At 47.4% G+C, this 56,256-nt stretch overlaps 1 protein-coding gene across 3 annotated transcripts; it reads right to left on the bottom strand.

The window, feature by feature from the left end:
* Positions 1–22,109: 22,109 nt before the first annotated feature.
* Positions 22,110–48,675, bottom strand: LOC137534307 (zinc finger protein OZF-like). 3 transcript variants are annotated; one of them, XM_068255743.1, is made up of 4 exons: positions 48,584–48,675; positions 34,583–34,671; positions 23,263–23,369; positions 22,110–23,182 (listed from the first exon to the last, which is right to left on the bottom strand). In XM_068255743.1, exons 2-4 carry the CDS (start codon positions 34,625–34,627, stop codon positions 22,384–22,386), a joined length of 951 nt encoding a protein of 316 aa, XP_068111844.1. In that variant the 5' UTR covers positions 34,628–34,671; positions 48,584–48,675; the 3' UTR covers positions 22,110–22,383. The 3 variants fall into 3 exon arrangements, with proteins under 3 accessions (XP_068111844.1, XP_068111843.1, XP_068111845.1); XM_068255742.1 differs by having other exon boundaries at positions 22,110–23,369; XM_068255744.1 differs by lacking the exon at positions 34,583–34,671.
* Positions 48,676–56,256: the final 7,581 nt, after the last annotated feature.

Here is a 56,256-nt window from a genome sequence, read left to right as displayed (position 1 = left end):
ATCGTTCATCTTTATGTTCGAGATTTTAAAGTAACCCTCTGGTGAGGAAACATACCTTAGGGGATATATATATATATATATATATATATATATATATATATATATATAATCTCAGAATGATCAGCGACTCGAGCTCTAGTTGCAGCTACTGCACGTGCGTGGCCCTGTCTGTGCACCTCTTCTATCTGCGCATGCATACAATTCTCCCGGAGAGAGTAATGCGATTCAAGAAGGATGCAGCTGCAACTAGTGCTTGAGTCGCAGATCTTTCTGAGGGGACAACAGAGGGACCCGACAGACAATGGGGAGGCTGAAAGAAGCCCCAGGTATAAGTAAAAATGTACTTTCTTATCTTAAAGAGGAACTGTAAGGAGATTTTTTTTTTATACAAAACAAATTAAAAGAGTGTGTTATGAGGAATAGAAAAGATAAGCAAAGGATAGGAAAAAAAATCCTCTTACCCTGCCATTGTGGTATAGACAAAGTGTCTCATGCAGCATGGGGAGGAGTCATGTTTACTAGTGGCGTGCAGAGCTAGGTTTTTTTTTTGTTCCCTTAACCTCCCTGGCGGTCTTAGAAACCGCCAGGGGGCAGCGCAGCCCTATTTTAATTTTTTTTTTTTGTTAAATCATGTAGCGAGCCGATAGCCGCTGTACAGCGGCATCTCCCCGCCCGCCCATGGCGACAAGGCGGGATGACGTCACCGATGTCATGGACGTCGTGACGTCTAAAGGAGTCCCGATCCACCCCTCAGCGCTGCCTGGCACTGATTGGCCAGGCAGCGCACAGGGTTGGGGGGGGGGGGCGGTCGGAATGCACATGCAGCTAGCAAAGTGTTGCGAAAAAAAAGTGAGCAAATCGGTCCAGCAGGCCTGAGAAATTCTCCTGGCATGGCCCGCGCTCAGCTCTGGCTTACTGCCAGGAAGGTTAAAGGGCAACTGTAATGAGAAGAATATGGATGCTGCCATATTTATTTCTTTTTAAATAATACCAGTTGTCTGGCAGTCCTGCTGATATCTTGCTGTAGTAGTGGCTGAATAACACCAGAAATAAGCATGCAGCTAATCTTGTCAGATCTGACAATAATGTCAGAAACACCTGATCTGCTGCATGCTTGTTCAGGGGCTATAGCTAAAGGTATTAGAGGCAGAGGATCAGCAGGATAGCCAGGCAACTGGTATTGCTTAAAAGGAAATAAATATGGCAGCCTCCATGTCCCTCTTACTACAGTTATCCTTTAATTGAAGGCACGGCCCTTGTTTTCTTATTTAGATACCCAAACTTATCCATATTGCTTAGGGCACGTTTCACATTGAAAATCGCAGCAAAATCACTTCTATTTTTCTGCAATTGCAATTCTTGTTCAGGTGATTACATCAAAATTGGGCTATGACTAAAGAATACGAGGGGGGGGGGAGGGGTTGAAACCGGTGGAGCTTCACTCACCTGGGGCTTCTTTCAACCCCCAGAGGTCTGTTAGGTCCCACGCCATAGACCCACTCTCCCCTCTGGAAGATCGCAACCTATGGCCGGGTTGGAATCTTCTGCGTGGGTGTGCCTCTCATGATCGTGCTCCTGTGACCTGGAGCGCGCTCTGCTTGCGCGGTTCAGAGAGAATTGAACTGCGCAACTGCAGAGCGCTTCTGGCCATGGAAGTGTGATCACAAGAGGCTCGCATGTGCAGACGATCACGGATGTAGGTTGCAATCTTCCTATGCAGAGTGGAGGCCTGGATCAGAGCGGGACAATGGCGTGGGACCAAACAGACTTCTAGGGGTTGGAAGGGGCAGTCAAAAGAGGACAGCGTGGGTGTGATCAGGCCAGAGGGAGCTGGAGGAAGCCACAGGTATGTATATTTTATTCCTATGACCCCCATCTCTGGGTCACTTTAAGCTTTCGACTAACGTCACTGAATGGGAGGGATTTCACCATATCAGCTGGATTTCCATTGGCTGCAGGACTTTTTCCCCTGCAGATCCGGGTTTTCTCAGACAAACCTGCCATCAGCTTCACAATGGTAGTGAGTTAATTTCCACCTTACAACTCCTCTTTAATTAAGGTGTGCAACTTCAGCCCCAGCTACAGTATATCTATGCCCTTAGTGACTTCATCTAAGCCACAAAGACGTAGATATAAGTTTTGTAGCTGGGGCCCAGCGGTGTATGAGAACGCTCCTGTTTACACACTCCCCCCGCACTTTATACTGCAGCAGTAATTTGTGAAAGGGAACATGTGTTCCCTTAGCCAATCAGATAACCTCCCCCCCACTGATGAATGATTACAGCAGTGATCAAACTCTCCCCCCACTGCACAGATCAGTACTAAAAAAAATGCTGGGAAAGTAATCCCTCACCTGCTGGCTCTAGCAGCGATCCTGCAGCCAGAGCTTCTCTGCACAGCTCTGCAGTCAGTCCCATACTGCTGAATTCAAGGGTCCTGTCTTGATGACGTCACCAAGCCGTGACCTGTGGTTTTCAGCAGAATGGGGCAGGGCTGTGCAGAGAAGCTCTGGCTGTAGCATCGCCGTTGGAATCAGGAGAGGTGAGAGATTTTTATCCCAGCAGCTTCTTGTGTACCAATCTTTGCAGAAGGGTCTATCTAATAGGGGAGGGGACACATCTAACTACACTGAAGGGTTGGGGCACATCTGATTATCTTTACTTTGGGGGATGCTTAATACTGAGGGGCACATCTGTCTTTACTGGGAGTGGACTAATATTGAGTGTGCGTCCGGCTATCTGCAGTGGGGGAGGCTAATACTAGGAGCACATCTGGCTATTTATACTGGTGAGGGTGGGGGCATGGTACTGGAGGGAATATCTAGCTGTCTATACTGGTGGTGCATCTAATACTGGGGGGGGGGAGGGGGTACCTAATACTTGGAGTACATCTGGCTACCTAAGCTGGGAGTACACTTGATTATGCTATTTGGACCTAACACTGGGGCTACACCTGCCTGCCTATAGGGGGGGGGGGGGGTTAATATTGGGTTGTATCCTACCTAATACTGCAGGCACATATATTACCTATACTAGGTAAGACACCGTGGGGGGTGGACACACTTTGGTTAACCTCCATAGCGTTCTGGACGAGCTAACGCCGCTGTGCATTCGATTTGCACAATTTTTTTTCAAACACGCAGCTAGCACTTTGCTAGCTGCGTGTTTGTTTCGATTGCCGATGCTACCCGCCACGAAAGAGACCTCCCCCCCCCCACAGACCCCCCCCCCCCCCCCACAGACCCCTTGTGCAGCCTGGCCGATCACCGCCAGGCTGCGCTATGGGGTGGATCAGGACTCCCTGTGACGTCACAACGTCACTCCGTTTGTCGCCATGGCGACGGGGGAAGTCCTAAAGGAAATCCCGTTCAGAACGGGATTTCCTGATGGACATAATTGCCGGCGGCGATCGGAAGGGTAGGAGGGAGGCTGCAGGGAGGGGCGAATCATGTAGCTAGCAATAGGCTAGCTACATGATAAAAGAAAAAAAAACTGGGTGAAAAAACACTCCTGCGGCCGCAAGGCCACGGGAATCAGAATGCCCAGCAGGTAGGATATGTGGATGCCACTAGACTACCAGCGAAATCTGTTCTAGGGAGACAGACCATGGTTCAAATGGGGAAATGGAATAGGGTAAAACGTAATAATGGGGATGCACTGACTACTATTACAATAAATTATGCTGTTTGTCCACGCCCACTTTTAAGACCATGCCCTCTACTTAATAAACATCATAACTTCTCCCATTGACATTTTCTCTCTAATTTTTACCATTAAAAATATTTATTTCCTTCTCAGTTCAAAGTGGAAGCACTCACTGTAGTAAAAACCCACCCTTACATCATACCATAAATTGTGACAGGAACATACATAAAGATTTGCGATAAGGAGGAGAAATAGCCAAATAAAATACATGGTTTTTATTTACAGTAGCACTTTTTATTTTTAAATGGGACTTAGTAAAAACTGAGACTATTGTTTTTAATAAATTTGGTTTACACTTAGTCTAGCTTGAAAAAGTGTGGGAGAGCCCATGCGTAATATGTGGCTAACACGTTTACATTAACCTCTCCATCCTATCAGTGCGGTTTAAAGAGAAACCGTAACCAAGAATTGAACTTCATCCCAATCAGCAGCTGATACCCCCTTTCCCATGAGAAATGTTTTCCTTTTCACAAATGGATCATCAGGGGGCTCTGTATGGCTGATATTGTGGTGAAACCCCTCCTACAGAAAACTGTGAGGACCATGGTCCTGGCAGTTTCCCGTCATCTGTTTACACTGACATTGCCTGCCAGCAGTAAAAATGTCACCTTGTGATAAATGTCAGAATGTAAATCAGGGAGAGGAAAGCTTTTACAATGGGCAAACACTAACTAAATCATTTATACATAATTATTGTAAAAATGAAGCATTTTTTTATTACATTATTTTCACCGGAGTTCCTCTTTAACAGCTTAAAGATTCATGGCACTAACTGCTCTCACTGCCAGAGGAATCGCTCGTACCAGCCAAGCGCAGCCTCTCACACATCACTGTGCTCACCTTTGCTGCAGCCCCCCAGCTGCTTACATACCTCCTGGCTTCCCATTCAAGACGCTGCCGCAAGCCCAGCTTCTGACGTCAGACCTGGTACTGAAGTAATCCTCTTCTCTGCTCATTTATCCAGTACACTGCCACAAGCCTGGTTCCTGGCACAAGTGGGACACAAGTGCAATTGCTGGATACCCCAGCCCCACCTAATAAGTGAGATTTTTCCAAAGACGGCATTAGGCCATCCTTTATACACCGGTCACAGTGTACCCTCTTCTTTTTTTGTCTTTTAATAATTATACTGCATTAACAACAGATATATATTTCATACTTTAGCTTTAAGAGGAACTACAGCAAAATCAATACATTGCAAAGTGAGAAATTTAAAAATACAAAGATCAAGAAATACTGGTTTCTAGGCAGTTGGAAACAGCCGTTATTTCCCACAATGCAACAAGGCTCCCACTGTGTGAGGTCAGGACCTAGGTGCTGACTAGAGATGTCATGAACGTCGAATCCGAACTTCCAAGAAGATTCGGATTTGCACGAACCTCCATGGACTACAATGGGCAGGCGAATTTGGAAACCTACAAAGACTGTTTCTGGCCACATAAATGATGGAAAACTTGTTTCAAAGGGTCTCACTCCTGAACAGGGGTGAGACCTGAACAGGGGGATTCATGCCAGAAGTCCCACTGAAAATTACAGAGTTGACACAGAGCTGGGTTTTAAGCTCTAAAGGGGAGTAATCACAGTACATTCCTACATTTGAGGATTAAAGGGCTCTTTCACAGTGCAACATTAAAGTTGCACGTTAAAACAACATTTAACGCAGAATAACTCACTGCAATGAAAAATCAATGCCCTGTTCACAGTTAGTGTTGGGCGAACAGTGTTCGTCCCTGTTCGGGTTCTGCAGAACATCACCCTGTTCGGGTGATGTTCGAGTTCGGCCGAACACCTGATGGTGTTCGGCCAAACCGTTCGGCCACATGGCCGAACTAAGAGCGCATGGCCGATCGTTCCCCGAACGTTCGGCTAGCGCTGTGATTGGCCGAACGGGTCACGTGGTTCGGACCCGAACGCGCTCTGATTGGCCGAACTGTCACATGGTTCGGGTAAATAAATACCCGAACCACGTCATATCTCCGCCATTTGTCTGTGGGTTTAGCTTTGGGTAGGCAGGCAGGGTAGTTCGCGCTCCAGCCATGCTAGCCAGGGTCCCCCCAGTCATTGTGTCGCTGCTGGGAATAGTAGTACACCGCTCGCTCAGCCACACTATATAGCATTCTGTTTACTGCCACTCTGTGTACCTCGCTCAGCCACACTATATAGCATTCTGTTTACTGCCACTCTGTGTCTGCTGGGAATAGTAGTACACCGCTCGCTCAGCCACACTATATAGCATTCTGTTTACTGCCACTCTGTGTACCTCGCTCAGCCACACTATATAGCATTCTGTTTACTGCCACTCTGTGTCTGCTGGGAATAGTAGTACACCGCTCGCTCAGCCACACTATATAGCATTCTGTTTACTGCCACTCTGTGTACCTCGCTCAGCCACACTATATAGCATTGTGTTTACTGCCACTCTGTGTCTGCTGGGAATAGTAGTACACCGCTCGCTCAGCCACACTATATAGCATTCTGTTTACTGCCACTCTGTGTTCCTCGCTCAGCCACACTATATAGCATTGTGTTTACTGCCACTCTGTGTCTGCTGGGAATAGTAGTACACCGCTCGCTCAGCCACACTATATAGCATTCTGTTTACTGCCACTCTGTGTACCTTGCTCAGCCACACTATATAGCATTCTGTTTACTGCCACTCTGTGTCTGCTGGGAACAGTACTACACCGCTCGCTCAGCCACACTATATAGCATTGTGTTTACTGCCACTCTGTGTACCTTGCTCAGCCACACTATATAGCATTGTGTTTACTGCCACTCTGTGTCTGCTGGGAACAGTAGTACACCGCTCGCTCAGCCACACTATATAGCATTGTGTTTACTGCCACTCTGTGTACCTTGCTCAGCCACACTATATAGCATTCTGTTTACTGCCACTCTGTGTCTGCTGGGAACAGTACTACACCGCTCGCTCAGCCACACTATATAGCATTGTGTTTACTGACACTCTGTGTACCTTGCTCAGCCACACTATATAGCATTGTGTTTACTGCCACTCTGTGTACCTTGCTCAGCCACACTATATAGCATTCTGTTTACTGCCACTCTGTGTCTGCTGGGAACAGTAGTACACCGCTCGCTTAGCCACACTATATAGCATTGTGTTTACTGCCACTCTGTGTCTGCTGGGAACAGTAGTACACCGCTCGCTCAGCCACACTATATAGCATTGTGTTTACTGCCACTCTGTGTCTGCTGGGAACAGTAGTACACTGCCGCTCACTCAGTCACCCCATTACTATATAGCATTGCTGGGATCTGTAGTACTCTGCTCACCCACTCATACCATTGTACTGCCAGTCACTGTGTATATTGCTGGGATCTATAGTACTTCACTCACCGTCAACCACTATATAGCATTGCGTACTCTGCCAGTCAGTGTGTATATTGCTGGGATCAGTAATACTCCACTCAACGTCAACCACTATATGAGCTCACGATGAGTTCCTCAGAGACCTCCGCTGTGAGCAGCACTCCCAACAACAGCAACAGCCAACGCCCCACGCAAGCTATAACATCCACCCCAGCAGCCAGTGTCAGCAGCAGCCCTCCCCGGAGGAGAACGTTGTGTCCATCGGTCCGGCGCCAGAGCGATTATTGAGGGCTGCCATTGAGGAGATGATGGGGCCTGATGTGGAGGAGGAGGTCGGGCTCAGGCCAGCATCCCAAGTTAATGTTGAGGACGATGAGGGGTCTGTGTCTGGGGATGTTGGGGTGGCAGAGGTGGTGGGTGGGTCAGACTCAGGAGAAGAGTTGTATGATGAGGATGATGATCGGGACCATCTGTATGTGCCTCAGAGTCCGACCCCGGAAAACATGTTGTATCGTGTGTTTAGGTACTAAAATCTGCGTTCCCACTTCCCAGTACTGCCCGGGTTCACGGATCCATATAATTTTTTGGGCAGCACTATCAAACTGTGGTACTATGAGTGAGTTGCCATGGTCCTTCTGTGCCGTCACACTCACCGTCTGTCTGCAGATGGATTGTTCAACACAGCTACACCATCTGACATGTAGTCCTTGACCATCTTCTCCAGGCGATTGGTGTTGGAGGACGTGGAACTGCCCGATTGCTGTTCTGTGGGCTGCTGCATGGGTGTCAGAAAATGTTCCCACTCCAAGGACACTGCCAATACCATTCCCTTTTGGGCACTAGCAGCAGCTTGTGTTCTTTGCTGCCCTCCTGGTCCTCCTGGGTTTGCTGAAGTCAGTCTGTCGGCGTACAACTGGCTAGAGAAGGAGGAGGATGTCAATCTCCTCTCTAAAGTCTCCATCCTCAAGGGCCTGCTGGAATTGTTCCATTTTTGACCTGTCTGACACTTTCTTCAATCAGTTTTTTAACATTGTGTTTGTATAAACTGGGTATAAACCCAGTAATTGGTGTTGTCCAGAATAATGAATAATAAGGAATAGTGAATAATGCGCGGGCCGCGTTCAATGCAGTCTAGCATGAATTGAGCCATGTGTGCCAGAGAATCCTGCCAGACTCCTCTGTCTTCATGTTCTTGTGAGCGTTATGATTGTTGTGATGCACCATATTCGTCACCAGCATCACTTTCTTCCTCTTCTGCTGTCCATTCCCGCTAAATTGTGGAAGTCCAACGTGCACCGCTCTGTCCCTCGGCAGTGGGGGCATCCAATTCCTGCTCCAACTCCAGCTGTTCCTCGTCCTGTTCTTTGTCATAGCTGGGACCAGCGTTTCCTGAGGCAGGTTGCCTGATGTTGGTATCATCACGCTGATCGTTTTCATCTTCAGATTCCCCCACTTGCATCATGCCAGCGGTTTCCATCTTCAACATTGATTTCTTCAGTAAACACAGCAGTGGTATTGTAATGCTGACTGTAGAGTTGTCACTGCTCAGTCACAAGCAACGTGGATTGCTCAAAATTTTGGAGGACTTGGCAGAGATCCAACATGGTGGCCCAATCAGATCCACAGAAGCTTGGTAGCTAGCTGCTGGAATGCGCCTCGGCACTGCGCAAAAGCGTGCTAGCATGTGCAGCGTAGAATTCCAGCGCGTAGGGAGGGACATCACCCAGCGAGCGATGGTGCGCTACATTGAAGCGCTCCTGCATCTCTTGGTGAGTCCTTCAGAAGCGGTACTGGACTTTAAAAAATGTTTGTTTTTTTTCCCTTCAACAGAAGATCTGCTACGTTGGAGTGAGGAGCACGCCGCCGACCTCGACACCAAGCTGAACCCCGGGGAACTCCAAGCAGAGGATCTTCAGGAACCCTCAAGGCTTTGAGCAAGCTGAGGAGGATCAGCAGTCCCGACGAGACCTCTCCTCATATGTGACTGTGTGCAGTGGAGTAGAGCTCCCCAGAACAACCTCTCACTTGTCACTTTGTCACTGGTCACTTTGTCACTTTGTCATTTTGTCACTTTGTCAGTCACTTTGTCACTTTGTCACTGGTCACTTTTCACTTGGTCACTTTGTCATTTTGTCACTTTGTCATTTTGTCACTTTGTCAGTCACTTAGTCACTGGTCACTTTGTCACTTTTCACTTTGTCACTTGGTCACTTGTCCAGATGATCTCGGTACACCTCCTGCGATTCAAATTCCAGCACACATTGCTCTGGGATTTGGGTGTGATGAATGATGCATCTAACTGGCCACCGGAGGCAATTAAGGCCTTCAAAACATTGAAAGCAGCTTTCTGTTCCGCCCCCATTTTGCGTCATGTTGAGTTGTTGACGTCATGTTCATCCTCGGCCTCGCCTTGCATTTCAGTGCGAGGTGCATTTTCCACAGAAAAAGGTTGTGAATCCGGGCACAACATTTGTGGCTGTTCCATTGACCTTTCACAGGTAGAAGATTGTGGGGGTGGGAATAGCTCCTCCGAATAGCCCATTGTGTCCTGAAAACTACTCATTGCATTGCTTTGCGCACGCATTTTTTTGTCCTCATGCAAGGCCTGAGTTGCGCCTGAAAGCGTGGCCTTCTCCTCCTGCGCCTCCTCCTGTTCCATCACGTCTGCTGCTGCTGGGTTAGCGTTGCCGCCCGGTCCCTGTTTATGAAACCTCTTATCTTTATTACATTTATGACTGCATGGCGATACAAAGCATGCTATCCGCACGCTTCTTGTCCTCATGCAAGGCCTGGGTTGTTGTGTCTCAAAGCGTGGCCTTCTCCTCCTGCGCCTCCTCCTGTTCCATCACGTGTGCTGCTGCTGCTGAGTTAGCGTTGCCGGTCCCTGTTTATGGAACCTCTCATCTTTATGACATTTATGACTGCATGGCGGTAAAAAGCATGCTATCCGCACGCTTCTTGTCCTCATGCAAGGCCTGGGTTGTTGTGTCTCAAAGCGTGGCCTTCTCCTCCTGCGCCTCCTCCTGTTCCATCACGTGTGCTGCTGCTGCTGGGTTAGCGTTGCCGGTCCCTGTTTATGGAACCTCTCATCTTTATTACATTTATGACTGCATGGCGGTAAAAAGCATGCTATCCGCACGCTTCTTGTCCTCATGCAAGGCCTGGGTTGTTGTGTCTCAAAAAGCGTGGCCTTCTCCTCCTGCGCCTCCTCCTCCTGTTCCATCACGTGTGCTGCTGCTGGTGCTGGGTTAGCGTTACCGGTCCCTTTTCCTGGAACCTCTTCTCTGTATTACATTTATGACTGCATGGCGACAAAAAGCATGTTACCTGTGCAAAGAAACATGACATTTTCCACATTTAAAAGACAGTTTTTCCTTTGAAACTTTACAATCAATTTTCTCAAAAACTATAAGCTCTTTTTCAAATATTATTATTTTTCCTCTTGTACCCACTCCCAAGGTGCACATACCCTGCAAATTTGGGGTATGTAGCATGTAAGGATGCTTTACAAAGCACGAAAGTTCGGGTCCCCATTGACTTCCATTATGTTCGGAGTTCGGCGCGAACACCCGAACATCGCGGCGATGTTCGGCGAACGTTCGCGAACCCGAACATCTAGGTGTTCGCCCAACACTATTCACAGTGTACACGTTGCGTTGGTGTCTAACGCTGCACGTTAAGTGAAAGTACTGCATGCTGTGCGTTATACACGTTATTGACTGCGTTAGACTGCACATGCTCAGTAGCGAGTTGGAAGCATACTTTTCATTGCCTGTATATTCTACTGTATGCGACAATAATGGGGCATTAAGTTGCGGTGCAACTTTTTTTGGGGCGTTGCGTTGCGTCTTTAACGTCGCATCAAACCGCACCGTCCTACTGTGAAAGAGGCCTAAATGTCCAGAGTGGTAATGTAAGGGTTATGCCCACTTCACAGTGACAGACCAAACGCCACTTGTACCGAGATTGAGCGCTAACAGGTCTGCAGCTGCTGCATGCGCGCTCAACTGAAGCAGACAGGCTCAGTCTACAACCTTTTTTTGGAATAGGTCCTTGGTTGCTGAGGGTGATATACCTGCCCTGTTCATGCTGCTTTGAAATGACCAGTGTGGTAAAGAAAGAGTTATGTTTGCTTCACAATCACAGACCAAACTCTGACAGACCAAACTCGGCGTTTAACGCACCGCAAAAAACCGCAAAGAATTGTTAACAGTTGACACTTTCAGGACAAATGTTAGGTCTTTCGGCCGCAATCTTTGTGTCACGGTCGCCGTGCTAATGTGCGCACGTTGGCGAGAGTGCAGGCCATGGTGGTTTTACATCCCCTTTGGTCGGGCTGAAGTAGCTAAATTATAGTAAAGTGACCCATAAAACACTGGTTCTGCAGTGTAGGCCCAGTGTAAGCCTAGTAGGCCTTATTGAATGATCACCTGAGGCAACCAAAGGTTTTGCCCAAATGTATCCAGCACCAGCAGCCAATTGATCGAATTTGGTCTGTCCACAATGAAGCAACAACCTTATCCTCTTGGGTGTGCCCCCAACATCACTCATTGTGATACGCAAGCCCCATCACCACGACAAGGTAACGATCACAAAGGGGAATTGACATCATGTACATGCCTTACAGCCAGAGTTTAGCACCACAGGCCATAAAAATTAGGTATGTACACATGCCAGAAAAATATTTTTTTGTAGTGGCCGCTGCTGTCCAGGAGTCCCCTGAAGTCCTGGTCTGGATCCTGTTGGTTGTGGCCAAGAAGTCAGTCATGTGGCGTGCAGAGATGCTGGGTGGTGACTGACTTACAAGTCTTTGGGCAGTAACCCTCCAGGATCCATGCCTCATTCATTTTTATAAAGATGAGGTAATCCACACTCTTCTGACCTAGTTGACTTCGCCTCTCAGTGACAATCCCTCCTGCTGCGCTGAAGGTCCTTTCTGACAGGACGCTTGAGGCTGGGCAAGAGAGAAGGTCGATGGCAAATTGTGAGAGCTCAGGCCACAGGTCAAGTTTACGGACTCAATAATCCAGGGGTTCATCGCTCCTCAGAGTGCTGATATCGGCAGTTAAGGCCAGGTAGTCCGCTACCTGTCGATGGAGGCGTTCTATTGGTGGATCCCGAAGGGCTGTGCGACATCACCATAACATCTGAAGAGCATGCTGTCCTTACGGCGTGGCTGTGGGAGCAGGAGGATTCCTGGCACCTCTTTGCCATTGTGCTGTGACATCACCCTTGAAAGCAATGTACAGCATACTTTGCAGGCTGCTGTTGAATTTGCGCATCCTTTCCGCCTGAGTGCTGTTTGGTAAAAGTTTGTGTTTATAGCGAGGGTCCAGTAGTGTTGCTACCCAGTACAGGTCCTTGATCTTTTTTATACGGGGTCCTTTAACAGGCAGGACAGCATGAAAGACCCCATTTGCACAAGGTTGGATGCCGAGCTAGCCAGCTTCTCTTCCTCACTGAAGTCACGGAAGGTCTCCTCCTCCCCCCAGCCACGTACACCACGGCTACCCGAAAGCTGACCACAAGCCCCCTGGGACGCCTGCTGCTCCTCCTCAAAGCCACCTTCCTCCTCTGACTCCTCCCTCTGCGTTGCCACAAATGCAGCAGGTGTCGAGGAATGGTTTGGTTCTGGTGGTGATTATGCTATCCACAGCTCTTCCTCTTCCTGGTCACGCTTCTCTAAGGCCTGATCCAGCAGTCTTCGCAGGGCACGCTCCAGGAAGAACACATATGGGATCAGGTCGGTGATGGTGCCTTCACTGTGACTCATCAGGTTTTTCACCTCCTCAAACGGGCGAATGAGTCTGCAGGCATTGCGGATGAGCCTCCAGTAACGTGGCAAAAAAATCCCCAGGTCCCCATGGCCTGTCCTACCACCATACTCTTACAGATACTCGTTGACGGCTTTCGCCGGTTGGAGCAGGTGATCGAACATCAACAGCGTTGAATTCTAGCGAGTCGGGCTGTCGCAAATCAAGCGCCTCACTGGCAGGTTCTTCCACCGCTGAATGTCTACAAAGCGCACCATGCCTGTGTAGGAACGCCTGAATTGGCCACACACCTTCCTGGACTGCTAGATGACCTCCTGTAAGTCTGGTTACTTAAACACAAATCTTACGGTATACAATAAAACCTAACTGTCCCTGCGTGATCCTGTCCGTGTCTATGTTTTTTTGCTACTGCGCATTTGCGCAGCACGGACAGCCGTTGGGACAGGACGGGCAAGGGAGCCGGGCGGACGTGTGCACATCATGGTGGACGGGTGCGCGCATGCGCACTAAAAGGCGACGGTGGAGGAGGTATCATTTACCTAGAGCCCGGTTTTTAAATGAGCTTAGGTAAACTAGTCGTTGTATAATGAGTTTTAAAACATGTGCCAAGCAGGCCACATGTGTTAACTTTCCCAAATTCAATGCCGCCAAGAGATTGGTTCCGTTGTCACACACAACTTTGCCGAACTCCAGTTGGTGCAGGGTCAGCCACTGATCCACCTGTTTGTTCAGAGCAGCCAGGAGTGCTGGTCTGGTGTGACTCTCCGCTTTTTAGGCAAGTCATGGCCAGGACGGACGTGATATCATCGTACCTGGCATGTGGAATAGGCCCTGGGGACCTGGTAGGGTGCAGTAGCTGTTGTGAAGAAAGCCGGAGCAGCAGAAGAGAACTCACCCAAGGAGGATAGTGAAGAGAATGGAGTAGGAGGAGAAGAAGACGAGGTGGCAGCAGGCCTGCCTGCAAGTCGTGGCGGTGACACTAACTCCGCCGCACAGCCACACATTTCATGCTTGGCAGCCACCAACAGGTTGACCCAATGGGCAGAATACTTGATATACCTGCCCTGACCGTGTCTTGCAGACCAGTATCAGATGGAGCCTTGCCCCAACACTCTGTGCCAGAGATATCATGACTTGTCTTTCCACTTGATGGTACAGGTTGGGTATTGCCTTTTTGGAAAAGTAGTTTCTGCCCAGTACCTTCCTCTGAGGTTTCCCAATCGCCACAAATTTTTTAACCACTAGAGGACCCAGCCTTTACCCCCCCCCCCCCCCCCCCCCTTAAGGACCAGCGCTGTTTTTTGTGATCTGTGCTGGGTGGGCTCTGCAGCCTCCAGCACAGATCAGGTGGCATGCAGAGCGATCAGATCGCCCCCCTTTTTTCCCCCCTATGGGGATGATGTTACAGGGGGGGTCTGATCGCTCCGGTCGATAGGCATGTTGCGGGAGGGGGGCACCTCAAAGCCCCCCTCCGCGGCGGAATTCCCCCCCTCCCTCTCCTATCTGTCCCCCCTGGTGATCTGGGCTGCACAGGACGCTATCCGTCCTGTGCAGCCTGTGACAGGATGTCCTCTGTCACATGGCGGCGATCCCCGGCCGCTGATTGGCCGGGGATCGTCGATCTGCCTTACGGCGCTGCTGCGCAGCAGATCCGTTCAATGTAAACAAAGGAGACATACGTCTCCTGCGTTTATATTTAGTCTGCGAGCCGCGATCAGCGGCTCGCAGGCTATTCACAGAGACCCGCTCCGTGATCTAACAGCAAATGGCCGCTCGCGCGAGCGGCCTTTCCTGATTAATTAGGGAGGCACCTGGCGACGCAGATCTGAGTCGCTGGTCCTCCAGCTACCACTTTGCTGCCGCACGGTATTAGTGTGCGGTTGGCAAGTGGTTAAAGGCCTCAGACTCCACCAGCTTGTATGGTAAAAGTTGGCGGGCTAGCAGCTCCGACAAGCCAGCTGTCAGACGCCAGGCAAGGGGGTGGCTTGCAGACATTGGCTTCTTCTGCTCAAAAACATCCTTGACAGACACTTGGTGGAGGGCAGATGATGAGCAGGAACTGCTCAAGGTGATAGGCGGCGGAGTGGAGGATGGTTGAGAGGGGGCAAGGAGCAGCGGTTGATGTGGCTGAAGATGCTGCTGGACCAGGAGGAGGAGGGTGGCGGCTTTGAGTCAGTGTGCTGCTTTCCACATGTGTTCATCCCATTGGTGATTGTGTTTTGCCATCAGGTGCCTTCGCAAAACTGTTGTCCCTAGGTGGGTGTTGGACTTCCCACAACTCAGTTTCTTGTGGCAGAGGTTGCAGATGGCTTTACTGCTATCAGAGGCACACAAACAAAAAAATGCCACACTGGTGAGCTTCTTCCTTGCGTTCCATCGCCGCCTTCTCGCTCTAGCGGCTGACGTCACTTCCGGAAGCGGAAGTGACGTCAGCCGCTAGAGCGAGAAGTCTCCGATGGAACGCATGGAAGAAGGTATGTATCTGCCCGCCGCTCGCTGCCCACACACTAACTAGCTGGAGGGGAGCGCAGAGGGGAGAGCCCCGAGGTGAGTGAGAGGGGGGAACTTCCCCTCTCCCCGCCGACTGTGGGCAAGGCTTTCCCCTCATGCTGCCACCCCTCCAGCCCCCAAAAAACGGCCCCGAGCGGGCCCCAGGGGGGGCCGGGCCCCCCCGCGGGCGCAGGCGCTGCAGGGCCTATTGCTACGCCCCTGGCAACACGCCCACACACTAACTAGCTGGAGGGGAGCGCAGAGGGGAGAGCCCCGAGGTGAGTGAGAGGGGGGAACTTCCCCTCTCCCCGCCGACTGTGGGCAAGGCTTTCCCCTCATGCTGCCACCCCTCCAGCCCCCAAAAAACGGCCCCGAGCGGGCCCCAGGGGGGGGGGGGGGCCGGGCCCCCCCGCGGGCGCAGGCGCTGCAGGGCCTATTGCTACGCCCCTGGCAACACGCCCGCGAGGACCCTTGCGGGGTGGCCTGCCTCTGTCTTTTTTTTTATTTGGGGTATTGTGCCTGGAGGTGCTACTATGGCCTCAATTCACTAAGCTTTATCAGACACTTTATCAAACGTTTGATATTTTACCTCATGGGAAAAAATCTCATTTTGAATTCACTAAGGTGTTATATTTATCAAATGTTTTAACGATAAAACGTTCAATAAATCTATAACATCTTAGTGAATTTAAAATTAGATTTTACCCATGAGCTAAATTATCAAACGTTTGATAAAGTGTTTGATAAAGCTTAGTGAATTGAGGCCTATGCCTGCAACTCAATGTGGCAACACCAATATCAGAAGTGTACACAGCTCTCAGGTGTCAGTGGGCTGTGTAGTGTCACACACAGAGATATGTAATAGGTCAAACACAATACAGTGATAACTGAGGAACTGGAGTACTACTCAGTGTCTAATGTAGCATACAATTACACTAGTGGGCACAGCTCCGGGTGGGTGCGTGCCTGTGGGCTCTGTGGACTATCAGGCAGGCACTGATATATGCAACAGGTCAAACACAATACAGTGGTGATAACAGAGGCCCTAGAGCAATACTGATAGTACTCTGCTTGTGTAATGAGGCACACAATTATATCATTGGAGGTGGGTACAAGTGTGGGTGAGTGCAAACAATTATATCACATGGGCACAAGTGTGGACAGTGCCAATTATATCACTTGGGCACAGGCGTGAGTGAGTGCCAGCAATTATATCACTTGGGCACAAGCCTGGGTCAGAACCAATTATATCACTTGTGCAAAGGTGCGAGTCAGTGCCAACAATTATATCAGTCACTTGGGCAGTGGGAACAGGTGTGAGTGCCAACAATTATATCACTTGGGCACAGGCGTGAGTGAGTGCCAGCAATTATATCACTTGGGCACAAGCCTGGGTCAGTACCAATTATATCACTTGTGCAAAGGTGCGAGTCAGTGCCAACAATTATATCAGTCACTTGGGCAGTGGGAACAGGTGTGAGTGCCAACAATTATATCACTTGGGCACAGGTGTGAGTCAGTGCCACTGTGCCCTGTCTGTGGAGTATAAGACAGGCACTGAGATATCATGCCACAGGTAATGCTGGGCACAGCTCTGGGTGGCTGCCTGTGGGCTATGAAGTGTATATAGCATAGCAGAAGGACGTAGCCAGACATAGCAGACGTAGCCCTCAGAAGGGCTGTTTGGGGTGCTGCAATAGCAAGACAGTAAACGAGGATCAAAATAAACAGGCCTGGCTTTCCCTATCTCCAGCAAGCTCTGACCCTTCCTCTCTCTATTCCTGCCGAAGACAGACGAACATGGCCGACGCTGGTGCGTTTGTATGGGGGGAGGGGGGGGGGGATCCATAAGGGAGTGGAGGCTGATTGGCTGCTATGTGCCTGCTGACTGTGATGTAAGGGGTGACAGTTTAGCCCAATGATGCTGTATGGGGGCGGGTCGAATATCGTCATGTGCTTGCGGCGGGCTCGAATACCTGATCTGCGCCGAATAGTGCACACCGGCGATGCGTTCGGGCCATCTATAGTGCTGACATCACACTCAGCCTGCACGTAATCATCTTTACTACTGGCAGACATAAAAAAAAAACAGACAGCACCAACTGCCATTATCTATAACCACTCCCCCTAACAATGTGATAGGCTAAAAGGTTGGGTTTTTTTTATTTGTATTTTTTATAGATATACATATGGACAGAGAAATACTGGTTGCTAGGTACCCAGTACGTGCTGGCAAGCAAGTGCTCTAAATGCCAAAGATGTACTTGGTATGTCTTTTAGCATTTATGCAGGGTGGGGGGTGGGAACGACACTGCGGCCAACATCATACCTTCCGCCCTCTCCATGGGCACCACTCCTGTGCCCCCCTGCACAGCTGGAGCAAAGCGGTACAGCATGTAATTAACTCACCAGCCCCCTCGCTCCATGTGGTGCGTCACCGCCGGCAGACATAGCCTCTCTACTACCTGTTTCTGCATGTCACAGAGAGCCAGAGAGGAGACAGATGCTGGATGGGATGCATTGTATGGAGCAAGCCAGCAGTTGAGTTAATTACACACTGCACCGCTGCGCTCCAGGTCAGCCCATGGAGAGGTAGGACGATGTTGGACCCCCCCTCCCTGCAGTGGCCCCCATATCTGCTTACCTATACTGGCTGCACCTATACTTGGCTACCTATACTGGGAGGACCTATGCCTGGCTTCCTATACTGGCTGCACCTATACTGGGAGGAATTATGCCTGGCTTCCTATACTGGCTGCGCCTATACCTAGCTACCTATACTGGGAGGACCTATGCCTGGCTACCTATACTGGCGGCAACTATTCCTGCCTACCTATACTGGGAGGACCTATGCCTGGCTTCACCTATAACTGGCTACCTATACTGGGAGGACCTATTCCTGCCTACCTGTACTGGGGGCATCTATACCTGGCTACCTCTACCTAGCGTTGTATACTGGCTGCACATATACCTGGTTACCTGTACTAGGGGCATATATTCCTGGTTACCTATAATGGCTGCTCCTATTTATGGCTACCTGTACCGGCGGCACCTATTCCAGGCTATCGATAGTGTAATGGTTAAGGGCTCTGCCTCTGACACAGGAGAGCAGGGTTCAAATCTCAGCTCTTCCTGTTCAGTAAGGCGTTCTTTGGGTGAGAGTCCCTAATATTGCTACTGCCTACTGAGTGCGCTCTAGTGGCTGCCTCGCAAGTGCTTTGATTCCAACAGGAGAAAAGCTCTATACAAAAAAAGGAATTATTATACATATATCGTTGGATTCAGCAGAACAGGGCTTTTACAAACAGTAACATTTTTTTGCCAGTAAAGGTCATTCTTTTTTTGAAAAAAAAAAAAAGCAAAATATATTTTTTTTATTTCACTTTTTTTCTTTAACATATTTCACACAAAAAGTTTGTTATATCTCCAGAAAAATTAAAAAATTTTGATTCAGTGTTCAAGCCCAATTCCTTACAGAAAAAAAACCAAATATTTAATATGTCGTATTTCATGTAGGTTTTCTTGTAACAAAAAATCCTACGTAAAAATGCAAAATGTCTAAAAACTTAGCGTTTAGGAAAATTCGGCTGGCAGGGAAAGGGTTAAAGGAAATAACTATGGCACCTACTGTATCCCTCTCACTTCAACTTCTGTGTAATTAAAGTGGAGCCGAGATGAAATACTAACTATAACAAGTAACTTGTCTATACATCTTATCTAAAGTTTACACAGAAAATCTAGCTGCAAACGGCCTCAACTGTATATGATTATTTCTTCCTGTGATACAATGAGAGCAGCCATATTCTGATTGTCATCATTACACAGGCAAGCTGCTCTGCATTTCCACCCCTCAGTCTGTGAAAACTCCACTCCTCTCTCTCTTCCCCTCTTCGCCTCCTTGCCTCTGAAATCTCTGGCTGGTAACGACCCCTCCTTCGGAAAAAGCCTCCTCTCAATACTGAGCTCCCATGAGCACTTGCTACATGGGACTCAGAATGCATAGGCGCTGGAGGAGCTGTGGGCGAGGCTTGTTTACTTTATAGAGAATTAGGGTATTAAAACAAAAAAGTATTTGGCTTGAGGAATGCCTTATTAACTATATGTAAGGGGCACTATTATGCCATAAGTAAAAGTTTATCTTTAAGCACTTTAAGCATATTTGAGATTTAAAGGACACCTGAAGTGAGAGGGAGAGAATTTAGGTGATGCGGAGTAAGGCCTCTTGCACACTACGGGCCATTTGCAATTCACTTTTTTACCGGAGTTTTCTCCTAGGAGATATTTTTAAACTTGTCGATAAAATGCAGTTCAAGCTATCAAAAATCAACAAAATATTCAAAATAATTTTGATAGTACCTTTTCGCCTACTTCTTGGTACTTTTGTAGTTGAAAAATGCTGCAAAGTTATTTTAAATTGAAGATGAAAAATTATCTCCTAGGAGAAAACTCAGGTGAAAAAGTGAATTGCATATGGCCCTACATGGGATTCCGATTTGTGATTTTTAATCGGTACTGCATGCTGGTTCTTCTGCATTTTTCTTCTTGTGTTGATAGAATTTAGGGAAAATCAGAATCGAAATTGTAAATTGGGTTTGTGATTTGCAGTGTTCAAGAGACCTAAAGAGACTTTTTTAGGCAAGAGGTGACTCGGTACCCGTTTGCTGGACTTGCTCCAAACAGATGTTACAGAAGAAAGAATCAGGCAGGTGGTGAGATGACGCTCAGCAATGTGTGCATTTAAAAACATTAGAAAAACAATTTTTATGAATTAAAAAAAAAAAAAAAAAGGGACTTCTGGATTTCAACCTGGCCATATGGAAATTTATCCATAGCCATTGCTTAAGCCTTTTTATGCATATGAGAAAAGCAGGCGATTTGTTAAATTACATCAAGGGGATGTAAAACCCCAAATAATGGAGTTGGGCTTGCTTTCCTACAAAGGACTTTTCTGTTGTCCCAAATCCTGACATACAGAGAAAGGCAATACACAGTTATTGTCATGTGACACACCGGATAATTACCTAATACAGTACTGTATATGTATCATGCGCCCCCTAGAGGACATTTCATACACACAAGAAATGAAACTGTGGCGTAGCAAATAGCACTCCTTGCCCGTAGTGCTCCCTGTGTGTTTGTGTGTTTACTTTGGGCATTCTGTTTTCTTCCCCAAAACATACAAATAAGTTAATTCGACCCCCTCTTCCTGTTCAGTAAGCCAGCACCTATTCAGTAGGAGACAAGACTTCCTAACACTTCTACTGCCTATAGAGCATGCCCTAGTGGCAGCACTCTGGCGCTTTGAGTCCTGCAGGAGAAAAGCGCGATATAAATGTTATTTGTCTTGTCTTAAAAATTGACCCTAGATGGTTGTATGATGATATGACTGATAAGGTTTAGCTTGTGAGCTCCTCTGAGGGACAGTTATTGACAAAATGATGTAATCTGTAAAGTACTGCAGACTGCATTATCTAAGTAATGTGTGTGTTCCTAGTGTAAGATGCGCTACACAACTGTCAGTATAGACAAATGACCCAGTGTGGGGGGTCAAAATCCAGAAATCATCAAAGGCCAGCAGTCATCAAATTTAACTGAAGAGATTTTGTATGGAAGAGTGGTCAAAAATACCTCCATCCAGAATCCAGACACTCATCAAGGACTATAGGAGGTGTCTAAAAGGCTGTTATATTTGCAAAAGTATTGATTTCATATCTCTGTTGGAGTGCCCAAATTTATGCAAAAACGCACAAGCCAGAAAACACAGTACAGACAAGTGAGCTCCCAGCCTCAAACTTAAAGGGAATCTAAAATGAAAATAAACTTATAATATAATGATGTGTATGTGTAGTACAGCTAAGAAATAAAACATTAGCAGCAGAGATAGGAGTCTAATATTGTTTCCAGTACAAGAAGAGTTAAGAAACTCCAGTTATCTATGCAAAAGAGCTTAACTGAGCTCTCCAACTTTCAAAATTGCAGAGCGCTCTGTCTTCTGAAGCTTATCATCTCAACTGTCTGTATTTTGTTTTTTCTGCAGAGGAAAGTTTAAAAGGTGATTAGCCTGCTCTGTGAAATCATTTAGAATGCTGAGTGTAGTGTGAAAACTGCAAATATTAGAGAGTGATGCAATGTTATTAAAAACAAAAACACTATACAACTGAAAATAAGAATATGAGACTATTTTCTTTGCTACTAATGTTCTAGTAATTATCTGTACTACACAGCCAATGAATTATATCATAATTCTTTTCCGCTTCAGTGTCACTTAAAGAGGGGTTCTTCATCTTTTTTCATGTGCCTATATTAACCTTCAGTAAAACACATACAATAAACCACCTCATAAGTTTATTTTCTCTTCAGATTGGTTTAAATTACTTAAATTCCCTCCATACATACATATGAATTTGCCGCCGGGAGACTTGGGCGCAGGATACAGCCAGTATACGGCTTATCCTGCTGCTGCACAAGTCCTGGCGGCGTTAATTACTATTCCCCCTCCAGGTCCACGTGGATAGTGGGGAATGATGACGGTGCTGAAATTACTCACTGAGCGCCGCTATAGCCGTAATTCCTATTATGGTCAATGGTGGCTTTGGCTGTGCCCAAATCTCCTGCGCTGTAATTACAGCGCATGCTCTTCATATACATTAATACATTCCTAACCACAATCTCTGCTTCTAAAATCATTTGCTAATAATTTCATCACTCATAACTCCTTGCCCTGCATGGCTGCAAGATTCTTGTACAGCTGCTTCCACCCTCTGGAACACTCTCATTTTCCCGACTCATAAAAACCTCAAAACACAACTGTTATTTTAATAATTTATGACCAAAAGATATTGATAATAATAGGAACAGCTGAACCAGGGAGCTTCTATTTGCCACAATTATGAATAATGTATTTCTCTTTTAAAGCAAGTTAGACAATAATTGAAAATAATTTATGGCCTCCTCTGCATCACCTGGGATTTCTGGATGTGTTTTCCCTTCTTGAAGCCGAGTAACCTCTTTCTTTCACCCCATGTAACCAGCATTTTGCTGATGTGCAGTAAGATGGCCTCAGTGGCTAAAACATTTGCGCCCACTAACGTTGCTTCTCCTTAATATGATTCTTTTCATGATTGACAAGGTGATGTTTCCTGGAAAAACTCTTTCCACATTCAGAGCAGTAAAATGGCTTTATTCCTGTGTGAATACGCTGATGGGCATTTAGAAGGCCCTTAAGGGAAAAGCATTTCCCACATTCAGAGCAGGAATATGGCTTTATCCCTGAGTGAACACGCTGCTGATGGGCATTTAGAAGGCCCTTCAGGGAAAAGCATTTCTCACATTCAGAGCAGGAATATGGCTTCTCCCCAGTGTGAATCTGCAGATGATTATTTAGAGCGCCCTTCTTGGTAAAGCATTTCCCACATTCAGAACATACATATGGCTTCTCCCCAGTGTGAACACGCTGATGGGATTGTAGCAAGCTCTTGTAGGCAAAACATTTCCCACATTCAGAACATGAAAATGTCCTTTCCCCTCCAGAGTGAAATTTCTGATGTCCATTAAGATTGTATCTGTTGGCAAAACATTTCCCACATTCAGAACATGAATATGGCTTCTCCCCGGTGTGCGCCATTTCATGTCTATCAAGATGTGCTTTTGTAGGAAAACACTTATCACAACTGGAACATGAAAATGGCTTTTCTCCTGTGTGAATTTTCTGATGTAGAATCAAAAGGCTCTTGTAGGCAAAACATTTCCCACATTCAGAGCATGAAAACGGATCCTCGGAGTGCATCCTCTCATGAATGACAAACTCTGATTCCAGCGCAAAACTTCTCCAACATATTGAACACGTAAACCACTTCTCATCACGGAAGTGTGATGTTTGGTGTCTGTAAAAATAGATTTTTGAATCAAAGCATTTCCCACACTCAGAACATGATAATAAGGTTGATGGGGTTGTGGAGTTTACGTTTGAAGAAGTGGGTGATTCATCCTCTTCTGTTGTGTCACCATCACTGTCACTATTTGGGGAGTCACCAGGATGCTCACCGCTGTCACTGCGGATGTACCGTCCATCTGGTGAGAATATAAAATGTGTAGTAATAGGGATGGGCACATTGGTAATGTATGAACAATTCTAAAATGAGAAAAGATACAACCCTATGACACACTGAAATATATGCTGGCCTTAAAGAGACTCCGTAACAAAAATTGCATCCTGTTTTTTATCATCCTACAAGTTCCAAAAGCTATTCTAATGTGTTCTGGCTTACTGCAACACTTTGTACTATCACAGTCTCTGTAATAAATCAATGTATCTTTCCCTTGTCAGACTTGTCAGCCTGTGTCTGGAAGGCTGCCAAGTTCTTCAGTGTTGTGGTTCTGCTATGAACTCCCCCCTCAGGGGGGAAAGAAACACACAAATGATCTCTTGAGATTCAAAAGGAAGGCTGTATACAGCCTGCTTGTGTATGGATGTATTTTCTATGTGTGGACATACTGTACATCAACCTACTTCCTGTTTTGGTGGCCATTTTGTTTGTTTATAAACAAACTTTTTAAAGCTGTTTTTAACCACTTTTAATGCGGCGGGGAGCGGCGAAATTGTGACAGAGGGGAATAGGAGATGTCCCCTAACGCACTGGTATGTTTACTTTTGTGCGATTTTAACAATACAGATTCTTTCCCGACCGCCGTATAGACAAATGGCGGCCGGGAAGTAGACGCCGCAAGGACCGCCGTATTGACAAAATGCGGCGGTCCTTGTTTGGGCATGGGCGGAGCGATCGCGTCATCCGTGACGCGATCCTCCGCCTCCGCCTGTCGCCGCTCACTCGCCGCAACATCCCGCCGGCCATACGGAAGCGCCGGCGGGATGTTACCCCGACGATCGCCGCATACAAAGTGTATAATACACTTTGTAATGTTTACAAAGTGTATTATACAGGCTGCCTCCTGCCCTGGTGGTCCCAGTGTCCGAGGGACCACCAGGGCAGGCTGCAGCCACCCTAGTCTGCACCAAGCACACTGATTTCCCCCCCCCCCCCCCGCCCCAGATCGCCCACAGCACCCATCAGACCCCCCCCCTGCCCACCCCCCAGACCCCTGTTTGCACCCAATCACCCCCCTAATCACCCATCAATCACTCCCTGTCACTATCTGTCAACGCTATTTTTTTTTTATACCCCCCCCCTGCTCCCTCCTGATCACCCCCCCACCCCCCAGATTCTCCCCAGACCCCCCCCCCCCCAATGTACTGTATGCATCTATCCCCCCTGATCACCTGTCAATCACCTGTCAATCACCCGTCAATCACCCATCAATCACCCCCTGTCACTGCCACCCATCAATCTGCCCCTAACCTGCCCCTTGCGGGCAATCTGATCACCCCCCCACACCAATAGATCGCCCGCAGATCCGACATCAGATCACCTCCCAAATCCATTGTTTACATCTATTCTCTCCTCTAAACACACACTAATTACCCATCAATCACCCATCAATCACCCCCTATCACCACCTGTCACTTTTACCTATCAGATCAGACCCTAATCTGCCCCTTGCGGGCACCCAATCACCCGCCCACACGCTCAGATTGCCCTCAGACCCCCCCTTATCAATTCACCAGTGCATTCATTACATCTGTTCTTCCCTGTAATAACCCACTGATCACCTGTCAATCACCTGCCAATCACCTATCACCCATCAATCACCCCCTGTCACTGCCACCCATCAATCAGCCCCTAACCTGCCCCTTGCGGGCAATCTGATCACCCACCCACACCATTAGATCGCCCGCAAACCCGCCGTCAGATTACCTCCCAAATGTATTGTTTACATCTGTTATCTTCTCTAAACACCCACTAATTACCCATCAATCACCCATCAATCACCCCCTATCACTGTTACCTATCAGATCAGACCCTAATCTGCCCCTTGCGGGCACCCAATCACCCGCCTACACGCTCAGATTACCCTCAGACCCCCCCTTATCAATTCGCCAGGGCATTATTTACATCTATCCTTCCCTGTAATAACCCACTGATCACCTGTCAATCACCTGCCAATCACCTATCACCCATCAATCACCCCCTGTCAAACCCTGTCATTGCCATCCAACAATCAGCCCCTATCCTGCCCCTTGCGGGCAATCTGATTACCCACCCACACCAATAGATCGCCCGCAGATCCGACATCAGATCACCACCCAAGCGCAGCGTTTACTCTCCTCTAAACACCCACTAATTACCCATCAATCACCCATCAATCACCCCCTATCACCACCTGTCACTGTTACCCATCAGATCAGACCCTAATCTGCCCCTTGCGGGCACCCAATCACCCGCCTACACGCTCAGATTACCCTCAGACCCCCCCTTATCAATTCGCCAGTGCAATATTTACATCTGTTCTCCCCTGTAATAACCCACTGATTACCTATCAATCACCTGTCAATCACCTATCAATCACCCATCAATCACCCCCTGTCACTGCCACCCATCAATCACCCCCTGTCACTGCCACCCATCAATCACCCGCTGTCACTGCCACCCATCAATCAGCCCCTAACCTGCCCCTTGCGGGCAATCTGATCACCCACCCACACCAATAGATCGCTCGCAGATCCGACGTCCGATCACCTCCCAAGTGCAGTGTTTACATCTGTTCTCTACCCTAAACACCCACTAATTACCCATCAATCACCCCCTGTCACTGCTACCTATCAGATTAGACCCCTATCTGCCCCTAGGGCACTCAATCACCCGCCCACACCCTCAGAATGCCCTCAGACCCCAGCCCTGATCACCTCGCCAGTGCATTGCTTGCATCTATTCCCCCCTCTAATCACACCTTGAGACACCCATCAATCACCTCCTGTCACCCCCTAGCACACCTACCCATCAGATCAGGCCCTAATTTGCCCCGTGTGGGCTCCTGATCACTCGGCCAAACCCTCAGATCCCCCTCAGACCCCCTTCCGATCACCTCCCCAGTGCATTGATTGCATCTATTTTCCCCTCTAACCACCCCCTGAGACACCCATCAATCACCTCCTGTCACCCCCCTAGCACTCCTATCCATCAGATCAGGCCCAATACAACCTGTCATCTAAAAGGCCACCCTGCTTATGACCGGTTCCACAAAATTCGCCCCCTCATAGACCACCTGTCATCAAAATTTGCAGATGCTTATACCCCTGAACAGTCAATTTGAGACATTTGGTTTCCAGACTACTCACGGTTTTGGGCCCGTAAAATGCCAGGGCGGTATAGGAACCCCACAAGTGTCCCCATTTTAGAAAAAAAAACACCCCAAGGTATTCTGTTAGGTGTATGACGAGTTCATAGAAGATTTTATGTTTTGTCAAAAGTTAGCGGAAATTGATTTTTATTGGTTTTTTTCCACAAAGTGTCACTTTCCGCTAACTTTTGACAAAAAATAAAATCTTCTATGAACTCGTCATACACCTAACAGAATACCTTGGGGTGTCTTCTTTCTAAAATGGGGTCACTTGTGGGGTTCCTATACTGCCCTGGCATTTTAGGGGCCCTAAACCGCGAGGAGTAGTCTAGAAAACAAATGCCTCAAAATGACCTGTGAATAGGACGTTGGGCCCCTTAGCGCACCTAGGCTGCAAAAAAGTGTCACACATGTGGTACCGCCGTACTCAGGAAAAAGTAGTATAATGTGTTTTGGGGTGTATTTTTACACATACCCATGCTGGGTGGGAGAAATTTCTATGTAAATGGACAATTGTGTGTAAAAAAATCAAACAATTGTCATTTACAGAGATATTTCTCCCACTTAGCATGGGTATGTGTAAAAATACACCCCAAAACGCATTATACTACTTCTCCTGAGTACGGCGGTACCACATGTGTGGCACTTTTTTACACCCTAAGTACGCTAAGGGGCCCAAAGTCCAATGAGTACCTTTAGGATTTCACAGGTCATTTTGCGACATTTGGTTTCAAGACTACTCCTCACGGTTTAGGGCCCCTAAAATGCCAGGGCAGTATAGGAACCCCACAAATGACCCCATTCTAGAAAGAAGACACCCAAAGGTATTCCGTATGGAGTATGGTGAGTTCATAGAAGATTTTATTTTTGGTCACAAGTTAGCGGAAAATGACACTTTGTGAAAAAAAAACTATTAAAATCAATTTCCGCTAACTTGTGACAAAAAAATAAAAACTTCTATGAACTCACCATACTCCTAACGGAATACCTTGAGGTGTCTTCTTTCTAAAATGGGGTCATTAGTGGGGTTCCTATACTGCCCTGGCATTTTAGGGGCCCTAAACCGCGAGGAGTAGTCTTGAAACAAAAATGACCTGTGAAATCCTAAAGGTACTCATTGGACTTTGGGCCCCTTAGTGCAGTTAGGGTGCAAAAAAGTGCCACACATGTGGTATCGCCGTACTCGGGAGAAGTAGTATAATGTGTTTTGGGGTGTATTTTTACACATACCCATGCTGGGTGGGAGAAATACCTCTGTAAATGACAATCTTTTGATTTTTTTTACACACAATTGTCCATTTACAGAGGTATTTCTCCCACCCAGCATGGGTATGTGTAAAAATACACCCCAAAACACATTGTACTACTTCTCCCGAGTATGGCGATACCACATGTGTGGCACTTGTTTGCACCCTAACTGCGCTAAAGGGCCCAAAGTCCAATGAGTACCTTTAGGATTTCACAGGTCATTTTGAGAAATTTCGTTTCTAGACTACTCCTCACGGTTTAGGGCCCCTAAAATGCCAGGGCAGTATAGGAACCCCACAAATGACCCCATTTTAGAAAGAAGACACCCCAAGGTATTCCGTTAGTAGTATGGCGAGTTCATAGAAGATTTTATTTTTTGTCACAAGTTAGTGGAAATTGATTTTAATTGTGTTTTTTCACAAAGTGTCATTTTCCGCTAACTTTTGACAAAAATAAAATCTTCTATGAACTCACCATACTCCTAACGGAATACCTTGGGGTGTCTTCTTTCTAAAATAGGGTCATTTGTGGGGTTCCTATACTGCCCTGGCATTTTAGGGGCCCTAAACCGTGAGGAGTAGTCTTGAAACGAAATTTCTCAAAATGACCTGTGAAATCCTAAAGGTACTCATTGGACTTTGGGCCCTTTAGCGCAGTTAGGGTGCAAAAAAGTGCCACACATGTGGTATCGCCGTACTCAGGAGAAGTAGTATAATGTGTTTTGTGGTGTATTTTTACACATACCCATGCTGAGTGGGAGAAAGATCTCTGTAAATGGACAATTGTGTGTAAAAAAAAATTAACAAATTGTCATTTACAGAGATATTTCTCCCACCCAGCATGGGTATGTGTAAAAATACACCCCAAAACACATTATACTACTTCTCCTGAGTACGGCAATACCACATGTGTGGCACTTTTTTGCAGCCTAACTGCGCTAAGGGGTCCAAAGTCCAATGAGCACCTTTAGGCTTTACAGGGGTGCTTACAATTTAGCACCCCCCAAAATGTCAGGACAGTAAACACACCCCACAAATGACCCCATTTTGGAAAGTAGACCCTTCAAGGTATTCAGAGAGGGGCATGGTGAGTCCGTGGCAGATTTCATTTTTTTTTGTCGCAAGTTAGAAGAAATGGAAACTTTTTTTTTTTTCTCACAAAGTGTCATTTTCCGCTTACTTGTGACAAAAAATAATATCTTCTATGAACTCACTATGCCTCTCAGTGAATACTTTGGGATGTCTTCTTTCCAAAATGGGGTCATTTGGGGGGTATTTATACTATCCTGGAATTCTAGCCCCTCATGAAACATGACAGGGGGTCAGAAAAGTCAGAGATGCTTGAAAATGGGAAAATTCACTTTTGGCACCATAGTTTGTAAACGCTATAACTTTTACCCAAACCAATAAATATACACTGAATGGGGTTTTTTTTATCAAAAACATGTTTGTCCACATTTTTCGCGCTGCATGCATACAGAAATTTTACTTTATTTGAAAAATGTCAGCACAGAAAGTTAAAAAAAATCATTTTTTTGCCAAAATTCATGTCTTTTTTGATGAATATAATAAAAAGTAAAAATCGCAGGAGCAATCAAATAGCACCAAAAGAAAGCTTTATTAGTGACAAGAAAAGGAGCCAAAATTCATTTAGGTGGTAGGTTGTATGAGCGAGCAATACACCGTGAAAGCTGCAGTGGTCTGAATGGAAAAAAAGTGGCCGGTCCTTAAGGGGTAGAAAGCCCTAGGTCCTCAAGTGGTTAAAGAACAACTGACCTGAGGAGGCGATGGAGGCTGCCATGATTATTTCCTTTTAAACAATACACATTGTCTGGTTGTCCTGCTGATCCTCTACCTCTAATACTTTTAGCCATAGACCCAGAACAAGCATGCAGACCAGAAGTTTGACTTAAGTTTGCATTTGCTGCATGCTCGTTTCAGGTGTGTGATTAAGACGCTGACAGATCAGCAAAGTGTCAGCCAACTAGGAAAAGGAAATAAATATGGCAACCTCCATATCCATCAGGTCAGTTGTCCTTTAAACATGCTTTTAAAGAGGGACATAAGAATTAGTAGACTAATTAGGACTTTAACTAGTTAACCACTGAGGGTGTTTTCCCCTTATGGACCAGAGCAATTTTCACATTTCAGAACTCCTCTCTGTCATCCGCCAAGAACTTAACCATGACTTCTCACAACGAAAATGATCTTATAACGTGGGTTTTTTTTTTAGCCACGAGTTAGGCTTTATTTGGGTGGTACATTTTGCTAGGAATTATTATTATTTGGATTATTATTTTATTCTAAATGCATTTTAACTGGAATAAAAATAATTATTTCTTGGTTTTCAGCCACTATCGTTTTAAAATAATACATGCTGCTGTAATTAAAAGCCCCATATTTTATTTGCCCATTTGTCCCGGTTATTACACCGTTTAAATTATGTCCCTATCACAATGTATGGCGACAATATTTTATTTGGAATTAAAGGTGTATTTTTTCAGTTTTTAGTCTGTTACAAGCCCTTTTTTTTTTTTGCAAAAATAACAGTAATATACCCTCACAACATACATTTTAAGAAAAAATTAGTCCCTAAGGTAACCATCTATGTATTTTTTGTTTTATTCTGTTAACTATGGGAGGGGAGGTAAATTAATGTGGTTTATTATGTATTTTTATTTAATGGTTTGTTGGTGTGTAATATACACACCTCATATTTCACACACTGTACTTTTGTGGAACTTTTTGGCATACCATTGACATTATATCATCATTCATATTGGATATTGGATTTAATAATTGTATACAATAAGGGCAATTTTTGCAGGATTTCTGATTACAATCAGTATTTGGGGAACTTTTTAACCTATTTTAATGTATGTTGATGTTTTTGATAAATAATAACCTTTCTATTTTTTGCAACTTTATTAGTTGTGATGATCATTGCCACTCTATGAGGGTGAGTTTTTTTCCTTTTCTAGTCTGTTATGTTAGTAAATCAACCCCCAGAGTGTCTCACCATTACTTCTAATAGGGGCTGATGTCTCCTGACTCCCCCACTGGCCACATACTGTCTCCCCATTACTTCTAATAGAGGCTGATGTCTCCTGACTCCCCCACTGGGTACATACTGTCTCCCCATTACATCTAATAGGGGCTGATGTCTCCTGACTCCCCCACTGGCCACATACTGCCTCCCCATTACTTCTAATAGGGGCTGATGTCTCCTGACTCCCCCACTGGGCACATACTGTCTCCCCATTACTTCTAATAGGGGCTGACGTCTCCTGACTCCCCCACTGGCCACATACTGTCTCCCCATTACTTCTAATAGGGGCTGATGTCTCCTGACTCCCCCACTGGCCACATACTCTCTCCCCATTACTTCTAATAGGGGCTGATGTCTCCTGACTCCCCCACTGGGCACATACTGTCTCCCTATTACTTCTAATAGGGGCTGATGTCTCCTGACTCCCCCACTGGCCACATACTGCCTCCCCATTACTTCTAATAGGGGCTGATGTCTCCTGACTCCCCCACTGGCCACATACTGTTTCCCCATTACTTCTAATAGGGGCTGATGTCTCCTGACTCCCCCACTGGCCACATACTGCCTCCCCATTACTTCTAACAGGGGCTGATGTCTCCTGACTCCCCCACTGGCCACATACTGCCTCCCCATTACTTCTAATAGGGGCTGATGTCTCCTGACTCCCCCACTGGGCACATACTGTCTCCCCATTACTTCTAACAGGGGCTGATGTCTCCTGACACCCCCACTGGGCACATACTGTCTCCCCATTACTTCTAACAGGGGCTGATGTCTCCTGACTCCCCCACTGGGCACATATTGTCTCCCCATTACTTCTAATAGGGGCTGGCGTCTCCTGACTCCCCATTACTTCTAATAGGGGCTGATGTCTCCCGACTCCCCCACTGGCCACATACTGTCTCTCCATTATTTCTAATAGGGGCTGATGACTCCTGACTCCCCCGCTGGCCACATACTGTCTCCCCATTACTTCTAATAGAGGCTGTAGTCTCCTGACTCCCCATTACCTCTAATAGGGGGTGATGGCTCCTGACTCCCCCACTGGGCACATACTGTCTCCTCATTACTTATAATAGGGGCTGATGTATCCTGACTCACCCACTGGGCACATACTGTCTCCCCATTACCTCTAAGGGTGCGTTTGCAGTAGAGTGGCGCGCGTCTGCGAGACGCGAGCAGGCTCTTCCGGGTCTGTGGGGAAAGCAGACAAATCCCATCAGCCGTGCCATGCACGGCTATGGGATCCGCAGCCTCCCACGCCGATTCGGATGGAAAAGCCGGCCGAATCGCTAGCAGTAGCGATTCGGCCGGCGTTACCATTGCACCCTGTGGCAGAGTTTCCCTGCACTATTCGCCTGCGAGGAAACACTGCGGATTCGTGGCGGTTTCCGCTCAAGTGGAAACGCGCCCTAATAGGGGCTGATGTCTCCTGACTCCCCACTAGCTACATACTGTCTCCCCATTTTTTCTAATAGGGGCTGAGGCCTCCTGACTCCCCCACTGGCCGCATACTGTCTCCTCATTACCTCTAATAGGGGCTGATGTCTCCTGACTCCCCCACTGGGAACATACTGTTTCTCCATTATTTCTAATAGGGGCTGATATCTCCTGACTCCCCCACTGGCCACATACTGTCTCCCCATTACTCCTAATAGGGGTTGATGTCTCCTGACTCCCCCACTGGCCACATTCTGTCTCCCCATTACTTCTAATAGGGGCTGATGTCTCCTGACTCCACACTGGGCATATACTCTCTCCCCATTACTTCTAATAGGGGCTGATGTCTCCTGACTCCCCACTGGGCACATACTGTCTGCTCATTACTTCTAATAGGGGCTGATGTCTCCTGACTCCCCCACTGGTCACATACTGTCTCCCCATTACTGCTAATAGGGGCTGATGTCTCCTGACTCCCCCACTGGTCACATACTGTCCTCCTCATTACTTCTAATAGGGGCTGATGTCTCCTGACTCCCCCACTGGTCACATACTGTCCTCCTCATTACTTCTAATAGGGGCTGATGTCTCCTGACTCCCCCACTGGCCACATACTGTCTCCCCATTACTTCTAATAGGGGCTGATGTCTCCTGACTCCCCCACTGGGAACATACTGTTTCTCCATTACTTCTAATAGGGGCTGATGTCTCCTGACTCCCCCACTGGCCACATACTGCCTCCCCATTACTTCTAATAGGGACTGATGTCTCCTGACTCCCCCACTGGTCACATACTGTCTCCCCATTACTTCTAATAGGGGCTGATGTCTCCTGACTCCCCCACTGGCCACATACTGTCTCCCCATTACTTCTAATAGGGACTGATGTCTCCTGACTCCCCCACTGGTCACATACTGTCCTCCTCATTACTTCTAATAGGGGCTGATGTCTCCTGACTCCCCCACTGGCCACATACTGTCTCCCCATTACTTCTAATAGGGGCTGATGTCTCCTGACTCCCCCACTGGGAACATACTGTTTCTCCATTATTTCTAATAGGGGCTGATATCTCCTGACTCCCCCACTGGCCACATACTGCCTCCCCATTACTTCTAATAGGGACTGATGTCTCCTGACTCCCCCACTGGTCACATACTGTCTCCCCATTACTTCTAATAGGGGCTGATGTCTCCTGACTCCCCCACTGGCCACATACTGTCTCCCCATTACTTCTTATAGGGACTGATGTCTCCTGACTCCCCCACTGGTCACATACTTTCTCCCCATTACTTCTAATAGGGACTGATGTCTCCTGACTCCCCCACTGGTCACATACTGTCTCTCCATTACTTCTAATAGGGGCTGATGTCTCCTGACTCCCCCACTGGGCACATACTGTCTCCCCATTATTTCTAATAGGGGCTGATGTCTCCTGACTCCCCCACTGGGCACATACTGTCTCCCCATTACTTCTAATAGGGTCTGATGTCTCCTGACTCCCCCACTGGCCACATACTGTCTCCCCATTGCTTCTAATAGGGACTGATGTCTCCTGACTCCCCCACTGGCCACATACTGTCTCCCCATTACTTCTAATAGGGGCTGATGTCTCCTGACTCCCCCACTGGCCACATACTGTCTCCCCATTGCTTCTAATAGGGACTGATGTCTCCTGACTCCTCCACTGGGCACATACTGTCTCCCCATTACTTCTAATAGGGGCTGATGTCTCCTGACTCCCCCACTGGGCACACACTGTCTCCCCATTACTTCTAATAGGGGCTGATGTCTCCTGACTCCTCCACTGGGCACATACTGTCTCCCCATTACTTCTAATAGGGGCTGATGTCTCCTGACTCCCTCGCTGGGCACATAATGTCTCCCCATTTCTTCTAATAGGGGCTGATGTCTCCTGACTCCCTCGCTGGGCACACACTGTCTCCTCATTACTTCTAATAGGGGCTGATGGCTGCTGAAAATACGAACTGACTACTGGACTTCTAGTGTTCTATTGTATGTGTTGTGTGTCTGTCTCACACTTTGTCTATGCCATGTGTACCACAAATAATTCCGTGTACAGCTCTTGCTGTACTTGGCGAAATAAAGTGATTCTGATTCTGATTGCCCCACTGGGCACATACCATCTCCACATTACTTATAGGGACCAATGACACCTGTTTTGCGCTCTGTGGGCACATATGGTCTTTTGATTACTTTTCATTTTACAGACAGAACAGGTAAGAAGAGATGATTGCAGTGAGTTAACAAGAGGAAAGTATGAGGTTTTCCTGTATTTAGTGCTTATCCCTCACCTGTGCTGATCTGTACAGGAATTTCCTCCTCCTTACAAGGCTCATCTCCCGTCACAAACGCCTCTTCTTCAGTTTTAACACGAATCATCCTTTCATATTAAAAGACACAATGCACAAAATACATTTTTGAGAATCAAAGGAAACCTTAACTGATTGAAAAAAAAAGAAGAAGTTTAAAGCGGACCCAAACCAAACATTTTGTTTAATTAAAAATATTTAGTTGCACCACTCTGACACATACAAAGATAAATAAACACTCCTTTAAACCTATGAGCATTTCAGTGCATGCTTTTCACCCTTCTCTCTTCATAACTAGGGTTATACTGGGGGCAGCCATTAGCAATTCCTCCTTTGCCAGACACCTGCTACTTCACCAGTTTGCCGGATTTTGTCCCGGCAATTTGAAAGGAAGCGAGGGGTTTCTCCAATAAATGTAAAATATTTTATATTTGTCATCATGCAGCTGAAAAAAGGCTCCTATATATTATTATAATTTAGGAAATAGATTTTATTTCTGAAATCTTGTATTTTTAATTTGGGTCCACTTTAACCTACCTGGGGCTTCTACTGTCCCCTGCTGACGTCCTGTGGCTGTGCTGGGACAAACCAATCCTTCGGTCCCCCGCAACAAAGCAGTTTCATTTCTGGCGACTGGCCAATCATTGGCCACTGTTGCTGGGAGCGTCCCGAGCATGCGCTGTACGAAATGTTTCTGATTTTGCGCATGCACAGGACGCTCCCAGCGACAGGAGCGCGATTGATGACACGCTCGTCTATCGAAACTGGCTCGCGGGGAACTGGAGGATCGGTTTGTCCCGGCGTGGGCAAAGGATGCCCCCCTCAAAAGTGCGCCCCCTTTCTTTCAAATCGTGCCATTGCAGTACATGTAGCAAATGTGCCCCCAGTATTAGGTAGCCCCCTCCCCAGTACAACCAGATGTACACCCTGAATTAGGTAGCCCCCTCCCCAGTACAGCCAGATATACACCCTGAATTAGACCCACATCCCCAGTATATCCAGGTGTGTCCCCTCTATTAGCTAGCCCCACCTCACCACAATAGCCAGATGTGCCTCAGAAATTGCAGCCTACTCCATATGCAGAGTAAGTGGCCAGCAGAGTGAGCTGGAATAGCTACCTGTCTGTTATATGTAGGATGAAGATCCTGACAGCGCTCAGTTATTGTGCTGTCTCACACTAAAGGATCAAACCCATTAACTCTAGGGACAGTGCAGCAGCTGGAAAAAGAGGGATGATGCCCTCTGTACAATATTCAGTCACGTAGGGCCCCTTTGTCAAGGCACAATTTGCTCGAGGGCAAAAATCTGTCTGCTGCTGTAAACACGCTCCTGTAGGGTTAATGGGAGTAGGACTACTCTAGACACTCACATGGCATGCATCTTTGCGTACTCAGCAGGTGGCAGCGGCAGGATCTTCACCCCGTCCCAGTCTCCTCTCTGACACCTCCAGTGGGGCACATGCTGAGAGTCGCCACTAGGGGGCACTGTCACGGACGGTTGCGGGGCCGCAGACGTGTCCTGGAACCGCCCGTGAAGAAAAAGCGATCGCACTCGATTCTCTGCATCGATTGCGCTTCAGATCAATAGAATCTAGGTTGATTGTGTAAGAGGATCTACAGTCTTTTCTTAGCTGAGAGAATCTCTGTAAAAGCCTGGGGGGAGGTGTTAATTAGCTTGGACATATTCCCTGTGGAAGGCAGAATAACATGGAGGCATGAATTCCCTTTTCTGTTCTGGGAACTAGGTGACACCTAGCTGATCTCCTGTAGATGTTTATTAACCAAAGGGTGATAAGGAGGCCTAGGTTCAGCCAGGCAGGCTACGAATCCCCGGGAGGTCTTGACACCTTGCTCCCTGGTAAGGATCAAAGGGAAGCCAGCTGCTAGCAGCTAGCACACATCCTGAATAACCTGAGTCTCATAGCATAATCCATAACTTCCCAGATCTGTCATATTTCTGGGGTTCCTGAGATGGCAGCTTCGCCAAACGCGGGGGAAGTGTAGCATGAGTCCCGGTGCTGGTTCAGAGGAAGTTTCAGAACATTCTGAGGTAAAGACTGCCAGTTAGGCAGTTTGAAAGTGCCCTGATGATACCACAGGGGTCCCACCCCTCATGTCTGGTATCAGGGCGCTGGGTAAATCGAGACAGACCTGAAAATGTTAATAAATCTGCCCTGACCTGTACCGTTCTGTGAGATAGAGCCCATATATGGTTAGATATGATTTCTGGTCCCCAGGACAAGGGGAGGGCTCATCTCATCTTCTAAGGGGGTGTGTGGCTCCCCGCCCTCACTCCCTCCTACTGAATCAGGGGCATAAGAATGGCAGAGTACCCAAACTCAGTGTCCTCCACCCTGAAACATCATCTTGATTTCATCTGTGCCAGCTTGAGGATATGCTGGCATTCACCTGGTTTGAACTCTGAACTTTGATTGAAACCAAGAACTTTACAAGTTTTCCCACTAAAGGACATCTTTCCAGGAACTAAGTATTTTTTCTCCCTTCTTTTATTTTTCATACTGGCTATTACTGTTTTAATAATTGTTGATTTTAATAATTGTCTGTATATATTATTTATATTGCTTTCAATAAACCGACGCTATCGTCAGTTGTTGTTCTAGCTACCCTACTATTCAGCCATACACAGAAACTGATCCCAGGTCTCTGGAGAGACGCTACTACTATTGTTTGTTGTTGGCTAGACAGAATAGAGTGTGTTTAACCGTTTTTATTCGCAGGACTAGTCAGTCAGCGAGCTCCTCGGGCCCATGGTAACCGAGGTGGTGGCAGTTATACCCTGAATCGTGTGTAAGTTGTAATTACCGTACCTCACAGGCTCCCTTCTGGTTTGTCTGCGGTTTGTCCCAACGGTTCCTGCGCATTGACTGCGACCAGAGTTCGCACGATCCATGCGCTGGCACCGTTTGGAAGGCCATTTGCGGTCTGACCACCAGGGCCTCCTGTGACAGTGTTTGGCAGCGGTTGGGACCTGTGTTGTGCTGAAAGTATCTAAGATAGCGCTAGCGCTATCCAGAAATGAACTAATTCGTTGGTGTAGCTGGAAGGCAATATATTTTTTATATGTACAGAGAGACTGTGTAGCCAGTACCCCTCCCCAAAAGTTTAATTTTATTTGGCATGGAAATGTCCGGGAACTACAAGAACATGTGCCTGTCAGACCTGCAAAATCTTTGCCAAGCGAGAGGCAATGACGTCGGCCGCAGGAAGCAACAGGACCTGGTAACGGACTTGTTTCAATGGGATACCCAGCAACTGCGGGAGCTGGATGTGTCTGTTGAGGTAGACGCCGGCCCATCTGACCCAAACCGAGGGGAACCAGAGACTGAGAATCCTGACCGTACAGAGGTTGTGCATCCTGAGGGCCCTGCATTAACAGATACGCAGGAGAATGTCAGTATGGTCCCCAATCCCAGAGTTTCTGAAAGTACTCGCCTGGAACTGGCCAGTGCTGGACTGTCCATGGGTGCTGACCCGGTAATGCAGCAGGCATTGCGAAAGCTGATGGAGACTGACCTGGACAAGTACATGCAGTACATGCAAGCGCAGTTGGAGCGCCAATCCACAGAACGCCACGCGGAGAGCTATGCCGCTGAGCGAGAACGGGAGCGCCAACGACAGCATGAGCTAAACATGGCAAAAGTGCAACAGGCCAGCCTGAGTTCCTCGCCCAGCCTCCCTGCGGAAGGAGCTGCACCACCCGTAAGTGCAAAATTTAAATTTGCTAATATTGAGAAAGACACAGACATTGACTTGTTTTTGCGGTCTTTTGAAAAAGCCTGCCGTCAGTATCGTCTGTCCCAAGACCAGTGGGCCAGACATCTGACACCTTTGCTGCGCTACAAAGCACTTGATGCATTCGCAGAATTGCCTGCGGAGAAAGATAATGATTATGCCGCTATAAAAGACGCTATCATTACTAAGTACCAGCTGACGCCAGAAGCCTATCGCAAGAAGTTCAGGGCCTGGCAGAAAAAGTCTTCTGACTCGTACCGAGATGTGGTCAGCAGCTTGCTCACCACACTCAGCCAGTGGACTCTAGGCCTCACCAAAGGGTCTTACGATGTCCTGGAGGACTTGATAGTCCTAGAACAATTTCTGAACATTTGCCCTGCTGATGTACGACAGTTTATGCTAGAGCGCAAGCCGGCGTCAGCAACTGTCGCTGCAGACCTCGCTGAGACTTTTGCGACTACCCGGGTGACTGATGCACGCAGAAGCGCACCATCCAGCTGGAGGGGAGGTCAGCCCAATACCTCGGCAGACTCTCCTGCCCCTGTGAGCCGTCAGCCACAGAGGCCACTCAGCGCAGCTGCTACACCCAGGTCTGCAGCCCCTGGAGAGGTCACCTGTCACTACTGCCGCCAGCCCGGACACATGAAATTCGACTGTCCAGAGCGGAGACAGACACTACCAGCACCTGGATCATCTGCATCACCTGTACCTCACCCACAGCAGAGGCAACCCGCCAGCGAACCACAGCCTGGATCATCAGATTTTGTTCTGTTTGCCCGCGGAAAGGAAATCCGCGACCGAACCGACCAGCAGCAACTTGTTAGAGTGAACGACAAAGTTGTCACCGGATTCCGAGACACCGTAGCTGACATCACGTTAGTTCACTCACACCTTGTGCCAAAGGAGAGCATCAGCTCCAGCCGATCCCTTGCCCTTACTGGAGTAGAGGGCACCCTTTTTCACATAGCCTACGCAAGAGTGAAGATGGATTGGGGGGTGGGAATCCAAGAAAGGGTTGTTGGGGTTATGAAGGATCTCCCAGTCCCTGTGTTGCTGGGGACTGATTTGGGCAAGCTTGTGTCCTACTATGAACCTGCCACGACCGCCTTGTCGCACACGGAAGGAGACGGACTCTCCACCCACCACCAGGTACTTTATACACTTGGGGGAGCACCAGTGGGAGGTGGGTTGAATGTGCCCAGTTCAAGGGTACCAGGTTCAATAGTGCCTGCTTCAAAGGCACCTGAGTTTGATGTACAGACTGTCTGCTGTGATGATGATGTAACTGTACCTGAGTTTACCATACAACCTGTCTGTAATGAAAAAAGGTCTATACCTGTCAATGTCATTAATGCATGCCACGATGATTTGAGTAATGCCCGTCTGTGCCATTCTGAAGGTGTACCTGTGCTAGCAGTACCGCGCAGCTGTACTGCTCAGAACCCGAGCTCAGAACAGGTGGAGGGGGTTCCGGCCTCCTCCCCCTCCTCTGACCGCAGGGATGAGACCTTTCAGCCGCTGGCCTCGTGTGACATGACCAAGTTGGCTGAAACTGACAGCGTCCTCACAGCAGCACTACAAAGCGACCCAAGCCTGGAGGTGCTCAGGCAGCAAGCCTCTGAGTCCCCCGCAGACGGGGCCGCTTTCAAGGTGTACTGGGAAGGTGGGAGACTGTACAGCGAGTCTGTACAGCCCCCTACCGGTGGATCACATGCGAATACCAAATGGCTTGTGGTCCCGAGTGCGTTCAGGGGACATGTGCTGAAATCCGCACATGCTAATCCTCTGACAGGGCACTCGGGTGTCCGCAAGACACTTGCCTGTATTCGGACACAGTTTTATTGGCCCGGCATGAACAGGGATGTAGGCAAATACTGCAAAGCATGTGCCGTCTGTCAGGAGCAGGGGAGGTCCAGGGATTCCCGCGGGGTTCCCTTAGGTCCACAGCCGCTTCGCAGGGAACCCCTACATGGGCTGGCTGCTGACCTACCCAAACCACTTCCCGTTGTAAGCAGTCTTGGCGGACGCCCCATCCGAACGCAGTGGCGCAAACGCCCTGTCCGGAACGGTCCAGGTCAGGTCAAGCCGGAGAGTAGCAGACCGCGACCTGTCCAGTGGAACCGAGCCGCAGGCGCCAATGGGTTTTCCCGCGTGCCGGCAGCTCGAGACCCGTCAGCCAGGTTAGCGGCGCCGCCACACATCTTGCGGATATGTGTCTAAGCCACCGACAAGAGGGGGGGCTGTCTCGGACGGTTGCGGGGCCGCAGACGTGTCCTGGAACCGCCCGTGAAGAAAAAGCGATCGCACTCGATTCTCTGCATCGATTGCACTTTAGATCAATAGAATCTGGGTTGATTGTGTAAGAGGATCTACAGTCTTTTCTTAGCTGAGAGAATCTCTGTAAAAGCCTGGGGGGAGGTGTTAATTAGCTTGGACATATTCCCTGTGGAAGGCAGAATAAAATGGAGGCATGAATTCCCTTTTCTGTTCTGGCAACCAGGTGACACCTAGCTGATCTCATGTAGATGTTAATTAACCAAAGGGTGATAAGGAGGCCTAGGTTCAGCCAGGCAGGCTACGAATCCCCGGGAGGTCTTGACACCTTGCTCCCTGGTAAGGATCAAAGGGAAGCCAGCTGCTAGCAGCTAGAACACATCCTGAATAACCTGAGTCTCATAGCATAATCCATAACTTCCCAGATCTGTCATATTTCTGGGGTTCCTGAGATGGCAGCTTCGCCAAACGTGGGGGAAGTGTAGCATGAGTCCCGGTGCTGGTTCAGAGGAAGTTTCAGAACATTCTGAGGTAAAGACTGCCAGTTAGGCAGTTTGAAAGTGCCCTGATGATACCACAGGGGTCCCACCCCTCATGTCTGGTGTCAGGGCGCTGGGTTAATCGAGACAGACCTAAAAATGTTAATAAATCTGCCCTGACCTGTACCGTTCTGTGAGATAGAGCCCATGTATGGTTAGATATGATTTCTGGTCCCCAGGACAAGGGGAGGGCTCATCTCATCTTCTAAGGGGGTGTGTGGCTCCCCGCCCTCACTCCCTCCTACTGAATCAGGGGCATAAGAATGGCAGAGGACCCAAACTCAGTGTCCTCCACCCTGAAACATCATCTTGATTTCATCTGTGCCAGCTTGAGGATATGCTGGCATCCACCTGGTCTAAACTCTGAACTTTGATTGAAACCAAGAACTTTACAAGTTTTCCCACTAAAGGACATCTTTCCAGGAACTAAGTATTTTTTCTCCCTTCTTTTATTTTTCATACTGGCTATTACTGTTTTAAAGAGACACTGAAGCGGAAAAAAAATTATGATATTATGATTTGCATGTGTAGTACAGCTAAGAAATAAAACATTAAGATCAGATACATCAGTCTAATTGTTTCCAGTACAGGAAGAGTTGAGAAACTCCAGTTGTTATCTCTATGCAAACGAGCCATTAAGCTCTCTGACTAAGTTAGTCATGGAGAGGGCTGTTATCTGACTTTTATTATCTCAACTGTAATTGAACTGTTTACTTTTCCTCTGCCAGAGGAGAGTTCATTACTTCACAGACTGCTCTGAAAGACTCATTTTAAATGCTGAGTGTTGTGTAATCTGCACATATTATAGAATGATGCAATGTTAGAAAAAACACTATATACCTGAAAGTAAAAGTATGAGAATATTTTCTTTGCTGCTAATCTTCTAGTAATTATTCATAGTACACAACCAATTCATTATATCATATATTTTTTTCGCTTCAGTGTCTCTTTAATGATTGTTGATTTTAATAATTGTCTGTATATATTAATTATGTATATTGCTTTCAATAAACCAACGCTATCGTCAGTTGTTGTTCTAGCTACCCTACTATTCAGCACACACACAGAAACTGATCCCAGGTCTCTGGAGAGACGCAACTACTATTGTTTGTTGTTGGCTAGACAGAATAGTGTGTTTAACCGTTTTTATTCGCAGGAATAGTCAGTCAGCGGGCTCCTCGGGCCCATGGTAACCGAGGTGGTGGCAGTTATACCCTGAAGCGTGTGTAAGTTGTAATTACCGTACTTCACAGGCTCCCTTCTGGTTTGTCTGCGGTTTGTCCCAACGGTTCCTGCGCATTGACTGCGACCAGAGTTCGCACGATCCGTGCGCTGGCACCGTTTGGAAGGCCATTTGCGGTCTGACCACCAGGGCCTCCTGTGACAGGCACCATAGAGCAGAGAAGGAAGGACTGTGCGATAGGGTGAAGACGGATCCCGGTGGCACCAAGACGGCAGCTCTGTTCACCACTTACACTGCATATGGCTGGGTGGGGTTCACTCGGGGGCTTAGGCAATAGTCAAATGTCAATTCACAGGCTGTTACCACATGGAAAAGTAAAATTACCGACTAGTGAGGCAAATTACCAAATGTCAATTCACCAAGATTACAGCATTCCATAAAACAAACGACCTGTTCAGTATTTTAAGAACTGCCAGGAGCTGTCGGTAACTGACAATTAGCCATGCGGTAAAATATGCAGGACAAGCATCCTCTATAGTAGGTGACACACAAGAATGGGATGGATGCTCCTGGACTGGTGACATTCACAGGTGGAGACACACATGCCCCCACCCATGCTCTAGCTGTCCTTGTCCCCCTCTCTCCTCATTCTGTCCACATGTGGCCCCTTCTGTCACCTGCACATTACACATGGGAGATACCACGAAACAAGCACACGCCCCCTTCGGGTCACAGTCCCCCTGCTGGGCTACAGACATGGCCCGCCTCTCTTGTCTCTCAGAGCAATCCAGGCAGCAGCAGAATTGAGAAGAAGCTTGCCAGCCAATAGAACATTGGATTGTGGACGGCGACACTGATCCATTTATGTAGAGGCAGCAGGTGTACAAAGCAGGTCACAGTGCTGAGCATATCTGCCTGACTATGCAACCACTCACAATAGGCTTACACAGAGATTTATTCATGCCTTTATTCATGTCATATATTCTTCATTCCTCACATTCACTCCCTAACCAGCTCCTATCATCTCCAACTCTAAAAGATATCATACATCTAACCTTTTCTCTTTCAGGACACAACTAAATTGTTAATACATGCTCTTATGATATCTCATCTGGACTACTGTAATGTACTGCTTTCTGGACTACCAACTAACAGACTGGCACTGCTCCAATCTGTACTGAACCCGGCACCTCGTCTCATTCATCTTGCATCTATCAATGCCTCTGTCTAGAGGAATTACAAAATTGGAGGAACACCAGCTGGTTGAGCCTGAACTCTGACAAAACAGAGGTGTTGGTGGTAGGTGGTCCACACATGATGGATGAACTCCAGAACTCTCCCCACTTCAAACTAGCAATTGGGGGAGATACCATACAGTATAAAGACTATGTGCAAAACCTTTGGGTAATCCTAGATAGAAAGCTAACACTCATACAGCAGGTATTGGCTGTCGTCAAGGCCTCGTTCTTCCATCTAAGAAATGTAGCAAGAATTAAACCCCTTATCCCAGCTGAAGACCTACCTGCCCTGATTCATGCATTTGTATCCTCCCACCTGGTCTACTGCAATGCCCTGTTCATCGGATCTACAGAGAAGGATTTGTGCCCCCTACAACTAGTACAGCATGCAGCAGCCAGACTCGTAGCCAATGCCCCCGGCAGCTCACCCATCTCCCTACTGCAAACTCTTCACTGGTTGGCAGTAAAATGCAGAATCCATTTTAAGATCTGCCTGCTGACATTCAAGGCTCTAAACCACATGGGACCCAAATACATAGCGGATCTATTGGAACTCCACGCACCCTCCGCTCTGCCAACAAGATGAATCTAGTTATTCCCAGGATACACTCAACATTTTGGTGCTCGGGCCTTTTCCTATGCAGCCCCTACTCTATGGAACTCAATTCCACACTCAGTGCGAGAGGCTCCTTCTCTGGACAGCTTTAAAAAAAGGCTAATAACCCATCTCTTTTCCAGAGGTTTTGAAACTGCATAACGCAGGTCAAAGCGCTTTGAGTCCCCAGGGAGAAAAGTGCTATAAAAATATCATTATTATTATCATCTTACTTCTCACTCTTCCTCTGCTGCCCCTCTCTGTCAAGCTATTCATTAGCTATCAATTAACTAGAGGATCCAGTTCAAACTCCCTACAAAGCTCTCCACAATCTCTCTCCCCTGCACATCTCCTCACTGTTTTCTAGATACCAACCCAACCGCACGCTCAGATCTGCACATGACCTTCTTTTGTCCTCCTCTAGAATTACCTCGTTCACGTATACAAAATTTTGTACATGCTTCATCCCTCCTCTGGAATGCCCTTCATCAATGCATCCATTACTCTCCAACCTTTGATAGCTTTAAACACTCCCTCAAAACTCACTTTTTGTCCGACAAGCATACGCTCTACCTTAGGCCACTTCCCCTTTGACCTAAGGCCAAGTTGCACTCGTACTAGATATCCTACAAACACACTGCCTCTAGGTATGTTTATTGTATACTACCCCTCCTCTTCTTTCAACCCCCATTCCTTTAGATTGTAAGCTCACAAGGGCAGGGCTCTTTCCTCCTTTTGTGCCTTAGAATTCATTATACATTTTATTCATCATGTTACTTTTGTCACTGTAATTACCAATTCTGTATTTTGTACCACTGTCTGCATTACTGTATTATGTACCCCATATGTTTGTTTCTTACTTTATACAATCTTCACAGAATATGTTGGTGCTTTATAAATCAATAATAATAATATATGAATACGTGAACATGACCAGCATACTGCACAATGGGACCGAACGCTTTCCAACCGGTTTTGACAAGACTCCGGCATTCGAGAAAAAGTGGCAAATTTTGGAAAGACAGTCGCATTCAGCATTTACCCCAAAGGTAGGATCATTACAAAACGTGTCATAGTGAACAGAGGCCAGCATGGGTCACTGAGGAGCAATGCTCTAACCCTGGGCTACATGGTCAGTCCTCCGGAGGCCAATACAGCATTTTCAGTGGGTTTGTGTTAATGTGTTCTTTTAGAGTAATACTAAAGCCACTGTAAAAAAAAAAAAAAAACAACAACAATAAAATAAAGTCAGAAACTCACCCCTTTAGGGCTGGTTCACACTAAGGGCTTGATTCACTAATCCGTGATAACTCAAATATCACATCTTATCAAAGATATCACACATTACGAAAATATATCACACCTTATCAGAGTAGCATAACGAGCGCTACGAACGTATGCCTGCTAATTGGCAATGGCACTCGTCCTGCCCTGAACCCCTGCGGGTTCTTAGCGCTCGCTATGCTACTCTGATAAGGTGTGTTGACTCTGAAAAGGTGTGATATCTTTTCATAAGGTGTGATATTTGAGATCTCACGGTTTAGTGAATCAAGCCCTATGAGCGTTTTGAGTTGTGTTTTAAATACCTAGCATTTCTAAGAGCGCTGTAAAGGCGCTTGTGTAATGAAATCCTATGCGAGTCGTTTTTTTTTCTTTTTTTTGCAATCGCAAACATGGATCGTGCACTATTTTCTGGGTGAAAGCGCTTTGAACAGCAATTTTGTGAGCTTTTTTTGTTTTTTTTGTTTAAACAAATTTGCTTTAAAGCAGACCTGAACTCAGAACTAGGCTTGCTCTTCCAAGTAGCTACAACGTGCGACGCAAATGGAGCGCACTGATCAGACAGCTGCATAGGTAATTTAACCCTTCTCTCCTGCAGTCACAACTGGTGTAATTAAAGAAAACCTGAACTGAAAATTAAAAGTCAAAATAAACATACACACGTCATACTAACCTCCCGTGTAGTCTACTCCTCAATCTCTTTCTCCTCTCCTGCGTTCCATTTGTCAGCTGTGATCAAGGGAATTCTCCGTCCTCCATTTTGAAAATGGCCATTACCCCATAGTCATGGTCAGCGAACTGGTAAACTGTAACATCGTCCACTTGAGCCATTGGGAAACATGGACATTACCGGGCACATCAGTTGTCCACTCAGCTATAACTGACAGCATCTGATATATAACTGTCAGCAACTGATATATTTCAGTTCTGACAAAATGTTGTCAGAACTGGAAGGGATCATTGTCAGAAGAAAATGGTGAGCTTCTGAGAGGAACTGATGGCAAGGTAACTAATGTTCATTTGAAGTTGCCTCATGTGTTTATTTTAAATAATTTTACTCAGTACAGGTTCCCTTTAACATCTAGATTCTGAGTAGCTACGAGTATGTAGCTACTCGGAAGAGCAAGTCCAACTCAGAACTTCCTTGCTGCTCTACAAGATAAGCACCAGCATAACTCAAATAAAAACATTTCTTTGTTAAAGCTGATACAAATCCTGCAATAAATCTGCAGTTTATTTACTTCCTGCTTTCATGGAAGCAGACATATTGTTAACATCCTGTGTTTATAAATGAGATCTCTGCCATAGCAGTCAGCTGACAAAGCTAAGGAATCAAATTACAATGTGTGCTTAGTCACAGATAAGGCGTATTTAGGTTAAACTCTCGAAATACATACAAGGTGCATCTTTCTGTCCTGTGCAAGTGGTCAGGTCCACTGTAAAAGACATTTCGTTCTGGGTCAGAGTGCACTTCCTATTTGCACAGATAAAAAAAATCGCAAAATGAAAATGCAAACAAAATCGCTTGCAAAAAAGGCAAATCACTAGGAATCACGTAACAGAATCGCTCACAAAAGAGCTGTAGAGTGAACTAAGCCTTAAGGGGCCCATACACTGGTCGATTTCAGCCATCGATTGATTCTATAGAATCGATTGATTAGAAATAGATTCTATCAAATATATCGATTTGCAGCCGATTTCGATCAATTTGATCTGACAGGATGGAAAATCTAGGTCAATCTGCTGCTGGCAGCAGATCAATGGCCCATAGAGTTGCATTGGATCTAATGGTCCAATAATGCATTTACATAGATAGATTTCCACAGAAATCTGATGGTTGAATCTGCTGCAACTCTAAGTGTATGGCCACCTTTAGAGAGGGATGTCAATAGATCTCATAGAGCCTTCCTGGTCCTGTATCGGTGACCTCATTACGGCACAGTCACCCCTGCTGCAGGCATTACACCAACTGTTTGAATACTCGTTTGGTGATCCTCTGAAGGCTTAGGAAGGAGGTGGCAAATCTGGACAGGGACAGCCCTGGAAGGAGGACACCAAAGGCTTTATGAGATAGCTGAACTAACTAGGAGAAACGGGGGGAGCAGGCATGTACTGCAAGTGGTCTTGATGCCCACTGCTCCCCTCCATCCCCCTCCTTTCCTACCTAAATGCCTTCTCTCCGGCAGCCTCTTCCGGGTCGGCAGGGTCAGGCATTAGTGCGCAGGCAAGGGCCAGACTGCGTGCATCCTACATTGCATAGCCGGTGTTGTGTCTGATTGCGCTGCCTGTTAATTTGCGCTGCCCCACATGCGTAGTGGGAGACTGTGCGGCCACAGTTCCTATTTAATTATGCTGTTGGTGGTAAAATACTAAATATCTCCGCTTCCTCACATCCTACACTCCCCAAATTTTCAGGGCAGGGAGGGGGCCCCCAGAACTACTTCTCTGCCACATTGCAGCCCCCGAGCCCCACTGGTTCTCGAGAAAGGTTTCTCTAATCTATCTCCTGAACCAGCGGGGCTCGGGGGCTGCAATTTGCTATAGAGGTTGTTCGGGGGATCCTCTCCCTACCCTGAGAATTTGAGAGTGTAGGATGTGAGGAAGCGGAGATATTTAGTATTTTACCATCAGCAGCATAATTAACTTCACACTGAGCATGCGTGCTACTCAGTGTGAAAGGGAGCTTCCGGGCAGCGCAATCAGACATTACAACGGGAGCGCACTACGCATGACATCACAACTACGCCATGCGCAGAGCACTCCCGGACGTAGACGCATGATGTAGCTTGGCCGCCGCCTGTGCACTAATGCCCGACCCGAAAGAAGTTACCAGGGGGCATTTAGATAGGAAAGTAGAGGGGAACAGAACAGAAGAGAAGTGTGGAGCAGTGGGCATCAGAACAGCTTGCAGTAGATGCTTGCTCCACCCCCCAATTCTCCTGCTTAGTTCAGCTCTGTTGGCACTTTCTAAATCACTAGTAATAATAACAATACTTTAATTAATCTGCCATCAAGTATCCATCCACAATTGCAGCTTGATTTCTTTACTATATATTATGTATGTATGTATGTTTATGTGATGTAACATGCAGTTTACCCATTTCCCACACTCACGGCTCACCTGGTGATGTGATCTGGAGCAAGTATAATCCACAAGTCTGCAGTCAGCTATGCTGCAGCTCTCCTATAGTTTTCCCACCCTGCCAGGACTTCCTGTTCAGCTTAGAGCACAAGCATCCCTCCCTCGCTTCCTCTAGTCTACAGCAAAATGGCCGCCTCCTGCGCTGAGGACACATTCGATAGCTATATTATGTTTCAGTGACATAAGCAATACTACATATATCAGTCGCATTAACATAAAAAAGTGCTATAAATGCTCGCATGCCTATGTGTTATTATGTTACATTAGCAGATATTCTGTTAGTTTGCCTTTCAGGTACCTGACTGGCTGCTGTATGATGTTTGGAGTGGGCGCCCTCTAGCATTTGGAAAAGGAATGACAAGGAAAATGTCACAAACTAGAGAGTGCTTGGTGAAATTTGCCTTCTTAAAACAGAAGGAAAGTTGCAATAATTCAGCTATAAGTGAAAATTTGTGGTTACCCACAATGCACCACTATTGAATATGCAAATTATCCCTTTAGCCCCTGTAAGCAAGGCAAGCATTCAGAACCGCGGGTGTATAGCAAGCCTAAAGCCTAAATACCCGAAGGGAAAATAAACTAATGAAATAAATGATTGTATCTATCCTCCTTCTCCTAAAAAAGACTTTTTAAGATATTCCACAGTTTTATTTTATGTTTAAATGTACTTTTTCAGTGTTAACTGTTTTATTGTTTTTGCTCAATGATACATTCATTGAAGTATGCCAGAGCTAAAATCTATGAACTATTGATCTTATTTATCTCTTTCCTGCTCTCAGAAGCCAGTTTCTGCTAGGAAAGTGTTTTATAGTTGGAATTTCTTATCAGTGGGGGTCACGCTGTAGTCACTTCCTGTCTGAGTCAGGACTGAGTCAGCCACTTACATACCTACATATTTAACTCTTTCAGGCCGATAAAGAAAGAAATAAACGCACCATAGTTATTTGTGTGCTAGGCACTGTACATACCCATGTCTATCTCATCATGTCACATGTCACTTCGGGTATCCTTTACATGTGTATTGGATCCAATATAAAAAAAATTTAAGAGTAAAAATAAATAAATAAAAGCTATAGGTAGCACTATTGCCCATAGCAGCAAATAATAAAGTAAAAAAAGTTTTTAATAAAAATAAAATAACATTAAAAAAAAAAAATAACAAAAGTTCTGCAAAAATGCTTACAATGTAAAAAAACACTTTAACAAAATTGCACCGCTTTTGGTACAAGAAAGTGCAGGGAAATTAAAGGATAACTGAAGTAAGAGTGATATGGACAAAAGATTTTAAAACACTGCACCAGTAATGTTAAGATTCAAATCTCCTCACAATCACCAGTCATTATTTCAGCAACAATCTTCCTATGGGTTGCACTTACTGTGAAGGATCACCACATCCCAGGGGCGTCGCTAGCCCTATCTTGGGGGGGCCCGTGCCCCCAATCTGTCCTGGGGTGCCACGGATCTCTCGGCCGCCGCTGCCCCGCTTTGCCCTGCCCCGCTCCGCTGTCTCAGCTGCCATTCAGACCTCGATCAGCGCCGGGCGACCAGATAGAGCGGGCACTAGGACCTAGCGGACACCGCTGATATGCGGAAGTGAAATCACTTCCGCATATTTGTGCCCGGCGCCTGCTCTATCTGGTCGGGTCACCCGCTGATCCTCAGGTCTGACGCGGCAAGGTAGGTGGGATGGGGAGTGCGCCTGTCACTCACTACCTAACGGGGGTCCCTGCTGTCACTCACTACCTAACGGGGGTCCCTGCTGTCACTCACTACCTAACGGGGGTCCCTGCTGTCACTCACTACCTAACGGGGGTCCCTGCTGTCACTCACTACCTAACGGGGGTCCCTGCTGTCACTCACTACTTAACGGGGGTCCCTGCTGTCACTCACTACCTAACGGGGGTCCCTGCTGTCACTCACTAACTAACAGGGGTCCCTGCTGTCACTCACTACCCAACGGGGCTCCCTGCTGTCACTCACTACCCAACGGGGGTCCCTGCTGTCACTTACTACCTAACGGGGGTCCCTGCTGTCACTCACTACTTACCGGGGGTCCCTGCTGTCACTCACTACCTAACGGGGGTCCCTGCTGCCACTCACTACCTAACAGGGGTCCCCATGGCTTAGGGAACCACAGGAGCAAGGGCACCAATTCAGCAGGCTAAACTGTTGCAGCATTTACAAGCTTGCAAATGCTGTAATGCAGGGAGTTCAGGTGAGCGCCTGACCGCGGTACTCTGCTGCTTTCCTCCTGTGCAGCAGTCCTGCTGTCACTCACTACTTAACGGGGGTCCCTGCTGTCACTCACTATCTAACTGGGGGCCCCTGCTGTCACTCACTATCTAACTGGGGGTCCCTGCTGTCACTCACTACCCAACTGGGGGTCCCTGCTGTCACTCACTACCCAACTGGGGGTCCCTGCTGTCACTCACTACCCAACTGGGGGTCCCTGCTGTCACTCACTACCCAACTGGGGGTCCCTGTCACTCACTACCTAACTGGGGGATGCCTGTCACTACCTAACTGGGGGGTGCCTGTCACTACCTAACTGGGGGGTGCCTGTCACTACCTAAACTGGGGGCTCCTGTCACTACCTAAACTGGGATACTCCTGGCGCTACCTTAACTAGGGGGCACCTGTCGCTACCTAAACTATCCAGGCCAGCCAGCCCAGCATCACCACCAGCCAACCAGCCCAGAATCACTATCAAAAAGGCCACAGCATCACCACCAGTCAGGCCAGCATTTACTTCAACCAGCCAAGCACAGCCCAGCATCACTGCCAGCCAACCCAGCCACAACATCGGCCACAGCATCACTGCCAGGCCTTTCAGCTCACACATCATCCCCAATCCAGCCAAAAACAGTATTGCCAGGTACAGCACCCAGTAGAGGAGAATTCAGAAGCCAGGTGAGAGGTGTCTACCATATTAACCTCCTTGGCGGTAACCCCGAACGTAGTTCGGGGTAAGCAGCCGGAGGGTGCCGCTCAGGCCCTGCTGGGCCGATTTGTTTAATTTTTTTTTTGCTGGACGCAGCTAGCACTTTGCTAGCTGCGCCAGCACCCCGATCGCCGCCGCCGCGCGCCCGATCGCCGCTATCCGGTGCGGCGCGCGCCCCCCCCAGACCCCGTGCGCTGCCTGGCCAATCAGTGCCAGGCAGCGCCGAGGGGTGGCCCAGGACTCCCAATGACGTCCGGACGTCAGTGACGTCATCCCGCCCGTCGCCATGGCGACGGGGGAAGCCCTCCAGGAAATCCCGTTCTTTGAACGGGATTTCCTGATCGGAGATCGCCGAAGGCGATCGAAGAGGGCGGGGGGATGCCGCTGAGCAGCGGCTATCATGTAGCGAGCCCTAGCCTCGCTACATGATATAGAAAATTTTTTTTAAAAAAACTGCCGCGCTGCCTCCTGGCGTATTTTTTTATATACCGCCAAGGAGGTTAAGGGGGCATTCTGCCTATTTATGTGAAATGCTGTCTATTTATGTGCCTCATGACTGCTGAATTTGTCTTGTTGGGGGCCTTGTGATTGCTGAATTTGTCTTGTTGGGTGCCTCATGATTTGTTGGGGGCCTCATGATTGCTGAATTTGTCTTGTTGGGGGCCTCACGCTTGCTGACTTTGTCATGTTGGGGGCCTCATGATTGCTGAATTTGTCTTGTTGGGGGCCTCATGATTTCTGAATTTGTCTTGATAGGGGCCTCATGATTGCTGAATTTGTCTTGTTGGGGGTCACATAATTGCTAACTGCGAGACTATGGGAAAAGCTGAATCATCATCATATGAGACAATAGCATTAAACCTACTTTTTTGGATTTTTAAAACAGAAAATAAAACTGGGAGGTTCTAAAAAATGAATATATTTTTTCAGGAGTAGGATGGATGAAATTGTTTATCTTTTCAGGTTTTCAACTTGGATTTTCCATAATGTTCATGTATGTGCTAAAACGTTTGTATAGTATTTAGTTTAAATTGCTGTTGCCACGTTGCGATAGATAAGTGACTTGTGGGTTGCAGTTTGGGCCTCCAAAAAGTTTGCCACCACTGTCCTAATCTAATGGACGATTGGCCCCACCTATGGCCACGCCCACTCACTGCATGACCACGCCCATTTTTACCGCGGCGCGCCGCACATAGCCCCCACCTAGTGCCCCCAGGTGCCACCGATCTCCAAGGACCCTAGGAACGCCCCTGTCACATCCCCACCAAAACAGTAAACAATTAACAGCAGCGCTGTCCCAATAGTACACAATCTCTGTAATCAAAGTCTAATATTCAGTAATCTTCCTCCTCACAGAGTCCCACCTCCACGAACGCCAGCCGCCATCTGTGGCCAAGGTCCGCCTGCCACAGATAACGGGCCTTGGCCAAAGATAGTGCCTGACGTTCGTGGAGGTGGGACGCTGCAGGGACTCCGGCTGACTACATGCAGGCGAGTGCGTCTCTGTCCTCATTGGTTCCCCCTCTTACCATTATGTTTTCTATGAGGTCTGCACGCTGCATTAAAGGGAACCAGAGACGCCGGCCACAGAAAAAGGATTTCATACATATCTGGGGCTTCTTCCAGCCCCATAAGCCTGGATCGCTCTTACGCCGCCATCCTCCGCTTCTGTGGCAAGATCTTAAAACTGCTGTTCACAAACACTAGTCAGTTTAGTTCACAATAAATCTGTGAACACACTATTTCTTCATCTTTTACTCTCAGTTTTACTTTTATTTATATTTGTTGCAGCTAGTGTATTTTTTCCCCATCGTAACTCTCTAATCAGCACGCATGTATTAGCATGTAGCGTCACCGTTGTTTACGCTACATTTTGTATACATACATGCGCTACAGCCCTTTTTCACCTTCGCGGGCCAACCTCTAGTCTTTGATTGGATTGTAAATGAAATCATTCACACGAGTTTCCCCAACGTCATACAACTGGACCAGAGCATGTTTGCCAAATTTTAATACATCCAGATTTTGATATAAAATTTTTTTTATTATTTTTACCTCTACAGGAGCTTATTTCTTTTAATCATTTTTAGGCATGTTTCCATGTGACTAATGCCAAATTTTAGTTCTAATAAATTCTTTGTGGTACTTTTTAACCTATTAGCCTAGCCATAGGAGTGCAGTAATCCAGTCAGCCCATGGATGTTGCTAGGCAACCCCACACACTACAGGCTTGACACGCACAGTTAACCTGATCCTATACGGCCGCCGTAAGCGTGCCCGTTTTGAAATTAAACAAGTGCTATTAATTTGACCCGACACGGCCGCCATACGCGCGCCCGCTCGGTTGCTAGGCAACACTAAGCCTTTTTAACTCAATCCCCCTGCGCCTTGATGTCATCTGACGAAGGCGTGGAACGCCGAAACGCGTCATGACGTCCTAGGCGCAGGGCAACTACCGCAGAATCCTGTGTTCCAAACCCCGCTGGTGTGTCCGGATTCCGTAGTTCACCCACAACTACTGGCCATAGTGTGGAGGCGACCAAATCGGCGATGTAACAACTGGGACACGGTGATACAACATAATCATGATGAGCTTTTATTCTTATTGAACATTGTACGTGTTTTATTTTTGCATCCTTGTGCAGGAAGTATAATTAAAGAAGTTAATGCACCAGAGAGCGCTCCTCTCCTTTTCCTGTTCACAAACACTGTCCATCTAATGTGACTGAGCTGGTGCTGTTTTGCAAAGAAGAATGGGCAAGGATTTCAGTCTCTAGATGTGCAAAGCTGGTAGAGACATACCCTAAAGGCCCGTACTCACGGGCTGCAAAACTCGCCTGTCGCCAGCACACGTGAGCGTGTGGGCGACAGGCCGGCGACAGCTTCTCGCCAGGTCCCTCCGCGTACACATGCGGAAGAGGGACCAGCGGCAAGGCGGAAGCTGTCGCTGACGTTCCTCCTCCCCCCGCCGGAAGCTCAGTGAACCTCAATGGAGGTTGCTGTCGCTAGTCCGCGTACTCACGCGGACTAGCGACAGTTGCGGCGGGGGGGCAGCGGCGACTGTCGCCATGCGATTGAAAGTTTCAATCGCATGGCGACATAGCGACGGGCGACAGTTCGGGGGCGCGCGCGCGTGCGACGGCCCATACTCACGGGCGACCTGTCGCCGCAACACGCGCGCGCCGTGTGTTGAGGCGACAAAAGTCCCTCGTGAGTATGGGCCATTAAAGACTGGCAGCTGTAATTGCAGCAAAAGGTGGTTCTACACAGTATTGACTCAGGGGGCTCAATAATTACGCACACCTCACTTTGCAGTTATTGATTTGTAAAAAATGTTTGGAATCATGTTTGATTTTCGTTCCACTTCTCACGTGTACACCACTTTGTATTGGTCTTTCACGTGGAATTTCAATACAATTGATTCATGTTTGTGGCAGTAATGTGACAAAATGTGGAAAACTTCAAGGGGGCCGAATACTTTTGCAAGCCACTGTGTATATATATATATATATATATATTTTAATTCCTCCGCCAACTGAAGAAGTTTGGCATGGCTCAGGAGCTGCTGAGGACCTTCTACACTGCCACCATTGAGTCCATCCTCTGCTCATCCATCCTAGTCTGGTATGCTGGCTCCTCCAACAGTGACAGATACAAGCTCCAGGGGGTCATTAGATCGGCGGGGAGAAACATCGGTAGACCTCTCCCCTCGCTCGACCACCTCCCCAACTCCAGATTACGATCTAGAGCACTGAGGATTGCCAGCGACCCCTCACACCCTGGCCACTGCTCCATTCAGGCCGCAGGTTTCGGGCCATTTACACAAGAACTTCGAAGCATGGAGACTCCTTTTTCCCTTCTGCCGTCAACCTACTGAACTCCCTGCAGGCCATCCTATCTCTAGCACTGTATCCCCCCCCCCAAATGTTGCAGTTGCCGACCTGATGGACTGTCTAGTGTACAACTGTTTGAACTGCACCCTGCGGACTCCCATTGAACCGCTGCACATTTAACTAATAATATGTACTACTGATTATGCTGTATGATTGTATGACTATCCTTATTTTCTTTCTTATGTCTGTACTATTCCTACTTCTCACTCTGAGCAATTGTATGTGCCCAACCCAATTCCGGGCGCGAACCAGTCGTGCTCGGCACTTAAAAGATTTCTGATTCTGATATTTGAAACCCCCTGAGATGTCACCATTTAATTCCTGTTCTCTTTACCGCAGCTTACCCTTCAGGCTCAGACACCGTAAGCTGGCGGTAGCGTTCAGGAAAAGCATGTTAATAAACAGTGTTTCCTGTCCTCCCACTAGCCAAGCAGGAAGTGACGCACGCTTGCGGTCAATTTCTGCTTCGGGTATGTGGAAGCGTATTGTAAAAATATGATTCCACGCATGCAGCCTGCGACTTCAACACTTTTACAAAACCCGCTTCACTATAGACTAACATGGCTTCTGGGCCAACGCAGATAACTGCAGGTCGTCGCGGATCCAGGACGGTAACGTAGTTCTGTGCTAGCATTAGATTAGGCACTTTGGGCGCAGCGTACCGCAGCATGACCTTCCCCATAGGGTTACATTAGGCTGTGGTAGCAGTGCGTCAATTTGATGCACCTCGCCAGTGTGAAAGGGCTCAGAGGAAATTCTGAAGGCAGTAAGCACTGCAGGCAAAGTAACCTTTTGGACTGGTTGGTGAGTCCACACAC

This window comes from Hyperolius riggenbachi, chromosome 10 (assembly GCF_040937935.1).
Source record: "Hyperolius riggenbachi isolate aHypRig1 chromosome 10, aHypRig1.pri, whole genome shotgun sequence".
In the NCBI taxonomy this organism is placed as follows: Eukaryota; Metazoa; Chordata; class Amphibia; order Anura; family Hyperoliidae; genus Hyperolius; species Hyperolius riggenbachi.
Note: the sequence above shows the minus strand (reverse complement) of the source record. Positions and strands in the feature narration are given on the sequence as shown.

Coding starts and splice junctions, on each gene's coding strand:
- LOC137534307 (XM_068255742.1), bottom strand. CDS start 34,670: ATGATTCGTGTTAAAACTGAAGAAGAGGCGTTTGTGACGGGAGATGAG. Junction 23,370..34,582: donor TCCTGTACAGATCAGCACAG/GTGAGGGATAAG, acceptor TATTCTCACCAG/ATGGACGGTACATCCGCAGT.